General features: G+C 37.6%; 1 protein-coding gene across 1 annotated transcript; it reads right to left on the bottom strand.

Annotated features, from left to right (window-relative positions):
• Positions 1-5795: 5795 nt before the first annotated feature.
• TMCC3 (transmembrane and coiled-coil domain family 3) lies at positions 5796-39521 on the bottom strand. Its single transcript, XM_032221627.1, is given in 8 exon segments — positions 5796-8458; positions 8460-8564; positions 9205-9309; positions 9311-9341; positions 10098-10313; positions 10315-10867; positions 10870-11011; positions 39340-39521. Coding segments are annotated over 8 exon segments (1428 nt in total). The 5' UTR covers positions 39418-39521; the 3' UTR covers positions 5796-8260.
• Between the last annotated feature and the right edge of the window lie 26830 nt (positions 39522-66351).

Below are 66351 nucleotides of genomic sequence, written 5' to 3'. Positions count from 1 at the left end.
ACCCATTTTACATTTGCCAACACAGTATTTGTAAATACCAACATCCTCCCATCCTGGAAAAATCAATTGGATCTAGTGATTACATCTCCTCTAATCTGGGGGAGGGGGAGGGTAAGTAAATTTGTATTTCCTATAAGGGGATGTGCAGCAGTTTCACTGCTGTTTCTAATCTTCATCTGACTGAATAAGTATTCACCAATAATTAAAAGGTTTACATTAAATATATTTACATATACCAAACTATTTTGTATTCACATTGAATAGTTCAGTAGATATTTTAAATAAATAATACCAACTTACATTTAAAACTTTATTTAAAAATAAAAGTCAGTGTGTCCTTGAGGCAATTCTAATCCCCTATGAAATTTGTAGAACACAATAAAGAGTAGCACGTTTATATGTTTGCAGTGCCCCACAAAACAAACATGACATGGTGGTTATATGTTACATATACAATGACAAACTGTCAGTTCCGTGCAAGGGATTCAGTAGATTTTTCAACATTATAATGATGCCCAGTTGTCATTATCTTACAAAGGAAAGATGATGAGGAAAAAGGCTGCCTGAGGTTACAATTTAATCCATGAAATATAGGGTAATAAATTAAAATCTATAAAATAGTTCAACAGTTCAATCATTCACCATGCAAATAGTATGTGCACTGCCTTCAAAATTCCTATCATGAGATAGTTCTATAAATGTTTCAGTAGTCTGTAATGAATTAAAATGAATTGTCTTATTCAATGCAAAAATTGCAACACACTACCATATTGCACATTTTTCATTCTATAATCAATTTCATTAACATGATGCAATAGAATCTATAGTACAAATAATTCTTACCATGAAGACTTTCTTTTCTCAGAAGGAACTAAACAATAAAATATGCATATAGAAATAAATCCTTGATGCTTATTTTCAAAACTGTATGTTACTGTGTTCAATAGTAAGCAGCCTTCACTGATGATTTGAGAAGTAAAACATACAATTCCATAAATGAGATAAAATTTGAGAATAAAAATATAAATATACCGTAATGAAATTAAAATAATCCAATAGAGGCTGGCAAAGAGATTACATGTTTTCAAAAAATAATATACTTAAGAGTCCTCATCAAATGTAAAAAAAAGAGTTTTGAACCCCAATAAAATATATTCTTTTAAATTCTGCCAAATCATTTTGGATTAGCAGAAATAAAACCTACAACAGTTTTATCATTTTGGGTTTCAGCTGAAACAAAATATGTAGAGATCGTAGAGTGTTTTTACAGATGCAATAGTAAAAGGCTATTACCTATTGTCATACTCTTACTCTGGCACTCATTTTCCCACAATTTTTCTTCCCTCCTTCCCTCCCTCTCTCAGCCAACACCAATGTCCCAGCATGGCATAATCCATCTGCCTCTTTTCTATTTTGCATGTCCATATTTATAAGAATAACAGGAAACTACAAAATGAATGCAAAGGCAATCTAATAGCAAAGAAACAGTCCATCATACTCAGTAGATATATTGTACAAAGGGAAAAAAAAACAAATTTCAAGATTGTTCCTCAGTTGATTTCATCAAACAGCTAATCTTGGTTTTTTAATTAGTACATCTCCCAAAAATTGGAATTGGCTTGTTACTGCTGTATATACAAATGTGCAATTACTGCAAGAAATGACCTCCCTTGTTCACTGGCAATTTAAGGTAGAAGTGAAAAAGATTTGGGCAGTAATTCAATGAATTTTTTCCTGAAGATTTATGAGGCACCTTCTTAAGTTTTTTAAGAAGGCTTTGAAGATATGCTTCTGTTAGCTTAAATTGTACTGTTGAATTGATGTTATTACTTGTGCACATGGTTCTGTTGTATCACACCATGGCTATTATTGTTGCTGTTTAATTACTATGTTTTATCTTATTATTTTCACTCCTTGGAAAGATTTTATTAATAAAAATAGTCTACAAATACTTTGGTGTATGGTATGTGTCTGTGCGTGTAGTTTTGAAATTAAATGTTGACTTGACTTGACCTAAACAATATAATATGCAACACTGCCAAGCAGAGAGAACATGATTAACAAAGCAGGATGGGATGTCACCTAAGACGATGAGGGTTTCTTTTCAAGCAAAAACACTTAGGATTAGCTGTTATTCGAAGTGCTTTTTCTTACTAATTTATTCCTTTATTATACAATTTAACAAACTAATTTAAATGCTATCTGTTAGCTCGAGGATTATCAATTTCGTAGGTTGTCTGTATTAACATTGCACATTATACTTTTTTGAACATTTTAATATTAATTCTATTATTTGGATTTTCTGTTTATTATCACACATATATGCAGAGAAACAACATTATTTGGTATAATTTTTATTTACCAGGCCTAGTCTTTCCAAGATTACCACTTCATTTGTTTGATGCACGTTTGTAGGGAATGTTGAGAATCAGAACTTTACATGATCATACAAATTCTGAGGAGCACTTTTGATTTTAGACAATTTCATTTTCTGCTTCCAATCTCCCACTTCCAATCTTACTTGAGTTTCTGCTCTCCATTTTTTTCTGAAACACATGAATTGCAATTTGCAACCCAGGAAACAGATTTTCCTTGAACCCAATAATTGTTTTCAAGTTTTCTATTTGCTGCATTCCCTTCTGTCAGATTCAAATGTTAAAGGTTTTTAGATTTGATATATTATCAACATCTTCCCAGTTAGTAACCTCAGAATTGATACAGCCTCACTAAGTAAACTGAAGTGAGCTCTGACAGATCCAGCTAACTAAGGCAATTTCACTCTACACATAGAGGTTGCTCAGAAGAAGGGTATGTTTGTATTAGTTGTTTGCTATCTATTTCCAGAAGCTATGTGTGACTAATAATCTTAAAATAAAAGACCACTCCTCCATATAAAATATATACCGTATTTTTCAGAGTGTAAGATGCTCCTGAGTATGAAATGCACCTTAGTTTTTGGGGAGGAAAATAGAAGAAAAAAAATTCTGTCTCTGCCTACCAGCATCCATGGTATTCAGCTGACACATGGTAACAAGGTCAGCCAATGAATAGGCATAGCAACTCAGTCAGCCAATGAGGGCTATTTGAACTCTGAAATTTGCTGTGTGAGCAAGAAGGAGACAGGAAGGAGCCTGGCTTAGCCAAGAACTGAAAGTGAAACTGCTTGTGTTTTGCTTGTATTTACTGCTACCTTGGAAAATCTGCTTTTGGTGATGTATTGTATATTTTTATTATTATTTTTGAATCCTGCTGGATCAGTTACTGTGCTTTCTGAATGTGATTGCTACTGCAATCTCTGACCAGCCCCGTCAGCTTTAGCACTTATTGCAGCCTGATTCAACACAGCTGATTGGCAGGTGGATCGACTGCCAAAATACTCCCAATCAGCTGTTCCAGGCTGCAGGGATTGCACAGACATCGCTACCTCTATGCCTCACGTTTGTGGCTTCTGGTGAGGGTGGGTGGGGCTACATCAGTGTATAAGATACACCCAAATTTTCACTCTGTGTTTTTTTTGCGGGGGAAGGTGCGTCTTATACTCTGAAAAATACAGTATATAATAACACAATCAAAAACTTCTTAAAAAAAGAATGAGGTAATATGTCATCACTTGCAAATCTCACTTTTAGTAATACTATACTCTTATGCAAGACAGAATAACTTAAATGTTCACCATAGTCCTAAAGACCAGAGGAAAACAGCTGGCCAAACTTTACCAAGGGCATTCTAAAGGTTGAGAGCAGCTACTGGATACTTCTTTCTAAGGCCTTCTCAGGTGGATGAAGGAAATTGTTCCTAATTGATCTGGTCAGATGGGCAAATAAATACAAGAGAAGGGGATCTGCCTTCTAAATCTAGTATTTAAATTATCATAGTTTATTTTTCATTCAAGGTATCTAAAACAATAGTTATGATATAATGGTGAATTATTCCAGGATTCAAGATTTCCCATACATTCCTAATTGCTTGACTCTTCAAACAGCACAAAAGAAAAAAAATGTTAATTTGGTGGAAAAAATGTAGGAAGCATTCAAATATTCTGATTCTTGGCTTCAGTCTAAAAGATCCTTAAGATAGGAACTGTAAGGACATTGATATGTTAGGACTTAATGTTTGGAGACTTCATTTAGCCCAACTTCAGGAAAAGCTGTGCTGTTATATCTATAAGCAATCTGACAAAGTTTATGGATGGAGTTTATAGCAAGGTGACCTGGTTGCAAACCATCTTGAATGCTTTTAGCATGCTGCTTTTGTTCAGCAGTGCTACATTCAATTACATCATTATTTAGTTCTTAAGTTAGTCAATGATTTCTTTGAAGCAACAGTCATTTAATTAAGCAAGCTACATTTGACACAGGAATATTGGTAGTGTGGCATATGTCTAAATGGTGTTAAAATTTAAAGCAAGAGTTTTCTGGTTAGAAAATTGCAACTAACTATTTTTGAAATGAAGTGAGAACCAAAAATATACAAGAAGCTGTCTAAGATTCAAGAAAACAGAGATAGCTCTGATGTGGTGTCTGACAATCTCTAGGTTAACACTTTTTAATCATACACACAAACAAGTGAATAGAATTACATTTTTACAGTTGTGCACTTTCTGTGGCTTCAAGCACTGCTGCAAAAACTCAATTTCAAACGTAAGAACATGAATATCCCTAAGTGAAACAGAGGATGGCTTTTAGCAAAAGAACTTGGAGGACTGTACTATAAAGCATCAAGAAACAGACAAAAGCATAACATTATTTTCCCCATAAAAATGGAAAGCAGAGCTTCTAAGAAGTGAATCCATGTATTCTATATATTTAAATAGGCAAATGTAAACAAGAGATGGTCATTCACAGCAATGGGTCATGTATTAATATATATATCTATATATATATATATATATTATATATATATATATATATATATATATATATATATAGTCATGTATGATATATATATTGATATATATATGTCATGTATTGATATATATATATCAATCACTGTATCCTGAGAGATAGTAGCCTAAGATGTTTTCTTGCCTTCCTACATCTCATGTATAGAAACTAGCAGCAATGAATCATGTCTCAACATTGGTGCCCAAATAATATTTTCATTATGCTTAACTAGTTATAGCTCAAGACGGGCTGCATGATATATAAACAGTGTCTTCCCAGAGAGAGGAAGAGGCAAGATATTCAGCCCGAAGTAATCCATTATTCTGTCCAACAATTCAAAATATTGAACTAGAGTCAGAAAGAGACTTTATAAAAGAATAATCAGTAGTTTAGAAAAATAGTTTCAAAGTTTTAAAAGAGCAAATTGCTTTTTGCAGATAGAATAATACAAATATTTCTGAACATGGAGTTTAGTTGGCTTAGAATTTGGAACAATCTTATTATGAATTTTTATGAGAGATAATGCTGTCAATGAGAGGGAGGAATTCAGAAATAACTTCATTAATATGAGCTGAAAAAAATAAAGCCAACTTTCAGCTTTGGTATAGAGCAGTGTTTCCCAACCTTGGCAACTTGAAGATGTCCAAACTTCAACTCCAGAATTCTGGGAGTTGAAGTCCGGACATCTTCAATTTTCCAAGGTTGGAAACACTGGTATAGAGTTAGAATAGAAGATCTCCAAGACCTAACTAAAATTCTATGATTTGCACAAAACTATAGAATAAACTATAGAATCACACATGATCTGTTTCAATTACTAGATTAAAATTTGGTAAAACATAATTTTTAATAGGAATTATATGCTCCTTATATATGTAAGAGAGAAATAATCAAATGTGATAAAAAACTAGATTTTTTTTTTAATTTTACTAATTTGAAATCGGGAAAAATAGGATATGGACTTAACAGTGTGAATCTTTTTTATCTCCCCCCTTTTAAGGTAATCTGGATTCTTTAATTTTCTATGCAAAGTACGGTATTCATCTAGTAAGAATCACTGGAGAATCAACTTAACATTGGTCTGCCTGATACAGTGAAGGACTCTCATTTTTACTGTTAAGACCAGTTCTACTTTAAAAAATAAAATTGCACATATCATTTATAAACCATTTTTATAGTGCAAGCATTATCACTATTTACATATTGTACAATACCATTGCACATACTTAAAACATGATTTGGAGAGGTTGCTTCATTTTTGGAGCATTTCTTTAAAGTAGTCACATATTTTTGACTTCTTAAAACAGTTTTGACTATTTTTCAAGTTTATGTGACGCCTAAAAAAAGATATGGATATTTTAAAGAGAGCTGTGCTTATGCTCATGTGCATTTTGAAACAACACATCCAAATTTCAAAAGATGAAAAACCATATTGGACAATGCTGTTATCATAACATTATCCATATCATTATATTCATGAAACACAGTAGAAACACAACTCAAGAGAAAATGTGTGAAAGGATTTAAGTGCATGTCTTAAGGTCTCAACCAAGTCAATTTACAAGAAAGTGCTCAAAATAAAATACATGCTTTAAAACAAGGAACATAATCACACTATTCCATCTCCCATCTTTTCACTTCTCAACCAATTCTATTCAAGAAGATTATACAAGAGTATTCTTAGATGAAGTCTTGATTCAATACCAACTTCACAGTGATTACGGTGTTACGGTAGGCTGAAACACAGTAATTTGAGAATACTGCACCAATGTTATGCAGATTGGTACAAAAGCAGTATTGCTCAATATCATAGAGAATGACAGATAGCTGAATAAGGAAGCTAAAGGAAGGGTGGAAAAGAGAAGGGAAAGATAGTAACTATATGAGGCCTAAGAGGTTCCACAGTTTGAGGTAGAAGGGGGACTCACTGCTTTAGTCATTGATTCTTTCTTTTCCTGGAGAAAGCACCATAACAACGATTTCTAGTTAGAAGGCCAGCTGCTTACCTTATATGCAGTTTGCTGATTCTAACAGTAGTGGATGAAGTGGCATTTACCAATTGTACAGGCAGATGCCATTACCATTTCCGAATCAATGGTGATGCATATAGGGAGGCTATCCAAGCATCCAACTAGCTTAGAATGGCATGTTCTTTATTTGTGATGAAGTAGATACTCCAGATTATTTGGGTATGGAAGAGTGGGGAGGAGAGAAACAATGTAATGATACATGGGAAAGACCTTGGAAGACCAGGTGAAGAGATGGTGCCTTGGGAATGATCAGATAAGAGAAAGTATACCCCACAGTAGTACTGTGGGAAGAGCAAAGGGACTCTGTTTAAGTTCCTGGACTTTAGAAGTGACAGCAGGATAATTTGCTAGATTCTGTTAATGTGGCTTTACAATAAAATAGAATTACTGTATCTGGTTATGTTTCCTATCTAGTCAACCTGGAAAGGCTAACAGACAGTAGTTGAATTGTTTGGCCTCAATTTACTCTTCTTGGTCCTATGTTTTGAAAACTACAGAACATGTCTTGTTATACTAGTTTTGTTTGTTCCTTGATATTAATGTGTATATTTGTGCTCTATTGAGAATGATTTTATTTCCTCCAGTGACTGTTAGAAGATGAACAGTTTTTCTTATCTTTTTTCATTTATGATAAATGAGGTGTCTGGTAGGCTACATAAATTTTCCTGTAAGATAAAGAACCCCATTTATGGATTAACAAAGAACCACGTGCTGATTTCATTTGTAGTAGAGACATCATCTTTAAGATCATGAACTAAACTAATTTGAAAGGTAAAATAAATTTTAAATAGTTAATATACCGTATGTCGATTGGATAAAAAGGGATACAAATAACAGAAGATAATTCACATCAGCACAGTTCCCACCACAGGAATGTTGATCATCAGGGAACCTGGGAAATTTGTCTAGCATTTTCTAAGACACAGATATCTTAATTTACTATTTAGAAATATACTACAAGAAAAATGCTTTTAGCTAAGGATAGGACATTGTAAATTTACATTTAATAAATGTAATTAATTATTATTTCTTCTATTTTTTCACTTGAAACTTACTCTAATTAATATCTTTAATTCAGAATTTGGCTGAAATCTGGGATGTAGAAAGGTTGGTGGATTAAGGCAAAAAGATGTATACACGTCATCCACTTCATATCAGATTCATGTCATTCCTTATGCAATGATTGCTAAGATGAAAGCATTGGCAAGAGTTTTCGGTCTTACAAGCTTATGCCTAGGTGGGGGGAAAAGTCTTTCAACCTAATCTGTTTGCTTAGGTTACAAGATTTGGTAGCTTGTTTAGATGTCCAAAATATTATTTTTTAAAGGAAGTCTTCATTCTGTGTTTTCATCTTGGTATAATTATCTGTTCTATTGCACAAATAATGTGATCCCAATTTTTGCATAAAATTGCAAGAAGAGTTACTACAAAAAACGTGCAAATAATATGGAAACGGCTTTTCATCATAGGAGCTATAAACTTTGCTATGGTGGAGACACATACAAGGATAACAGTCATGAAGGCCAAGACTACATTTATGCTTTTTTCCTAGTAGGACTTTGGCATTAACCGTTTCTGATTGTAACGCTTGCTGTTCTTGCTGGTGGAGCTCCAATTTAGCAACCCGTGTCTGGCAAGATTCCAAAGCTTCCTATGGCAGAAAACAGGGAGGGAACACAGTGGAACAAAATGTTTAGGAACTTATATACAAAATAGATTTCCATTCCTATCTGATCAGTCAAGAAGAAATTCAGCCTACTGGAAAATGACCCTCAGAATTCCCAGCTCCATTATACCATTGGAGACATTGATATAAATCTTAAAGATTACCCTCATTTTGTGTAAATGATTTAAAATATACCTGACAATAATAAAAGTTCAAATATTTCTATTCCCTATGAAGATAAAAAGTGATGTCTTTTCCTTTTCAGTTTCTCTGAATATATTGGTCATGAACAGTTGAGTCAACTTTTTAATCTTACACTAAATTTCAAAAGAAATTATCATACTTCTTAAGAGAAAAAGTGCCATTCTTTAATTATAAGAACAAGGCATGTGACATTTTACATACTCTTTCCAGCTTAATTTGTTAAGGACTTGTATTTACAAGAATTTTTCAGAGTAATTAATTTTTAAAAGTTTTAACAACCAATTTATTTACTTTGCAACAAATTAACCTTTTTTAACTTTCAGAAAATTAATTTTCTGGATGGCAATATGCAGAAGGGCTCTTTGCACTAATATTCTTTACAAATAGGAAACAGTATTATTTAATTTTTAAAAGCTGATACCTGAACATCACGTGACCGTTCATAAGCCTGATATGCTACTTTTTCTTCAATACTGGCCAGTTCTTGTTTCAAATAGGCTGTTTCATGTTGATGGAGGTCTGTTATAATCATTTAGCTGGTCTTCTAAGTGCTCATATCTTCATACAAATTTCAACAACAAAAAGATTTATTAAAGTTACTTTTGGAATAGTTTATCTATGTATAACTTAAAATATCATTTGTGGGCTTTTTAAAAATCATAATAACCAGCCTTTTCATGAAGTGAGAATAAGTTGTCTTACGCAGAAGCTAGATATTTTAGACTTTTTAAAAATCAAATAGTTGATTATTTTAATTTATATAGTCACCCATCTCAGATGCATAACTCTGGGTGACTTAAAACAATTTAAAACACTACAAAAGAACAAAATATAATCTTAAAAGAAAATCATATAAAATCATATAACACAATTCACAGCCAAGATATATAAACAGTAAACATTCAAAATAACCACTGCATAGGCTGTATGGCACCTCTAGATCACCAGGCCTGGAGGCAATGTCACATCTTTAAACTTTACAAAAGGCCAATGGAGTCAAGGCAATATGATCTCCCAGGGGGATGATGAGCCAAAGGATGAGTGAGCTCCATGACAGTAAAGGGCTCTCTTCCTAGGCCCTGCCAGATAACATTCTCTAACAGATGGGACCTGAAGCATATCTCGCCTACCAGTTCTAATGGGGTGGGTAGATGTAAGCAGGGAAGGCAGTCCTTCAAATAACCTGGTCCCATGACATGAAGGACTTCATAGATCATCACCGATATCTTGAACTGAAACCAGAAGCATAATGGCAGCCAACCACCCATAGAGCAGCAGTGTACAATTGTAATATAATAACATATAATTGTATACCTGAATCTTTCCTCTTGCAAGGTCTGAGAAATAAAGCCAAAATCTCTTTTAAACTGTACTTTTAAATTCTGAATATCTTCTGATAATTGGGATTGTGCTTCCTTTATTTCCCTCAGTTCTTCCAAGAATATGGAAAGTTTTCCATGGTTGTCCAACGTATTTGCCCCACCTTGACCAAAGGATTGGTTTCCATTACTGTCTATGGAGCCTGATGTTCACTGAGCATTCATCATCACTGGTGTATTTTGGCTTGGCTACTATGGTGGCACTACCACCATATGCCCTAGAAGTAGTTTCTGGTCTGAAGTCATCTAAGCTACTCTTCAAGTGAGCAATGTTGTCAGCACTACCAAACTTATTCCGAATCAGATTTGCAAACTCCCTGGATTTGTTGAAAACAAACACTGGAGGTGTCAACGAGACTCCCGGAACCCCTGTTTTGCTGCTTTCATTGGCCTGGCTGGTAGCACGAGCTTTTCCATGTGCATCTTTTAAAGAGTGTTGGATTTCCTTTAGGCTGTCTTTGGAAGTATCTCTGGTGCTTTTGGAGAAACTGTTCTGTTCTATTTCTTTTAGTTTTCTGTGATACTGTTCCAACTTTTTTTGCAGCTGGGCTATGGAATGGGCAGACTTCTGATTCTTCTTTTCAAAAACTTGTTTAATTCGTCCAGCTTGTTGTTTGTCTGCACTGTTCACCAGTTTCAAGTACTCAGCCACATTCCCATCTCGAGCTGTTTGTTCTATTTTTATTTGTTCAGTAACTTTCAGAATTTTTGTTTCAGACAATCTGCACTGAGTTTTACTTTTTGAAATTCAAATATACCATCAGGTACATCAAAATTCAGATTAGTGTCTGAACCTCCCCGGCGAATATTAAGTGGCAAACTGAGTGTATTCACATCATGTCTTTCCACCTAAGAAAAGATTAAATACAAAAAACTGTAAGGATTTTGTGAAGTTTTATACATACAGTTTTAAGTCATTGTAATAAGAAACTATTCAGAAAGTTATCAGAATTATTATCATAATTATCATGAGAAATAGAAAAAATCTCATTTTCATGGTGTAAAAATGAGAAATAGAAAATTGCTGCAGAAATACACTGAGAAAACAGTGTTCTGTTCTTTCCGTTAAACTAAACACAATAAATAATAAAACACAAGTAATAAATAATACAAAGTTATATGATTTTACTTCACAATTATAAATAATTTTAAACCTAAACTATGCTACATTCCTAAATGTATTCACTTTCATTCAGAAGTTAAAATAACGTAACTGTTCTGCAGATAAAGTTCCATGGGTTGTTTTATTTGCTACACAAATTGTTTATTTTTATTTATTTATTCAATTTCTATAGCCACCCATCCCAAACAATGACTTGGGGCAATTATAGGCAGTAATTTTTTTAAACGGTATAAAACAGTTAAAACAGTTAACTTTTAAAAAACTATATATAATAACTACTCTGGTAAGTTTCTTGAGTCTCTAAACAAAACAAAATATTTGTATTGATCCAATCATCTAATCAGGAGTCAGTTGTTTATTTGGTTGTTTTTTTACTTAGTTCTAAATTAGTGGCTAAATTGTCAATTCAGCCATTTGATCTGTTTCTTTCTTGGTATCCCCAGTATCTACCAGCCCATTAAAATGATGATCATTTTCCACTTTCACAGTAAAAATGTAGCTGAAATACATGTAGCAAAGTCAGAACAAACTCTTCTATATATTATCATATCAAATTGCACTGAACCTGAGGAGCATGATCCTTTGATACAATAAAAGTAATGTGTCTAAGTCAGTGGGATTCAATTTTTTTTTACTACCAGCTTTGTGGGTGTGGCTTGATGGGCGTGGCTTGATGGGCATGGAAGGGGAAGGCTACTGTAAAATCCCTATTCCCTCCCCACTCCAGGAGAAAGATACTGCAAAATCCCCATTTGCTCCCGATCAGCTGGGACTCGGGAGGCAGCGAATAGATGGAGACAGGGCCAGTGAGAGGTGGTATTTATCAGTTCTCTGAACTACTCAAAATTTCCACTATTGGTTCTCCAGAACTGGTCAGAACCTGCTGAATAAAACCGCTGGTCTAAGTGCAGTGATGTCCTTAAATCCACAATTTCTTTTTTGATTGTATTATGTTTGTGGATATGCCTTAGCACAGCGATGGCGAACCTTTTTTAGCTCGCATGCCATAAATGGGGGGAGTGCAGGGGGGGGTCGTGCGCGGGCCTTGATTTAAATTTGATCATATGCACACTCTTCTAAGCTTTTATCATAAAATGTCTGATAGACAAACTGAGAAACATCTTATGTATGACTCATCTCCTAAGAAATGGAAACATCTTGAGTTACTGTAAACTTAGAGTAATATTATGTACTAATGATTATGTTTATACAAATATAATCAACAGTAGTACCAAGGGCAAGTTGCATAAGCTTCAGAACTGACTACAATCTCATTTTCATGGTGTAAAAATGTTTATAAATATTATGCATAATCATATGCAGAGCTTATCCTGATTCTCTTGTGATTTGAGTAAAAATGAAACCTCTCTTTTCTACAAAGGTGAATGACTTCTCTATGATGTACTCACATTAAAAATATACATATATGTATATACTCATATACAAAAGCCATCTGGGAAAACAAGCAAAGTACATTTGTGTTGGATGAAATACAATTATTTATTTTTGGAGCACAAAAGGACAGGTCTCCAACCGCCGGGCCGCAGCTCATTACCAGGCCATGGCATATCAGAATAAGGCCACGTGAGTGGTGCCCATGCCAACCTGTTGTTTCTGCAAGTTGAGCTGCATGCTTGCACACTGGCCTACTGCTTGCGCAAGGGCTGCATGTGCGTACACACTGGCTTGCCGCTCACACAGCCCAGTTTCCCTCTTCCTCACAGCTAAGCGGCCAAGCCACCAAGGTTGGGGACTGCTACCAGCCTGGCTGGGGGGGTTGGGTTAGAGGGGAACTGGGCCACATGCAAATGCCCACCAGCTCACCTCTCGCACAAGTTGAGCTGTGCTCACATGTTCCAGTCTGCCACTTGCACAACCCAATTCTGAATATGTCACGGCCTGGGGGTGATTCATGGCCTGGGGATGGGGACCCTGACATAGTATAAAACCATGATCTCATTATTTGCCTGAGTTTTAAAAAGGTATTTTTAAAAAAAAAAACAAGTATGTAAATAAATTAAACAGATAAAAAATATACAGCAAGTAAGAAGAAGCTGATAGTAAAAGCAAAATCATATTTAGAAGAAAAAATGAGAAAAAATATTGAAATTGTTTTCTAAACACCTGGAAGAATAAAAGATTAAATTGACATCAAATTTGAACGATCTGTTTAATATCATAATTTGCTTTAGAAATGTCCAATCAGAAGTAACTAAAAGATTGTGAAATAAACTAAAACAAAATGAAGCTGATTTGCAAAAAAACAAAACAAAACCACACTGTATTACAATCTATTGAAAAACATATTGTTCAAAAGAAATACTAAAGATATATTTACTTTTACGAGTCGTAAACGTACATTTATTCTAACTTGTTTGGCTGTTTGACTTGTTTTGGCACCAGTTTATTACATTCAGAGTAAAACATTATTTCACTGAAATTAAACTCAATTCACTTAATCAAGATTCAATTACAGGTGAAACTCGAAAAATTAGAATATCGTGCAAAAATTCATTTATTTCAGTAATGCAACTTAAAAGGTGAAACTAATATATGAGATAGACTCACTACATGCAAAGCAAGATAGTTCAAGCCATAATTTGTCAAAATTGTGATGATTATGGCTTACAGTTCATGAAAACCCCCAATCCACAATCTCAGAAAATTAGAATATTACATGCAATCAATAAAACAAGGATTGGACATAGAACAATATCGGACCTCTGAAAAGTATAAGCATGCATATGTACTCAGTGCTTGGTTTGAGCCCCTTTTGCAGCAATTACTGCCTCAATGTGGTGTGGCATGGAAGCTATCAGCCTGTGGCACTGCTGAGGTGTTATGGAAGACCAGGATGCTTCAATAGCGGCCTTCAGCTCTTCTGCATTGTTCGGTCTCATGTCTCTCATCTTTCTCTTGGCAATGCCCCATAGATTTTCTATGGGGTTCAGGTCAGGCGAGTTTGCTGGCCAATCAAGCACAGTAATCCCACGGTCATTGAACCAGGTTTTGGTGCTTTTGGCAGTGTGGGCAGATGCCAAGTCCTTCTGGAAAATGGAGTAAGCATCCCCGTAAAGCTCATCTGTGGAAGGACGCATGAAGTGCTCCAACATCTCCTGGTAGACAGCTGCGTTGACCCTGGACTTAATGAAGCACAGTGGACCAACACCAGCAGATGACATGGTTCCCCAAATCAACACAGATTATGGAAACTTCACACTGGACTTCAAGCATCTTGTAGTGTGGGCCTCTCCATTCTTCCTCCATACTCTGGGTCCTTGGTTTCCAAATGAAATGCAAAAGTTGCTCTCATCAGAAAAGATGACTTTGGATCACTGAGCAACAGACCAGGTCTGTTTTTCTTTAGCCAAGGTAAGATGCGTCTGACGTTGTTTGTTGTTCAGGAGCGGCTTGACAAGAGGAATACGACATTTGAAGCCTGTGTCCAGGATCCATCAGTATATGGTAATTCTTGATGCACTGACTCCAGCCTCAGTCCACTCCTTGTGAAAGTCCCCAACACTTTTGAATGGCCTTTTCCTGACAATCCTTTCCAGGTTGTGGTCATCCCTGCTGCTTGTGCACCTTTTTCTTCCACACTTTTCCCTTCCACATAACTTTCTATTAATGTGCTTTGATACAGCACTTTGGGAACATCCAATTTCTTTTGCAATTACCTTTTGAGGCTTTCCCTCCTTATGGAGGGTGTCAATGATGGTTTTCTGCACAACTGTTAGGTCAGCATTCTTTCCCATGATTGTGATTCCTACTGAGACCATTTAAAGGCTCAGGAACCCTTTGCAGGTGATTAGCTGATTAGAACCTAGAATATTGCACCTTTTCACAATATTCTAATTTTCTAATTTTCTGAGATTGTGGATTTGGGTTTTTCATGAGCTGTAAGGCATAATCATCACAATTATGACGAATCATGGCTTGAACTATCTTGCTTTGCATGTAATGAGTCTATCTCATATATTTGTTTCACCTTTTAAGTTGCATTACTGAAATAAATGAACTTTTTCATGATATTGTAATTTTTAGAGTTTCACCTGTATGTCCTCTTCTCCAATGTTTATCTATTAGCTGTTTAGTGATATCACATGACATAAAATAGTCTTTCTTAGATAGTAACTTGCATCCTTTTAATTTCCTTTTGTTCTTAAAAAATGGAATCAGCAAAAATAGTTTCTCTTTATAGGGTATTCCCAATTATAAAAATAATTACACAATGAAACAAAATACAAAAGAATGAAATGGTTCAAATACCATTATTTGATCCTAAATTCCTTAATGCATAAAGCCATGTACAGGCAATATACAAATTAGTCACTTCTTTATTATTAGCACCCTCCTTAGCATTTCTAGTACATAAATAAAAAGAATTCTCCAAAGGTAAATTTTGAGTATACAAGAGAATAAAGGAATGTGTCAAAAAAAATGGAAGTAATTAAAATGTGCCCAATATGTGCATTAATTAAAGGGGCATCAGCACAAAAACTACAATTCTCTACCATAAATCTTAAAATTTTATTCTACATTCTCTGCTGTTAAGATCTAATATCCAAATAATGTTCACTAAATTTTAAAACAAACGTGATAGTCGCAATGTAGTATTTTATATTTACTGATTGAAGCAAAACAATTTACCTAGAGTAAACGCTACAGTATGTGCACAGCAAACATGATGCTTTTATTGAATATCCTGGGCTGCAGTGTCTCATTTTAATATGCTGGAGCTCAACAAAAATAAGCACAATCTTTTTCAATGGTAATGCTTGCTGTGATGAAATGCATCTTTAGAGAACTGCAAAGGGAAGCAACACATACAATTTGTGTCCCCATTCAACTGTGAACTAATTAGATAGAATAAGAAACAGCTCCAGATGTGGTCTAATAGGCTGATCAGCATAGTCTCTGGCTAATATTTTTGCTACTTACAAAATAAATAAGGCATTTGAGAAATATCTTTAAACATTATGTTGGTTTTCTACCGTATAATAATAGCACCTAATACCATAGGTGCCATTATTGTTTTACACATTTTACATTTCTGAGCTCATATATGCCTTTGAGATTCTTCCTATTGCAGGATATTTGTGCTCTCACTGCTAGAGTGCTAGAGGAACGGTTGCATGGCAGTTGCCATTAGGATATCTACAGTGTTCTTATTAATGTACCAGTAACAAAATGTTAGTCCAACTCCTTGTTTTTTATGAAAGAGAATTTTACATCCATGGCAGATATGAATTAAGCATGGAAGCAACTTTCTTAGTATTTGCCTGACACCAGTATATGTTCATATAATTAAAAAAAACTGTTTTTGAAATGATTAAGACTTAAAATGTCAGGCTTAGTATTTCAGGACTTGATATATTAAAATACACATTAAATATGCAACTCCAACCCAATGACAATCATATTGTGATCTAACTCACCATCTGTAATATGGATAATTTAAATGGGAACCAGCTGGAGGGCTACAATTGCATCCAATATTAGCATAGTGAGAAAAACAAACAAAATATGTAGTTCTGTGCTGTTTTTATGAAAGATTCTGTAAATAATAAAAGTATCATATAGGCATCACTGGATACAACTCACAGATTATTTTGTTTTATTTATAAATAGAAATTTAGAGACAATGGATAGTTTCATGATCAAACCATTAAACAAAGAGCAATAATCTGAGCATAAGTTTGGGTCCAGGCCAATGGGTTTTCTATTTACCTGCGGCTTCACAGATTTCCTTTAGGAATGTCTCCCCCTTGTTTGCTTTTTCTGACTACTTCAAGTTTCTACCATACCCCATTCGCTTAGTGTACACATATACACACTGAATGCACATGTTAGGCAACATTGTCCAAAATAGGAGGACAACAGAAGAAATAGTAAATCCTGTATTTCGAGAAACCAGGTATAATTAACTATCTCTAAATGGAAATATCTAAGATACAAATTTCTCTGTCTCAGATTCAGAGTAGGATCCAGGTTTGTTTCTTTTTTTAAAAACAGATGGCTGGGACCTTAAGAATATAGAGGAACAGGGCACAGTGGGAATGACAAATCAGTGGAAAATGATTGGAAGAGATGTTGAGCAGCCAATGTTTCAGCTTCAGTGTACTTACCTATACAAACCAACTAAACAGTTGTTTAGAACTTCTAATAGGCCATGTGAATGAAGTTCCAGTTAAATGAAAAAAGCTCATTGGCTTTATATTAACTGAAATCTACTACATGGTAATTCAGCTGCCAGCAGATGGTGCTGCTTCTTTAATTATCTCTATATAGAGAACAACATCAAACCAAAAAAGGTATCCATAGGACTCAAATATAGCCTATAACTAAACTGACATGGTTCGGGATGTTTGTGTACCTTGCTTAACAGTTTTCCCACTTCCAATAACACAGCAGCTTGTGTCTTTCTTTCTCTTAAAATCAAACGAACTACTAGGGCATGATGCAATGTTGCAGTAGAGCAGTTTGGAGAAGGACATAAGCAGATGACTTTATCTACCAATCTAGTGTGCAGAAGTGAATTTTAACAACTGCTTTCTGTAATACATTTAACAAATCGTTTTTTAAAAATGGGTGTTCCAGGCAAAAAATGATGCCACGCTACCGATACTCAGCTATAATTGGATTGCAATACTTTTTCCACATGGAGAATTTCCACTACATTCTTGAAGGTATGAACATGATATTTCACCCACCCAACACTGCTTTATCATTAACTAAAGCTATATCATGCCATTTGTACATAGTGCTCAGTTTATAAAATTATTACCAATATTACCATGTGCACACAAATTGAGAATCAACTTCCATGTTTTAAAAAGTACTCCTAGTTCTGACTTTAGATTGCCCCATTATTCTGATTCTCAAGTGTTTCCTCTGACGCAAAATGCCTAATTAATGTCACAGGAAGTCAACAAATGTTAATCTTTTCAATTGACTGAGATTTCCACATTCAGTTTCATGAGGTATTTACTAGGGTACTGAGAGATCACTTGCAAAATATCCCACACATAACTTCACTTCCTCAAAAATAATATGACTATTGGCCTTTAATTGAATAAGATTATGAATGCAGAACTGTTATGAAAAATGTATGTGTTAAATTGATCACACTGTTTCCGATAGTATATGCCAATAGTATTGGTTTGATCTGGCAGGTTTGGCATATTTCAGGTTCCACCAATTAAAGAATGCCACCTATCAGGGTCTGTGGTAGTATCTACCTTCACAATAAAATTGCCTTCAAGCCCCTGCAAATTCTTTTTACTTTTAAATTGTAAATGCTGCATAGTCCTACCAGTATTCATGAGTAAGACATGTTAATGTATAGCTAGCTTCTTTTTACCTCTGGAAAACCTTAGAAGCCTGGTAAAAATGAAAACCTTTCCTGCAGGTTTCATTACATCTGTTCCCTTCAGAGGTTTGGGGACTGCAGCTCTCATAATCCTCAATTTTGATTATATGTTGAGATTTCTTAAAGGGACAACTCACTACCAACTATATTGAAGGTATCAGATAGAAACAGGCTGCTAAAGTGGAAAGAGCTATTTCAATTTCATGACTGTCTTTCTTTAAATAGCTATTCCTTTGCGTACTAGATAATGTACAGTCATGTAATAACAGGCTAGCAGGGCATACTACGACGTTAATATATTTTGAACATCTTTTTATCGATTGGAAATATGCTCATTTTATTACTGTTATGCAATCTATCATTCTAAGGTATGATTAAATAAAATAGAGTTTTACTGCTTTGGAGCAACCTTAACATATCTTTTGTTCATCTACATTGCCTTTTTTAAAGAATATCACACTCCAGAAATTATAAATGAAGGAAAATAATGATACGGGTGCATAATAAAATAATTACGCTAAATAAATTTAACAGAAAGATTTTCAAGTTCACTGTAACAATCTCATAAAATATGTATCTGAAACATTTTAATCAATGAACAAAGTGTGTGTGTGTGTGTGTGTGTGTGTATAAAATATTTTGAGATACTTCAATAATTTCAGAGTAATGTAGATAGATTAAATCTGTTCTGTTTTACATTGGCTTATAACTGTGATGCATGTCTCTCTCTATATACAACTTCCTACTGAAGAACAATATGTACTTCCTTATTTCTATGTAACAATTATGTTTTCAGATCCAACACCCGGTGATGCAATAAAAGAACTTAAGGACTTTTTAGTACCAATTTTATAGACACAATTTTAAAGACTCTTTAGAAAGCTTCCTGATTCGCTGAACACTGTCCTGGACACTTGTTCTTTAGTTAGTATGAAATGATTTCACAGGATTGTTGAAAGGAACAATACATCTGACTCCTTATATGCTACCAAACTCAAATCTATTAATTAGGACCTTCTCCACCATCCTTGAGTGAGCACCAAATAGTGCCAACCAAAAAAATTGCTATGCCCATGCTAATCCTTATCCTACTTCTGCTTTTTATTTTGAGTCACTGCCAAATGATGTTGCCCTAATTTGTGAATGTTCCATTTTTTGTCTTTTACTTTTTCTTCTGATTTTCTGCCATCCTTTTTTGGCATATCACCAACTGGCAAGAAAAGCCACCATCAATCAGGGTACTGCAGGGGAATGGTATGGATTTGACGTTAGGATTCTTCTCTAAGTTGGCAGGACATTGGAACACCCTATAGGAACACCCTGTTGGAGCATCTCCCAAGTTAAAATAATATAAAATGAATATATTGGAACATGCCAGGATAAATTGGCACTTGGAGGTTCCTACCCTGACATGACCGTGCAACTAATAGATTGGGAGGTGGAGGAGAGATAATGGGAACTAATTTGCTGCAGGTAACCATTTTCCCTACTTCAAAGAGGTGGGGAAAGGTAGTGATTAAAACTGGTGAACAAAAGTGTTCACCAGTTCTGTTTATTTTTGGTTATCTATTCATAGATTAGAGGTACGATAAAAGCAATATATGAGAACATGGCAGAAAATTATTATCAGAGCATTAACTGTGTCATGGTTAAATCAAACAGATAGTGTCATGATTGCAATACAAGAGAAAGACAAGTAGTTTGTTAAGCATACCTCAACTGCGATAATAGTGAGTCACTAGTACAATATCATAACAAGTATGGTTGCTTTCCCTTATAAAAAGAATCATATTTTCAAAGCTGTGTTGAAAAGAAATGACCAAATATCCATATTAATCATGAAAAAAAATCCACTAACTTCTGAATTCAAAGTTCTACCATAACCAAAATTTCAAAGAAATGATTGATGGTCACAAAGCCTCAGCTTTTCCATTAAATAAGACACCACTATGGACAAATCACACCCATATGTTTTGCTTCATCTTCTGTCAGACCTAATACTATGGATGATTTGTTCTTCACTCTCCAAATTAGCATATTCTTCACTGACACTTTTTAATTGTTTTGGAACTTCAGCATGATCAATGGCTAAGAACTGTGACAACTTAAATTCAAGATGTCTGATTGCATCAAATGCTCCATTTACAAAATGCTCCATACACAGATGACGCAGTTGAAAGCTATTAGCAACACAACAATATTTTTTCTTCTCTTTCCGTGTGAAGGCAACAATTCTTTGATTGTTTTAAAATATTCAATACTGTATTCCACCTGGAACAATCTGTTCAACCTTTTGCTAGAAATTAGTGTCTTCAAGCCATACCCCTTGCTTCAATAGCAATGATGCCAATCCATGTTACTTCTAGTTTGAATAATAAAACATTAATGAAAGAAAAATAACAAAAACAGTACAATATGTTAATAAATAGCACAGGGAAAACAGCACAGATTTATTATAAAAGGGCGCAGAAGCTGCTTAGCTTTCCTGAGAGATTTGGCTTATTTTTCTTCCCCTTCTTCCCAGTTTCTAATTCACGATAATGGAGATCTGCATTGTCACTTTCCAGGTTATTAAATGTATCATAGAACTAAAATTAGTCTCACATCATAAACTGCTGTTGCAAAATCTATTCTCATTCCAGTAAAGAAAAACTGTGTCTGAGGAATACACTGCAGCTTAACTGTAAACAAATTGTCACATAATTATTAAAGAGCCTGCAGGTTTTCAAATTCCAAGAAAACATCCTTTCAGCTTTTGGTTTACCCTTCTGGAAAAAACTTGATTGTTATAATATTTTTAAGTTTAAATGTTACTCTCTAGAATTTGAAGGTATTTTTATTTAATAAAAAGAATAATAGAATTTAGGCATAGTTTGCTGAAAAATCAAGATCATAGTAATTAAATATGACATGGGATCAAACTGATTTATTATAGCTTGCAATATTCAAATTATAATGGTATTTCTGAAGTTACAAACAGCATGATCATATTTATTTAAAATGAAAGATTCAGAATATGGTCTTAGTTCTACAAAATGTATTTAAAATTCCAGTTTGAGTGGTTTGAATATGGATAACATTGATGAATGATAAAATTGTTTCTATTTGAAAGCAATTGCCATAATTCCATCTTATGGTCCCTTTCACAATAGGATATATAAATATCATTTCTTTAGATAAAAAGAAAACTAATCATTTGCTAGTATTGATTCCTGTCTCCAAAATTCAAAAGTCACACCCTACAAGTAAAACATCTTCCATACTCTTATAGGCTCCTAATGCTGGAAGTTTATTTTATGTTTCTTTTTGAACTCTCTCTCGCAACCACTCTGAAATAGGTTCTTAGCATGGCCTTACGGCTAATCAATAAAATGCTACTGCTACTATAAAAAACTGGGTGGTTTGTTGTGCAATAAATATGAGCATTCAGCACAGTCAGTGTTAAGCAATAAATACTAGAGGTCTACAAAGTTTTTTTAAGGTGATTTACTATGTGTGGAAATGCATACAAGAACTGTACATCTCTACCAACCATTAAAGCAGCCACGTTATTTACAAGGCATAGCTGCCTGCGTCTATAGTTATGATTGTACAATGTACTCATCACATTTTTCTTCAGTGGACCACAGCCTTTCTGCCTGCATCTTCCCAGACTACAAGACAAGCTTTAGAAATAACACAATACTTTAACAACTTGAAAATAAATGCACTATACATTTATGTTTCCCCAGATTACGCCATATCCTTTTTAACGCTTTGTCCATCCCTAATAAGTAAGAAACTGTATCACCATCTTTGCTAAATGTACAAACCAGCTACTATAAATGAATATTGATTTATGAAAGCCAAACTAAGCTATTAATATTTAAATGATTTACCTAAAATTAGTTTTCCACATGGCAATCTAATATCGTTAAATACTAATTATATAACAGAACAGGTAGAACATTCCTCTCAGCTGAAACACCACCAAAATTATAATTATCTCATCTCTAATCAAGCAGCCTTCTTTTCCACATCTGTCACTTATCCCTTCTGCCAAAGTTTAAGGACCAATACCTACGGTAATTAATTGAAGAAATTGGTAACAAAAGTTTTGAACTGAGCACAATTTCTTGTACCAAAATTAAACTTTTAATAAATTATTGCAAAGATACGATAAGGCAGTTTTATATTATTGTAATGACAAAGTGAGCTGTTGGTATTGTCTTCCATCATAATTTTTCATAATTTAATTTATTCCTTATAGTTTTCAACCTTCATGGGTTTATTCTTCCTATTTCTTACATTTATTCCAAAGAAGAATAGGAAATGTGAGCTTTAAGGAACTCAAAGCTACCATTCCACCAAACCCACAGAACTGAACAAGGTTTTGCTAACTCTAAAGACCATAACAGAAAAACAAAAAATAAAAATGGGGGCACACTAAACTTTTGATTGAAGCAAGTAGCAGTGGGAACTGTAACTAGTACCACAATCAAACCCTTTAGGGAGTCTTAGGAAGTTTCAGGGTTGACCACTTATAAGACAAATGAACATTGTTTTAACACATATTATTGGCTTTCTACATACTGCAAGCATAACATCCATTGTACACCAAGTAACCATGTTAACATTAAGGCAAGGAGATAATTCTCTGCTCAGGGATTCTTATACTAAAATCCATATGTACCACACCTATAGACCGAATCTACTCCTAGTTACAATTTATTGTAATCTATTCCGTGGAAAAAAAACCCCACAAACTTGTATTCCGAGTAATGTTTCAGCAAAAGGATTCAGAATGCTCCTTTCATAGACAGATGTAGATCATATGTGGATTATTATTATTTTTCCATCTTCAGCTGTCAGAGTATGCTTCTCTTGATGTTCTATTTTAATTTAAATTGTTTACATATTCTATTTGTGAAAGCAATGAAAAATTTAAAGTGAAACCACTAGCTATAATACTTTATTCCAATGCAAAATCCAGTTTCTCAAAGCTGCCATCAAATTAGTCTGTTTTTATTAGAAAAGGGGTAACTGTATATACTAAAATTATTTTAAATCACCTGACTACTGACTGTCTAAATAGTCACAGAAAGAAGTTGAAAGTTATGCAAATTCTGATTTGGAGAATGAGACTACTGTGGAAGTTAGCATGGTGAATATATAAATGTATGCAGATCCAAATACAGAACATTAGATTTCTTAGATTAATATATGCAATTTTTGTTACATTAAGTGCCTTTTTATTTCAACAAAAGACATGGAGCATGGTGGTTAGGATGCTGGGCTGATGATCAGCAGGCTCGCGTTCAACAACCAATTGCATGTGTCAGGGTGAGCTCCCATCACTAGCTCCAGCTTCCGCTGACCCAGCAGTTCGAAAGCTAGTGACCATAGGAAGATAGATGGGTACCACTTTGTTGGGTAGTTCAACAAGACATGAAAAGAGCAACAGTGATATCACCAGCTAATTCTCCCAATCCAGAAGCACTTCCAATTTTCCTGACACAAATATAGTAGCAGAGTGGATTTAGTTTAAATCAAGTTGATTTAAATCACAATTTAAATCACTAGTAAAAAGGCTTGAGTTAAATCAACTTGATTTAAATCATAATTTTAAAACAGCAATTGTCATCTCAGTCCCACAGTGGCTCCTCTTCTGACCCATTGTTGACTCACCGACAGTCCCATTCATTTTAATGGGACGGCTGGTGACGCAGCAGTGACATAACATGGTGAGGGACATGACGGACATCAGATGAGTGGATGCCCTATAAGAGGCGCTGCCATGACCGATCTGAAGTGACAGGTGCTCTTTAATTGTAAGGACTCATTCTTGATGGAAGTTAGAATCTTTAATATTATTATTTGCAAACAAAATGACGATTTCCTATTTAGCTTGCAGAGCTTGGATTCATTGAATGAGTTTACCAAAAATGTAGCAGAATATACAACCTCATGCTATATAACTAACCTCCATTTCATGCTGAATAAATTAAATTATTAATGTATCTTACATAGAAAACTATATTTAGATAGATTTTTACTCCAAAAGCATTTTATTAAAATAAATTTGATAAAAATAAAAAAAATCTGATTTAAATTTAGAAAATCCGATTTTTAATTTTTTTTTTAAAAAAGCATTGATCTTTATCCACCCTTATAGTAGTAGTATAACAGAAAAACAAGGCATTACCAGAGGTGGGTTCCGACTTGTTTGCCAGTTAGGCCAAGTAGGTAGTAACTTGGCCTGTCATGCCGCCGAACCAGTTCTCTCAGTGGCGTTGTAGATGCCGCCATCTTGTTTTTTGTTTCTGCACATGTGCAGAAGCATTTTTTAGTACTGTGCGTGCGCGGGGTGCATCTCTAAGTGAACCAGCAGTAGCAGCAGCCACTCCCTGGGTAATAGCATTATAACTAACTTTCAAGTACAATATTTGGTATTCAGAGGGCAGTTTCAAAGACTTGGTCTAATGTTTTACTAACCCAAGGTTGTTTAACTATAGTCTACCAAAGACATTTAAACTAATTGGCTTTGAAACATATGCAAATCACAAATCATAGTTTGAAAAAAGCTATAGTTTCAAATAATATAACAGGCCAATTTAAACCTAGCAAATTATAATAGTTTTATACCAGCCATAATATTTTGAGTAATATTACCATTTTTATATACCTATTAAACACCGGGTCATCAGAAATTTGTAAAATTATATTATGGTTTCTTAAATACTGTCAGGCCTATGAATGTAGCATGGCTCAGCAGTTTAAAAATTAACCTCAGGCTTGAAAAGTATGTGCCATAGCTGATGTAATATTCAACTTGTTCAGATATTGGAAATTCAAAAGTCATACATTACCATTTTATTAGCTTAAAAGGTATGACAAATATACCTGGCTTATACAAATAAAACTGTATATTTATCTTGAAAGCCAGTCTACTAGTCATTACTTTCGTGAACACTGTAAAAAAATCACTAAGTAAAAGAATAGGAAATGTCTAAAATTTTATTTGGGCCTTTCAGAGTCAGAAGACATTGTATGTATTATATTTTACATTTTAAAAGATCCAAAAATTTGTTTAGCCGTATTGGAATAGATATTATGTTATTTAATACTTTAATGTGACCTATCCATCACACTAGAGTGACTCTAGCTGGCTAGCAATGCAATAAAAACCTTCCAAAATATTTCAAGCAATAACAAACCACAATACACCAAAAATAAATACAAAATACCACACGCTACATCCAGGTAACAACAAAAATAACAAAATCCCATGGACTCAGATTAACCTGCTAACCCACATGTCCAGGAAAAAAACCCAGCCCTTTAGGTTTTTCTGACAAGGATTGGGGCCAGTCTAATTTCAGGGTATAAGTTTTTTTAATGATAATGCTGTGATATGGAAAATACATCTTAATTTACAAATCTTAGAGGAAAACAAATATTTTGTCCAGGCGTGTTACAGTTTCTCTATTCCCTTCACAATTTGTTTGATATAAATGAGAATTATCCCATATCATTTCTATTCCACTGCACCATGTATGCCATCTTCCTCTACAATAACTGAACAGATTCACTTATGGCTCAGCTGTAAGGCAAGAGGAACCACCCACAAACTATTTTTCGGTTGGAAATATTAAAGATTTTCCAAGTCTTGGGCAGACAATTTCCAATTGGATGGACTTTTGAAGTTTAGTCACTATGGCAGTTATTCTAGCAGGAATGATGAATTTACATCATTCACATCAGTGGGCAAGGACTGAATTGACAGGTTTCTGTCAAGGAGCCATGGTAGCACAGTTAGAATGCAGTATTGCAGGCTGACTGCCCACTGCCATGAGTTTGATCTTGACCAGCTCAAGGCTGACTCAGCCTTCTATCCTTCTGAGGTTGGTAAAATGAGGACCCAGATTGTTGGAGACAATATACTGACTCTGTAAACTGCTCAGTGAGTGCTGTAAAGCACTGTGAAGCGGTATATAAATCTAAGTGCTATTGCTACTCTGTCAGTTTTTCTCTTCACCTCAGCAAGGAACAAGCTCTGTGTATAGTAGCAAGCTGTTCTTTTGTCCTTTCTCTCATTTTTATGTATGTCTGGGGAGACTTTTTATTTACTTTATTTATTCCCCATATTTTTATAACTGCTCATCACAAAAATATGATTCTGGATAGTGTACAATTAAAAAAAAACAACCATTATAACAGACAATTAAGTACTTCACGCTTAAGAAATCAATATTGTTAAGAAAAACTAAAAGAGATCATCTTCAATAGAACGAACATGTAGCCCTTGTACCAGTTCTCTAGTTCCCGTGAGATCCCCAAGCTGCAGAGGCTGCCAAGGATGAACTAGATTTATCTCAGGGGGAAGGATGTTCTACAGGGTGGGTACCAGTGGTGGGTTTCAAATTTTTTTACCTATTCTGTAAGTGTGGCCTATTTTGTGGGTGTGGCTTGGCAGTCATGTGACTGTGTGGGAGTGGCCAACTTGTAAAATGTGGTGAAACACATTTAACAACACTCTTGCTTAGCAACGAAAATTTGGGGCTCAATTGTGATAAATTCTCTTTCTTTCTTTTTTTCTTTCTTTCTTTCTTTCTTTCTTTCTTTCTTTCTTTCTTTCTTTCTTTCTTTCTTTCTTTCTTTCTTTCTTTCTTCCTTCCTTCCTTCCTTCCTTCCTTCCTTCCTTCTTGAGTCTCTCTCTCCCTCTTTCTTTCTTTCCTTCCTTCCTTTTTTCTTCCTTCCTTCCTTTCTTGTGTCACTCTCCCCCACTTTCTTTCTTCCTTCCTTCCTTCCTTTCTCTTCCTCTTCTTTACTTCCTTCCATTCTTTCTCTCTTGCTCTTTCTCTTCCTTTCTCTCTCTCTCCCTCCCCCCCCACTCTCTCTCACACACACATACCTTCCAATTGGCAAACATTTCTGTTTTGCCAGCTGGGAAGCTGGCAAAGAAGCCTCATTTTTCCTGCCACCCGGGGTGGAAGGCAGGGAAGCAAGCCCCAGGCCTCATCTCTGCTTCCTTCCTCAAGAGCTGGCTTCAGAGATGGCCAGCCTCTCCCGCCTCTGCGCTCTTCCTTACTTTCCACCCAGAGGCTCTGCTGGCGGTCGCCTCCCGAGAGAAACGCAAATGGCCACGAGCCTCCCAAAGAGGACGGTGGACACCCGGGTGCGGCGGTGAAGCCATTGTTGCTGCTGCTGCTCCCAGTAATGCAGGCTTCTTGCATGAAGTTGCAGGTGCACCTATTCCAGCAGCTGCGTTTTGCCTTGAAACTTGCTGTCCCGGCAACCCAAAGGGGACATTCTCCCAGTGGCAACTCTCTCAGGCAACTTTCTCTCTTGCCACACAAGAACCTCCCACTCTAGCCTCCCCTGCCTTACTACATTAAGATCCCTATGCTTCCCATTCCCCACTAGAAGTATGCAGGCCATGCAAGCAAGCAGGCATGTGAGCCCCTCCCCCCCAATGATCTGATGGGAGCCGGGAGGAGCCAAACTGCGCCCAGCTGCCCTTACTCCCTCCCGGCTAAGGGTGGGAGCACCCGAGATGCTGCTGGGAGAATGTTCGAGTTTCGAGTTTAATAACATTTATATGCCGCCCAATCCCGTAGGACTCCGGACGGCTTACAATACAAAAACAAAATCAAAAAATAAAATTAAAATAAAATACAGGAAAGAAAAGATAGATTTAAAAAACAACACATCAGGCACTCCATTCTAGATGGGGCTGGACTGTATTTTGGGTCAACAGCCCCAGGCCTGCCGGAACAGCCAGGTTTTAATGGCTTTCAGGAAGGCCGAGAGAGTGGGAAGGGTCCAGATCTCTATGGATAGATCGTTCTACAGGGCCAGGGCAGCTACAGAGAAAGCCCTCCCCCGAATGGTCGCCAACTGGCATTGCCCGGTCGATGGTACCCGAAGGAGGCCCAGTCTGTGAGATCTTATGGATCGTTGGGAGGTATGTGGCAGGAGGCGGTCCTGCAGATATCCAGGTCCCAAGCCATGTAGGGCTTTAAAGGTAATAACCAGCACCTTGAAATGTGTTCGGAGACCGATGGAAAGCAAGTGCAGCTCACGGAGGATAGGTGCAACACAGGTGTATCTAGGTACACCCGATATCACTCGCGCGGCTGCATTCTGGACCAATTCTAGTCTCCGAACACTTTTCAGGGGCAGCCCCATGTAAAGCGCATTGCAGTAATCAAGCCTAGAGGTGACGAGAGCATGAGTGACCATTTGAAGTGCCTCCCGGTCCAGGTAGGGCCGCAACTGGTGCACCAGGCAAACCTGGGCGAAAGCCCCCCTGGTCACAGCCGACAGGTGGTATTCTAATGTCAGCTGCGAATCCAGGAGGACACCCAAGTTGCGGACCCTCTCTGAGAGGTGAAGGGTTTCACCCCCCAGGCTGAGAGATGAAATATCTGGTCCGTCCCTGGGGGGGCAACATCAATAGCCACTCAGTATTGTCTGGATTGAGTGCCAGCTTGTTTCCTCCCATCCAGACCCTGACAGGTTGCCCCTTCAGGTTGCCGGGACAGCAGGTTTCAAGGCAAAACGCAGCTGCTGGAATCACCTCATTTTCAATTGGGGGGGGGGAAGAAATCCATCTTTTTCCTCTATCTCCATGGATTCACCCCAATTGGAAATGAGGCGGACGTGAAAGGCAAGGGAGCATGCCCCATGTGGCTTGTTCAAACAGCAGAAGAAGGAACAGGAGGGGAGTTTGGCTGTTTGAAAGGCCCTGCATGGAACGCCCTTCCTGTTCCTTCTTCTCCTGTTTGAACAAGCTGTGTGGGGCACGCTCCCTTGTCTTTCACAGCTGCCAGTTTCCAATTGGGGCAGGGATCCATGGAGAGGGAAGAAAAAGATGGATTTCTTTCCCCCACTCCCAAATGGAAACAAGGTGGCTATGAAAGACAAGGGACCACATCCAGCATGGCTTGTTCAAACAGGCAAAAAAGGAACAGGAGGGGAGGATTTGTTGGACAAGCCAAAGGGCATGTGCCCTGCTCTCTCCTCTGACAGCCGCCTCATTTCCAATGAAGGGGGTGGAGAATCCATGCAATTTTCTCCCTCTGCATGAATTCCCCATCACCATTGGAAACAAGGTGGCTATCAGTGAGAAGAGGGCAGCGCACACCACGTGGGTTTGTCGCAGGCCTCTGGAAGAACCGGTACACTAAGGCACGCTAAATTTCACCAACCGGTACAACTGTACTGGTCCATACTGGCTGAAACCCAACCCTGGTGGGCACCATAACAAAAAGGCCCATCTTCTGGGTCTCATGAGATAATTGTCATTTGCAAATACTTGAATACAAAATTAAGTTTAATTGGATAATCCATTTATGGCTGTACTAAAGCAAATGTTCTGTGTATCTGTACATTACAGTTGTAAAATACAATTTTCCATTTTAGTTTGAGACCATCAAAGACACTGAGTGAGAAGATACTAAAACAGAAACCCTTCTTGAGAAAGTGGGAAACTTCCTGTACTATGCAAAATATCTAATGCAGCCAATTTGTATATAAATAGTAGCTTTTACAGAGAACTAAGAAGAAAGGGACAAGCATACAGCAAAGCAATATAGCACTGTATGTATGTATGTATATGTATATATTAGTATATTATTTACAAGTACTCAGCAATGCCAGCTCTGGCTATTTTCATGTGTAACTAACTTATTTTCAACTATGCCTCAAGTTAATGTTTTTTCTTGATCACTGTGAGAAATTGAAATGGCAGGGTTTTTCCCTTCCCTTTCCACATAAGAACTTAATTAAATTAGAAAAATGTGGCCTAATCCTTCTTGCAAATAAGGATCTGACTAATCTAATAATCTAATAATAATACATTGAACTGAGAACTCTTAAAAGAGCTTTGGGCTCAGCACATACTTTAAGCCAGGAAATAATTGACACCTAAAGTAAGAGTAAAAAAAGGAAATGAAAGAAAAGTAAAAGAGTGGTGAAACAAAATTAAACCCAGCTTTTTCTATTGCAGAATAGAACAAATTCATGCTAGAATAAACTTCTCATTGAATAAGTCAAAGGGCCCCAACCTCTGGGAACCGGTTCTGTGGAGAAAGGTTTTTTCTACGGACCAGAGAGGACATGGTGTACTGCCTGCATCCCAAGGATGGGGCTTCGTTCATTTGTTCGGTCCAGTTGCTGGCATGCCATGAACTAGTGCTGGTCCAGGACCCCTGGAACAGTAATGAAATTCATTTTTTTTACTACTGGTTCTATGGGCCTGGCTTGGTGGGGGTGGCAGGGGAAGGAAACTACAAAATCTCCATTCCCACCCCATTCTGGGGCCAGCCAAAGGTGGTATTTGCTGGTTCACCAAACTACTCAAAATTTCTGCTACCAGTTCTCCAGAACCTGCTGAATTTCACCCCTGCCCTGGACTAAATGATTGTGTGCAACAGTTCTATAAACTAATGGTAATTACAGTTACAAGATCTAGTCTGCAAAAGTATGGATGAATGTTATACATCAGCAAAAAATTCAAAGATTTCTGTATCTCTCTATTTCTGACCAGTTTCACATCTGGATCTGGCGGTTCAAATATTAATGCATACCAAAGAATCAAAGAACCAAAAATCAGGAGTATCCCTACTCAGTTCTATGGGACCAAGTAGCGGCAGCTAGAACTTCTGCTGCTTTTTCTCTTTCCTCTTTTGGTCAGTTTATTATTATTTTTACTTTTTATTTTAAAAAATAACATATTAGTTATATTTTCCCCTCTTTTGTTTATATGTTAAAGACAATTTAAAATATTAAAGGGAGGAAATGTGTCCCCATTTGCCTAAATCAAGATTTCAATCTATATTTTAGGGGTGACTTTTTAGAAAGATAGATTCCATCTTTCCACTGTGGAGACTTAGCAACCACTTTTCTCCATTCAGTGCATATTTGAGTAATAAAATCTATTCTGCATTTGTAAAAACAGAATGATCTTGGATCTGTTACAGATTTCGTTTCAAAGGAATCCAAAAGAGTTTGAAAGCTTGGTTCTGCCATTTGTTCTGGGGCTCTTTTGGGAGTATGTCATTGATGAGATAATACTCCACCTCTACCTTCTGCTCATCTAGCTCCTTTCCTTGACATCTTTGTTAATTTTAATTACGTTTTAATTAAATTTTAATGTTATCATTTGTTATTTTAATGTTCTACCTTGCTGATTTTACTTGATTGTAAGATTCCCTAGGTTTGCGTCTTGACAAGATGGATAGCATATAAATTTAATAAATAAATAAAATATAAATAAAATGTTTGTTTTCCCTTTTAAACATTGTGACAAAAATCACAATAAGCAGATCAGCACAACCGTTTCCATAATTTCTTCCCAAAGCAGAATCATCAATCAAAACTAGATTCACATATTACATTAAGTCATGCCGTGCTTTATTTTTATTTAGCCTGTGTGAATGAAGTCTGGAATTTCATTAATAAACCAGGTTAAAGGAACCAGGTTACCCCAAAATCATGCTGTCACGGATTACAATATACAGGGATGGAGATGGATTCCCTTGGCTTTCTTCCTTTCCCTTCCCACCAGACACCACTAAATGGAATGAAAGCATCCACCAATCATGCTCATGTGATAAGGATAGAAACAGCTGAGGAGTCACAATTTCATAGATGGTTAGACTAGTGAATTTAGTCGCAGGAAAACTCCCTCTGATATTGCACAAGCCTTTTGCACGGATGAGTTTAAAGAGAAGATGGCAACTGATACAGTTTAGCACTATTCTGGAATAAAGCTAAACCCACCTTCCAAAACAGTTCAAGCACAAGCAGAAAGGTTTGCAAATATCTGTACTCTGAAGCAACAGAAGAATCAGCTCTACTTCTTAGTTCACTGTGCAGGTCACTCCAGCCACTATCACCAATAGTCAGTTGCTATGCAGGCTGATCCAAGTCTCTGAGGGCTCTGCTTTTAAGACTTGAATGGGATGGGATGGGGTGGGGTAGGGAATGGGGGAAGCCATGTTTGAAAGATCTGGATTCTCCTGCTGCTCAAAAAGAATGGTCCTGTAAAGAGAATGCCTACAAATCAAAATGACAAATGTGGGTGTACCCAACATTAGCCTAAAATGGGTGGTAGCGTCAAGATCTCTTTTTTCAGGGATTACTTGACTGCGACATTAACTGGATGGTAAGTGAACTGCATCGGTTTACACACACAACCCAACAAAACTGGGTTTTGGGGTTTTTTTGCCTTCTAAAGGGAAAAATCCACTTTAATGCTGAAACAACTAAGAATGACTTTATTGTCTCAGCTGTGGGTTCAAGATGAAATCAAGGCAATAGCATGAGGCCATGGCATAAAAGAAGCTTTCCAGGTCATACTTTGGGACGTATGGTGAGAAAATGCCAAAGTGCTTTGTGATAGACAATTCTGGGAAGAAAACTGTTTTACCCACCACATGAATTCCAGGATAGGATAGCAGCTGAGAAAAGAACAATTAACACATTATTAGAACCACAAACATTTTAACTAAAACAGAAGCTGGGTTGCTCCTATTTGGTCAACAGGCATAGTCGCCTAGGAATATTCTGATGATAATTATATGCCAGAGGCTAAACAAGCCTGGTGAGCTTTCTGATATGTCACTATTTTTACCACATCACCTTCTTTTTCTCTTCTCCATTTGCTTTACACAGCTGCTCTGAGACTCAGTGTGGCCACTGCTTGGGATAAGGGTTTCTGGGCATGTCCTCATCCATCAGGATAGCTAGCAATGCAAAAAAAATTGGGACTGGAAAGCTTCATGTAGAAATGAAGAAGCTACAATATTGATAAACAGCTTACTCAGTCAGTAACCACTTGCTTACTTTTATGCTATAATCCTGAAACTGGATATCTTAAATATACCAGGATGACTTTTGTGTAAACATAGTACTGAGAAATAAATCAAAGTCTACTCCAAGGGTTAAACCCAATAACCTCCAGAGTATACAGGCATCATGCCAGCTGGCATCACACCTGATCATTTTGCATAGAGACAGCAACTATGACAAGAGCGCAAAATACTGTTCCTTCGTTTCCTGCATATCACTTCAGAAATGTCTGCCAGCTATGAGTCTTTCTACGTTTTCCAATAGTACCTATCTACAAACTGTCAAAAGAATCATACAAAGAAGTTGAGGACAGAAAAACTATCTAAGAGCAGCCAAGAAATATATGGTTTCATAATATATGGAGGAGGGATGTGTGGGAAGGGGTCAGAGAGAATGCCATTAAAGCAACATCGGACAGCTCAGCGTCATTCCTTGGTGATTAGCAGCCCAAACTGTGTGGATAGGGAAGGAAGCAACAGGAGCTAAGCCTCCATTGATTAACATGTCTGAAGTAAAAACAACAGAACTAATTACAGGTGGAAGGAGGGTGGATGGCCTATCATGCGTGTAATAGCCAAATTGATCAATGATGTATAAAGGCAAACATCTCTTCAATGCTAGTTTTTACACTCTGATCATGAAATCTCCAGAACCGTAAAGTCTACAAACTTGAAATGTGGCACATATGTTCCTCTTGGCTTATAGGTGCTTGCTTAGAAAGGATTTTTGAAACAACCATCAGATCATTAGTATTTCTCATATTATTATTAAAACGCTCTGATGCTAAGGAGTTCTACTCCCCCTCCCCACCTGAAAAGTTCTCTGTTATAACTGCCACTTGGAAATGGCCAGTGTGTGACTCATCCGGTCTGCTGGCTGGGAGTTTGGAGAGGATCAATGGGACCACCCTGAGGGAGAGAAGGGGATAGGATAGGGGAGGTGTCTGTGGGGCAAGGCTGAGGGAGAAAAGGGGATAGGATAGGGGAGGCTTCTGTGGGGCAAGCCCAAGCGAGAGAAGGAGAGAGGAAAGGCTGATCGTAACTACTCATTAATTTTCAAGCAATAAGTGTTGAAGCCCGATCAGTCCTTATGTAATAATGAAAAGGAGAAGGGTTCTTATCTAATCTATGTCCCACAATTAATATTTTACTATATTAATTAGAAAAATTAATTTTAAAGCATTGGTGAAGTAGAATATTTTAAAATTCAGTTCATCAGAACCATGAATGATTCAACAAGTATGTAACAAAACAAGGCAACACAGAATCTTGTTTCAAAATGAAGAACTTCCTAACAATCCTGCAATGTTGTGTGACATAATAGATAATAAATAGATCTTATAAATTATATCAACAATACCTAATATGACTTTCTTAGCTGTCTCTTTTCAAGCAAAAGGAACAGCTGCAATATGTATTTTGACAACAGTTGTTATAGATAAGTTGAAACTATATATTCATCTGTCAATCTGGTGATAATGTTAATAACATTTGGATTATTCCATTACTCCATCTGGAAGATGTTTATTTTCTAATTCTTTGGATCACATATTTTTGTTAGCAGATTTCTTGTGTGTCTTGCCTATTCATTTCCATAACCCTTCTTTCTAAACAAAAATAGCTTTTACTCTGGAAAGTAAGATTAGGACTGTCATCTCTTCATTTCAAAAAAAGCATGAACACAATATTCTCTGTGCCAAGATCTTGTTACACAGAAATTCCATTTACATAAATTAAGAAATAGCATCATATGGCTTCTCATAAATACAAAGCTGGCATGAAAGATAACCCATTTTATCCAGTTTTTTTAAGTAATACCTTCCCTCTCCACTATGGATAATATCCTTGGACAGAATCTCAGGATCTATGAAAGTAGGAGTAATATTAAACACTTCCCACCAACATAATCTATGTATTTCCTAGGTAAAGTTAATAAAAATAAATGTTAATTTCATTACAGAATCATTTGTCTCCATTACTACATAGGGAGTAGAGATGCTACTAAGGTAATATGCCAATATCAAAGGCATGCAAATAAGTTTATTTTAAATATTTAATTATAAGGAAATGTTTGTGTATCCATTCAATGCATATGAACAAAATGGAAGGCCCCAAGAGAGACTAAGGTTTCAGAAGAGGAAGATTCTTAACTTTTCCCAACATAGATAAGTAATCAAAGCAATTTGCAAGCTTTGCAATTCATCTATTCTGAAGCAGTAGCCTCAGTTTAGAAAAAGGCAAAATATTTATGCAAAGAAACAAGTTATTATTTTCTTTTTATTAAACAGAGATAGTTTTACCTACTGAGTAGATTTCTTTTAGTTATCAAGCCTTTTCTCCATTTGCAGTTATAAGTGAAGCAAATGCTAGCCTAATATAATCTTAGTCCAAACTTTTCTCCGAAATCTCAATTTTTTTCAAATTTAGGGTTATTTCATATTAGTATTTAAACTATCACTTATTTAAACTATACAAGAAAAAATAGATAATACTATATTATTTTATTCCTTTTATTTTTGTGAAGTAACAAAGAAAGTCTTGGAAAATATATTCAGAAACAGTGACCTGTCTATATCTAGAAAGATCAGAATCATGAGGCAACAGTTTTCCCTGTGACATTCTACAGGAATGAAAAATGGAGTTTGGAGAACCAGACTACAAAGAGTATTTACACTGTGAAACTTTGCTGTTGGGGAAGACTGCTAAGAATATGGTGGACAGCCAAGAAAACAAAGAAATGGATAATTGAACAGGTCACTCCAGAGTTCTCGGGGCACAAATGACCAGATTGAAATTATCATATTTTGGGCACATGAGAAAATGTAGCTTTCTGGAGAAGGCTCATGTGCTGGAAAGGGAGGGGACGGGAGAAGAGGGGAGGCAAGGGAAGGGCAGAGGATAGGGAAAAAGATGACCAGCAGTGAGATAGTTGAACTCAGCTACACTGGCAATGAGTGGACTGTTGGAAGACATGTGTCAGATTTTTCCTTTAAAAAAATCTATTTGGCCATTAAAAGTTGATAGCATGTAATCCATTATTAATAAAGCAATGCTTACTATAGGACAGGTATTCTATGAATGTTGTCTTTAAATTTCTGTGTAATGTCCATCAACAAGCAAGCGTTCCCTTTTATTCGCACAAGAGGATTTTCACTTTGGGGATCTACATGCCCCAAACCACATCAGAGGAATTGGTACCATTAAAGCAAATCTGCAGGGATAGGGAACCTGAAATATAGGTACTTGGCAGCAGAACAAAAATAGGATTGTGTCAGCCTCTCAAAATAGTCCAGATAGGAAGTCATAACCATGAATACTAATACTACTTTTATTCTAAAGTTACAGTAACAGAATCTTGCAAGTCTGAAAGCGCTTCCCCTTCTTCCCTGTCTTCACTTTTTGAAATACTTTCTTGCCCCTCATCCTTCCTTTGGACTCAGATTTCTCTTATCAGACCATTGTGTGGGCTTTGGCTCTTCCTCTGGTCTCCCATGGTTGTTCTCTAAGCCCATTATAGGTTCTTACTACTGCCATTATGTAATGTTTACAATAGCTATTTGTTTTTAACTTATTTCCAGTACTTAAATCTCATCCCAATTCTAGCAGATTCTGGGCCGATAACAACAAATTAAAGCATACAATACAGAGAACCAAGAACAAGTAAAACATGTGATATAATAAGCCCCAGAAGCAACTCCAGGCCAAAGCACTCCAACAATCAAGCTCAAACAATATGGTTTTAATTAGCAGGCATATGATAAGCAGGATTCTGGCTGGTCCTGCATTCTTGGAGTACCAGTGAGATATTTTAGTGTTTGAAATGGCCGTATACTATCAGCTGAAGGCAGGGATGGGTGTCCTGAGCTGTTATTGTGTTGAAGTAACATCTTTCCTATTATTCCATCATTGTCCAAGGACAACTTCAGACCTGTTAGGACAACTTCAAATCTGTTACTCTATGTCAGCGATGGCTCACGTGCCATAAGCGGGGGGAGTGCAGGAGGCTCGTGCGTGGGCATGCCGCACCATAATGCAATGTGAGACACCCCCAGTGCTCCCCCCATTTTTTGCATGCTTTTTTTGCCCTCCCCAGGCTCCAGAGGCTTTATAAGAGCATGGGGAAGGCAAAAACAGCCCCCCCCAGACTTCAAGAGCTGCCTTGAATGCTCCGGAGGACGAAAAATGACCCTACGAGCAAACCGGAAGTCGCGTGCCCTGACAAATGGCTCTGCGTTCCACCTGTGGCACGTGTGCCATAGGTTTGCCATCCCGGCTCTATGTCATCCCACGCCCGGAAGGGAAGTCAGACGACTGCACTGACATGAAACAGAAGCAGGAGAGGGCTTGGTACTGTGGAAAGCAAATTTCATGCCCATTTGATTTTCTGCTAATTCAAGGATAGGTCAATAGCATTTCAATTGAGCAGTAGGGAAATGCTTACAGATTAACATATTTGGAGAGCACCAGCTTGCATTTTTACTACTGATTTTAGATTTTAGGAATGTTTATTTCACTGCTGCCTCACAATAATTATGGAAAAATCACTGCACATAATGCTTTCTGAGAAACAGCATGTGGCTGCAAAAATCACTGTCAGTGACTGAGTAGTGAGAATGGCATTGCTGGATTCCTCATCTTTACTTTCAATAAGCCCTGGTAACATTTTCCAGTATTTATTATGACAACATCATTAGGAAAGGCAGGTTTAATCTCTTCTTCATCCCATTTTCTTATTCTAAAATATTCCCAGAGAGGTTCATGTTTGCAAAAACAAATTAGCTCTCAAAAATGGCATTGGACAACTCCTACCCCACCCAACATGCCACTGGTCTGGTCAAATCTGAACTGAGCTGGCACATTTCAATCACGCAGATCACATCCATTCTGGCTGGCCCTGCATTCCATGAGTACCAGTCAGATATTTCAGTGTTTGAAAATGTCATACTCTGTCAGCTAAAGAGAGGGATGGACAACTGTTTTCAGTGGAAAGTCATACTGGACCTTATATTATACCAAAGAAAAGTCAGGCTACTGAAAAATGCTCTTGGCACCAGACAAAAAATAATAATAAAGATTAATAAAATTAAATAATTAAATTAAATAATTGAAATGAAGTCAATTAATACAATTGCTCTACATTCATTTTATAAATTCTCTCTCTTCCCATTACAATTCAAGTAGCTCACAATTTCTGAAGGCGTTAAGGACCACAAATCACTCTTCTCTGATTAAAGCCCATTACAAAATGCCTGCAGAATGCAGATTCCTAGCCAGACACAAGAGGCTAAATGGGCGAGGACAGAGTGAAACTCGGGGAGGTTAATTTTCAGGCCACTTCGACCACTTCAGCACGAGTAGAGCGCTGAAATCGAAACCTTAAAGGCGAGGAAATCAGCTCTCCAGAGGTTTTCCGATTTATTTTTAGCTCCTTTTACAGCAGGCCGGCAAAGTGAGCGCCTGTAACGTCCGAAATGCACACAGCTAGGAGGCAACCAAAAGCGGCGCAATGCAGACGGCCCAGGATCCCGCGCAGCCGCTCGCCCCTAAAGGCGAACTGAAACCCGACTCGCGAAGCACCCCAGAAGCAAACCCACATGCCGACCGGAGCCGCTTTTGGACGCTGACAGAAGGTAACCCCAGAAACCCGGAGGCTACGGAGCGGAACCGAAGGCAGGCAGTCGGTCCCAGAAGGGAGCGCGCTCGATCTCAGGATTAAGGCAGCCCCGGCGGGCGAGGTTGTCCCGAATTAAACGCAGCAGGAGGAACGCGGCGAGTTGTTCACTCGGCAGCCCCGAAGGGAAGAGGAGCTGAGACAGATTAGGCAGCGGAGGGGAAGCGCAATTACCCGGGACTTGAAGCGAGGGTGCCGCTCCGGGTCGGAGTAAGTCCTGTCTACAGCCACGGCGGTATCGCTGCCAGGCATGGTCGCCGCCGCTTCCTTTCCCCGCGCAGAGGGATCCTTCCGACCCAGAGCCTTCGCTCTCAGTGGCAAACTAGCCCGGCTCGGCTCCTTCTGCCCGCCTATCCCCGCCTCTTGGGCGGGCAGGAAAGACAGAGGCTGGAGAGGTGCGCAGCAACGGGAGACTCCCCCCAGCGGCTCTCCGGGCCGCCAGGAACGCCTCGCATCTTCGGCGCCTTCCTGAAAAGCCGCCGGACCAAGGGAAGCGGTCCGCGCGAGGGACGAGAGTCAGCTCCAGCTGCTCAAAGGCTGCTCGGCCGGAATAGCGAAGCCGCCGCCGCCGCCAGAGCCCGGCTCCCTGTTACGCCCCACTTTCGCTCCACAGAAACGTTGCCGCTCGCTTTCCTCCCCCCCCCAAACCCCCACCGCTCGCCTTTTCCGGAGCAATTACCGCCAGGAAAGGGGTTTGGCGTCGCAGTCTTGAACGCCAAGGTCCCGAGCACATAACAGGAAACGGCCCTCTTCTTATCGAAGATGCCAGGAGGAACGAGGAGCCAACAGAGCTCTTCTTCTGCCGAAACGGAAACTCGATTACTTCACCAACGTCGGGAGTAGAAGAAGAAGACACCCCCGCCGGCTTCTGCTCACTTTGTAATCAGGTTGAAAAGTTTTTAAAAAATTGAGGGGAGACGTTGTTGCAAAACTGGGGGAAATGGGAAGGCAAGACTGCATGTCACCGTTGAGTCAAGTCAATCCATCTCCCACCTCCACGTCCTGGATGAATGAGCACATTCAGTGAACGGATTTGCTCCCCGGCCTCTTTTCCCGAATGATATGTTTTCTCTCACTTCGTGGTAGTTTTGTTGCAGGTTCATCTTCTGCCAATAGTAACCCAACATGATAAGATTTCCTCATATTACGTCTGAAAAATCTCATTTCCTAAACCTTCAGTTACCCAACTTGGAGCATGAATTAAGAGAGATTAAATACTGTACATAGGCCAACACACATTGTTCATGTTTACTCATCCTTAAGTTAGCCCAAAACAACTGGGTACCACCAAATACTCATTGAGCTCACTAAGATCAAGACTGCTCACTAAGTTCATTTCAGACTTTTGATATTGGCTGAAAGATGCATGAAATTAAACTGAAGGCTTCATGTGGTTTTATGGCTGAAGACTCTTCACTCATAAACTATGGTACCTGCTCTTTATTGCAGAATAACAGGACAGAACTTTAAAGTAGGAACAACTCTTACAGAAGTGTGTGAAAAGCAATAATCTTCCATTTGGCAAGTATTCATCCTGTGGACCAAGAACTATTTGTAATACTGTTATACGTCAAGAATAAAGTAGCTTTCCTATGCTTTCAGTTCCTTCTAGCTAATCCATGACTTGGGAGTCTCCTAAGAGATACCTAAATATCTCATCAGCATTCACATTACTACCTTCAACAGTAAGGATGCAACCTAAATAATCAAGAAATTCACACCCATTCTAATAAAAAAGGCCCACACATTTCTAATGTAGGGAATGAAGTGCTAATGGAAACATGATATAGATGTATAAAAATATCTTCTTTTGAAAAAAATGTTGAGATACTGCCTTTTTCTTTCATGTTCAGCAGGAAATTCAGGGCAAGGACAATTCTAGAGAAATGAATTGGATTTAAGGCCATATTGTGGTTTGGTGTAGTGGTTAAGGCACCAGTGTAGAAACCAGGAGATTCTGAATTCTAGTCCCACTTTAGGCAGGAAGCCAACTAAGTGCCCCTTAACCCAGTCACTCTCTCTCAGCATCTACATGGAGGGAAGCATGCAGTGGGGTACCTCAAGGGTCTGTTTTGGACCAAGTCTTCTTCAACATCTTCCTAAATTATCTAGATGGAGAATAGAAGGGCACTGCATCAAAACTGCAGACAAATTGATAATACTTCGGAAGATAGACTCAAGGTTCAGAAGGATCTTGACAGACTTGCAGATAGGGCCTTATCCAACAAGTGAGAAAAGTAAAATACTGCATTTAGGTTGAAATAAATAAGTGTGTGGATATAGAATAAGTGATACCCAGCTCAACAGTAGCAACTAGTGGACCACCACTTAAATATAAGCTGGCAATGGCCTGTGCTGCAGTTGTCAAAAAAGCCAACACAGCCCTAAGCTGTATCAATAGAGGGATAGCATCAAGATCATGAAATTGATAGTATCACTTTATAGTGCACTAGTGAACCACACTTGGAATACTTCATCCAGTTCTGGTTGTCATGATACAAAAAAGAGGTTGAGACCCTGGAAACTGCAGTGAACAGCAACAAAGATGATAAAGGGTCTGAAGGTTAAACTTATGATGAATTGTTAAGAGAACCACATATGCCTAACGAAGCGAAAGATTGGGGTGATGGGATAGTTGCTTCTAATACTTAAGGAGATGTCACAAAGAAGAGGAAGTCAACTTATGCTCCAAAACATCTGAGGGCAAGACAAGAAGCAATGGGTAGAAGCTTGTTAAAGGCAGATCCAACCTGGAACTAAGGAAAAATTTCATGACAGTGAAATTAATCAATGGAAAGCTTTCCTCCTGGAGTTGTGGGTGCTCCATACCGAAGGTCTTCAAGAAAAGATTTGACAGCCATTTATCTGGGTTGATATAAAGTCTCCTGCATTGGGCAGTGGGTTGGATTAGGTCTCCAAGGTCTCTTCCAGCCCTAGGATTCTATGTAATGTCAAGAAAACTGCAGGGGCTAGTCTAGGCTAGGGGTCCTCAAACTACGCTCCACGGGCTGGATACGACTCCCATGCGGAACCACAAGGCTGCCCTGCCCACCCCACCCACCCGCTGGTCCCCACTCTTTGGCTGAGTGTAGGCCTTACCTTGGCAAGTCCTACGGGCTAAAACTGGAAGGTTGGCCAGCAGAGTGCTTCTGGGGGTCAGGGAAGCCAAAAACAGGATGCACAGAGGCGCCCTGAGGCCAAAAATGTGACATGTGGTGAAGAGTACTTCTAGGGGCAGGGGAGGCCAAAATGCAACATGCGGAGGCCTTCAGTAGGGAGGTGACTTAATTTGGTACCTTTTCTCAAATCTAGTGATTATTTCTAGTGTAATTCAAATAATAGATGCCTTTCATACATTAACAATAACAATGGTTATTCAGGAACTCAAGATACAATACAAGATACAATATCTGGAGTCCTTCGGGATTGGGCAGTATATAAATGTGGTTAATAAATAAATAAATACAATAGCAGAGTTGGAAGGGACCTTGGAGGTCTTCTAGTCCAACCCCCTGCCTAGGCAGAAAACCCTATACCGTTCCAGACAAATGGCTATCCAACATCTTCTTAAAGATTTCCAGTGTTGGGGCATTCACAACTTCTGGAGGCAAGCTGTTCCACTGATTAATTGTTCTAATTGTCAGGAAATTTCTCCTCAGTTCTTAGTTGCTTCTCTCCTTGATTGGTTTCTACCCATTACTTCTTGTCCTGACTTCAGGTGCCTTGGAGAATAGTTTGACTCCCTCTTTTTTGTGGCAACCCCTAAGATATTGGAACACTGCTATCATGTCTCCCCTGGTCCTTCTTTTCATTAAACTAGACATACCCAGTTCCTGCAACTGTTCTTCATATGTTTTAGTCTCCAGTCCTGTATTCATCTTTGTTGCTCTTCTCTGCACTCTTTCTAGAGTCTCCACATCTTTTCTACATCGTGGCGACCAAAACTGAATGCAGTATTCCTAGTGTGGCCTTACCAAGGCCCTGGTGATTTGAACTCATCTAGGGTAGACAGATGCTCACTTATCATTTTCTTCCCTATTTCAACTTGTGTTCCTAATCTGATTTTTGTGGTGCTGTTTTTGATAGGTTGGACTGTTTTATCCCTTTGTGTAAAGACAGATGCAAAACATGAGTTAAATAGTTCTGCTTTCTCCCTGTTGCTTGTCACCTTCTTGCCACCTTCTCCCAGCAATAGACCAATTGTTTCCTTAACCCTTTTCTTGTTTTTAACATGTTGGAAGAAGCTTTTTTTGTTATTTTTTACTTTTGTGGCAAGCCTTTCTTCATTGTGAGCCTTAGCTTTCCTTACTTCATCTTTACAGGCTCAGGCTATTTGCTGATATTCTGCCTTGGTTATGTCCCCCTCTTTCCACTTTTTATACTTATCTTTTTTTGTCTTTCAATTTGTCAGAGAGTTCTTTATGCAGCCATGCTGGTTTCTTTTGGGAGCTGTTATTTTCCTTCTTCATTGGAATTGTGCTAGACTGAGCTTTTGTAATCTCATTTTTCAAAATTTCCCAAGCTTCTTGAGTTGTTTTCCCCTTGAGGATTCTCATCCATGGAATTCTTCCCAAGCTCTCTCTGAGTTTATTGAAATTAGCTCTCTTAAAATACAAAACTCTAGTTTGACTTTGTTCTACTACTTGTGTTTGCATAATGTTAAATTCCAATATTGCATGGTCACTTGCCTCCAGGGTTCTTATGGCTTCAACACCTTCTATCATTTCCTCTCCATTAAGTCTAATATGGCCGATCCCCTTATTCCCTTCTCTACTTTTTGGGAAACAAAGTTGTACCATTCTCCTGGTTTCTACCCTGGTGCCTTAACTGTATTCTGAAAAAAAAGTATTAAAGTTCCAATGTCATCATGTTGTCGGGAGATTTTGAATGCCTTTTACCTATTCAGAGCATCCTATATAATAGAAAAAAGTCTTCAAAAATCTCAGGCTTGAACTTTTATTTCTTAATTCAGGTTTTAGGAATAGGCATGGTTTTAAATAGCATTGTAATGAAACCTGGAACATCTAAACAAGATAAATTTTTCAAAGGTATTTTCAAAGGTGCAAAGAAAAACCCCATGTTGCCTTTCAAATGTCTCCTGATGCTATAAAACAAAGTTTCCCCAACCTTTCCAGCTTTGTGGACCAGCTGGGGAGGGTAAAGAGGAGATGGTTCCGCAGAAGCAGTAGAGAAGCTCCCTCTACCTCCCTCCCACCCTCTCTCTCTCTCTCTCTCCCTCCCTCCCTCTCTCTCTCTATTTTAGCTTCCTTTACCTTCTTAACAGTCTATGATTATGCTCGTGCAAGTGGGGATGTGCACACACTCACCCACCACTTCCGTGGTCCAGTTCTGACTGGCTCAAGGCCTGGTAATGGGCTGTGGCCTGGGGGTTGGGGACCTCTGCTATAAAAGATAGGAAATTATTTCCACAATATCTTTTTTCCACATCTGTAGCCACCTAGAGACTGGTGAGTTGGTGGCTGATATGTTAAAAAGATACAGAGGTAGATAAATAGATAAATCATTGAAGAAGGAATGAATTACCAAGAAACATTTCTTCTTGGGTTGCTAATAGCAATAGCACTTAAATTTATATACCATCCCATAATGCCTTACAGCACTCTCTGGCTGGTTTACAATTCAGCATTATTTGCATATTACCCCTAACAATCTGGGCCCTCATTTTACCGACCTCGGAAGGATGGAAGGCTGATTCAGGATCGAACTCCTGGTCTTGAACAGAGTTTGCTTGCAATACTGCATTCTAGCCACTGCACTGCCAGGGCGGTGCTAAGAAATTCTCCCTAGCAGGTTTAAGGGGAATTACTATATTAGTGATTTATGTAGTCAAACAGTGTCACTTGCATTTTGATACCTTATTTTAAAACAAATTACTGAAACTTCATCTTTTTTTCATGCAAGAAATGTTTGACATTATAGGACTGACATTCAGATCGGAGCAGCCCAACATACAATTTTGAGTTTTAGACAGGGTTTACATGAATTATTATCTTCATGATGCATTCTTTCCTGTATTGAAATCATCAAAAGATGTTAGGCCTCTAATTATAAAGTACTGTATCCCAGATAAGTTCTTTCTCTCTGGTTCTGCATATTTATCTGCATTTTACTCTTTTTCAGACATTAACTGTTCAACTTTGAATGGCAAGTAATAGCCAAGATACAGGAAAACACAGACACTGATCATGCTTTTTCATTTTTTAGTACACTATGAATTGTCTTCATCACACTATTGCTTTCCAAGATAAGTAACTTCTGCTCCAATGCTATTTGGCTTAGCATGTAAGTAGCAACCCTCAGTGCCAATCAATGGGGGGGAGGGAAGCTATGTGACATAGGACATGCTGTCTTTCACGAGTATACTTTTGAAGAACACTCCATATTTCTATCAGTTTTTCATAATCATCCAAACTGAAGCATTCCATCTGTTCATGCACATGCTTCTTCTCCTTGATGCAGCTGATATGAATACACAACAGGCACTTGTTCAAGTCGTTGAAATTATGTGAAGTATTTTGTGAAAATCGGGGATCAGGTATTAGTTACAAATATGACATTATCTCTTCTAATGCCAAAATGTTACCAAAAGTTAATTACAATTTGAAATATACTTTCTTAAGCGTTCATAAAAAGTAATGATTAGCTTTCTTTACTTTCTTTACCAGTCTATGGTTCATAGATACTTTTCTTATGCATGTATGGACAAAAGATAAAGAATCAAATTATATTAACTAGTGATAGCTTTGAACCCTGGGTTCTACATTTTTATTAGGGTGGTAATGTCAAGCAAAGCCCAACTATGGGATAGAAGAATTCAGCTAGTGTTCACTTCTTTATTTATTTACACACAATAGATGCCAGATTGAACCCTTGCTACTCTCACTCTAAGCGGTGGGAGATTCTAGGGAGTGAAATGAGATAACTCACTGCAGCCACTTCGCCACCATCAACTAACCATGGCCAACTCATCATGGGACAATTTGTTGCATTGGACAATCCAACAATTCAATTTAATTGTTTAAAATTCCAGTAATTAAAAATTATTTTAATTTTTGTCATTCACATTTAATTTTGCATCCTTTCTTTAATGATTCTATTCCACTATTTCTTCAAAATTAATATAACTCTTGTCCCACAACAAGTTGTCCTGCAGCAAATTGGCCATGGCAACTTGGCTGCAGCAAGTTGGCTGTGGTGAGTTGGCTATGGAGAGTTGTCATAGACTCTCTTCCTCTGTCTCCTATCTAGCTCCAGGCTCTGCTTTCTCTTATCTCCCCCTCCCCTTTTTGGAATGTGCTCCCTCCTTCCTAAGAAATTGCTTCACTGTGATCCATCACACCAGGTCTTCTTCCTCACCAAGTACTATCTCTCACAACAAATGACCAAATGCATTAAGCTACCTCTCTACCTCAAGATGCAATACATCCTAAAATAAAATGGGAGGGAGCGAAGGGGGGTTAGGGATGTGGAAGAAGGGGTAAATGGACAAGCCATAGCGTATGTAATTATTTCCATTTGCACACACTAACATTTAATTTGTTTTTGTTAGTTGCAAAATCATGTTCAACCCATCGCAACCCCATGGACAATGTTCCTCTAGGCCTTCCTGTCCTTTACCATTATCTGGAGTCTATTTAAGCTCATTTTATTATGTGATGGCTAAAATTAATTTTCCAATACCAAAGGAATAGTAAGAGAAAACAAGACAGATGGTACAATTTAAGGGTTGAGATCCTAGATTATGAGTAGTGAGTTCAAGGTTTCTTTATGAATTCAACTCAAATTATGTGATTCAGGATAGTGTACAACAGACAACACCCCCCACCCCCCAGAAATAATTTGTACAAACTAACATAACACATTAAAATATTTAAAAGCAATACAATATGTCCTTGCATGTAAATACAAGGAACCCTACATTTGTCCATCTAGACCAGGGGTGTCAAACGCAAGGCCTGTGGGCCAGATCTGGTCCTTGGGGCATGGCGCCGGCCTGGAAACAGCAAAGGACCTGCCTGTGGTGCCTCTGCTAGCAAAAACAGAGGTCGAGGGGACCACATGCCTCCCCCCGGGCCCTGTTTTCTGCCACAACAGCCTCCTGCATCCCTCTGCCAGTCGAAATGGAGCTTGGAGGGGGAGGCTGAGTCCTGTATCATGGCCATGGACACCCCCAGCCACGCCCACCATAGTCATGCCCTCTGAGGTCAAACACAACCCTGAAGTGGCCCTCAATTAAATTGAGTTCGACACCCCTGATCTAGACAATGGCATACACATATGGAGGCTAGCACAGAGCAGGCAGCTGTTACTTGTTCTTTTGATCACATTATATTTTCTTAATTCAGTTTTCCAGCCATATTTTAGTCAACCATTAGTTTTAATACTCTGTAATTCAGATTCATCTATTTGACAAAAACTTGACCTTTGCAAATGTGAGCAGAACATCTGTCTGCTTCCCTTTCCCCCTAGCATTTTTCAAAATATCCTCTTTTAAAATTATGGAATCACACTTATGCCATCTAAGTGGGTTAATATAATGGTAATGATGCACTAAATATCCTAGTTTAGAAAGAAATAATCAGAGAAGATTCTTATGTATGCCCCACAGTACTTATAGTTCTCCAATAGCCAAAGGCCGGGTGTGCACTTTAGGCATCCCTCTAAATCTCATTTCATAGATATAATGATTGTCTTCCCTATACTTAATGAGTGTCAGCATCACAGCTGATTTCATGGGATAAATATTCACTAAAATAATAAGTAGGAAACATTAGATAAGCTACTTTGGGATATATGTATTTAAATGAACTGAGGCTACCTTCCATAATGAGCTACAATTTTCAGAGATGCAAAGTCCATGATCCACATTATAATTAAATTATAGATTTGGCACCCTTTCTACTTTGCCTGCATAAATCTAAATAGGTTCATAAATCAAAGGAAAAATGATCTAACACTATATTTCTCAACCATTTGACAATTTATTTTCTAATTTTAATCCAAACTATTCCTGTTTCTTAAGCATCAATGAAATGAAAATGATAAATCCATTTATGCCTTTTTTCTTTTTACCCTTTGCTAATTCAAACATATGAATGTCAAGGACTAAACATATTTAAAATGTAATAATTACTACCTTACATCTCTTAATATCTACAAGTCAACATTGTACCAAAGTTCTTTTTTAATGTGTTTAAAGTGCAGTTTGCAGAAGTGTTACTATATTTTAATAAAATAAGCTTTTGCACATTTCTATTTTTGCTAATATAGGACACCAGAAGACTTGGGATAGGGCTATTGAGTAAAGTAAGTAGCAGCTGGGTTGTCAGGAATAATTATGTTTTAACTCAACTATGCAAAGAATTGTCTCCACAGACTAAAATTTTAAAATCAATCATCACTTTCTTAGCTCTCTGCCATCTCCTATATGAGCTGTCAATTATTCTGAAATACATTTAGCATAATTATATTACATCCATACTCTGCAGAATTAAAGATGATAACTTAGCCGATCATGTCAGTCTCAGAGCATTGAGTTCAGAATTAATACCAGTTAAAGGAAAGCCATTATGTAATAGAGTAGGTGGTAAGATCAGCTTCCCTTAACATAAAATGCTGCTTCCTACATAGCTATGATTTCAGAAGAATATCTGAAAATTAATTCTAGTGCTTTACCATTTAAAACTGCAAAGATAAATTCCTTATCTACACACATTTGCTGATTATGAAATAATTCTGCATTATATTTTGTGGTAGAGGACAAAGTATAGTTTTAGAGTAAGAAAAAAGTATCTATTGCTGGATCTGAAGAATTACCAATATTCAGATATTTTATAACGACTGGTGATGCCATCTTCTATTCAATTACTATATTTATATTCCAAAGTGTTGAGTTCAGTGACATAAAATATCTGTAGTTATAAACAGGGCTAAGTACATTAATGTTCTACAAAACAGATTTGTGCGTAACAAACTAATAGCTTCTGGTGCATCTATATTTTATACTTCAGTAACAGAAATATAAGTAAGTCAAATGTTTTAATATCTGAATGTTTTCATGTAAGATCTAACTTTAGATAAATGAAGTAAACAATTATGTCTAATGATATGTATCTTCTCCTCTAATTAAAGAGATACAAGTACTAGTGCTTGATTACTGTCTGATTGGATATGCCATTACAATATGTCTTATTGCGTTCCCTAGCATGTTGTTTTTCAAAAAATCATGATGCTTAAGAATCAGGATTAAGAAGAAAATTATTTAAGATCTATGTGATAAGGCTCAGAATATAAAAATATAGATAAATTGATACTTTTCATTCCTGACCATAAAACTAATCAACTAGAATATAATCTCCAGAACTATTTCATTAGTTTGGGAATGAGAGATTTTTAAAATTGAAATAATAGAAAAAATACATGGTTATATGAGGCAGTAAGAAAAAGTGGTGCCATGTATGTGTATATTTATGGAGAAAATATAGTCGTTAAGAATCAACAACTAATGGCATATCATCAATCAGTGTGGTATATCCTTAAATTAGCATTGTTTTTGATGCATTTCAGAAGCTTAAGCAACCCCTCCTAGTTTCAATATGAACAAGGCAATTTTCAAATAAGAATTATTTTGTTGTGATGAAATAAGAAAAAAAAAAAATTCCGCCGGATTCCAGGTTTTAATAATTTTTCACTATCAGTGGAGGCTGAAAACTAGTCAGGTGGAAAATAAGATATGACATAAATGTGTTCTTTATCTATTTTGACCTCAAACCCTACCCACAATTTCTCACGGTATTCAATGCTAGGTTGGCATTGAAATTTTCCACATACTGTAAGCTATTCATGTGTATGTAAATATACTTATCATACTATTCCATTCTGGGAGAAGCAATATGGATTTTTTATATGTTACATATATTTTGTTAACCAATGAAAATCATACGATATTGTGATGCTACATAAATGGCATAAATAACACAAAGTTCAGAAAGGGCTTAAAAAATACAGTATACAAAATAAAATCAAGACAACAAGTGATAACAAGAGAAGTATTTGTTAAGTCTACTTTATGGCAGCACCATTCATCTATTTTAACATACTTTCTATTTTGATACCTCTCTGTTCTCTGACATGGTATTCCCCCTTATATATTGTCGCCTGATAGAATAATATTTTCCATGGAATACCTTAATTAACCTTAATTCTTAATGTTTCACAATTTCCCCCCAAACTCATTCCAGACTTTCCAATACCACCATTCAATGGGTAATAGCATGCAACGATCATGAATTTATTTTCGTAACACAATAATCTATATAATCTATATAATCTCCACTGTGGTAGAGACCCCTGTCAGCAGAAAGAAGTGGAAATGACTCACGAATAACAGGAAGGCAAGTAATGGGGACTCCAAAGATCCTGCTGGATTTGATTCCCTCTATTCCTTGATCATTCAGGGATAAGGACTAAAAACAAAAGGCCTTTTTGTAGCCTCAGCAGTTGAAATTAAATAAATTCAAAATAAAATATCTATAAAGAAATAAACAGAACTGGCAGAAGAGTTTGATGCTTGTTCATCTGCTATTACATCAACAGTCAAATAAGCCTTCCAGCCTCAACTGTGGCTATATAAGCAGTTTTTTATTTAAATACTTGTTTACTTCTTTCCTTCCCCCAAAGAAAGCAGCTCTCTTTTCTGGATGGACAATGAGTTGAGTCTACTATTGAGATTTTACCCTACATTTCACTTAAGTTCAACCTGTTGGTATGTATTCTCAATGCAAATAGCTCCTGGTCCCCAATACTGAGAAAATATACTTCCATCTAAATTAAAACAGTAACTTAAACATGTTTACTGGGCATAGGAAATTAGTAAAGTGTAACTATTTAAAAGTTTATACTTTTGAATGTTACATTTCAAATCAAACAAGATGAATATTTGATGATGACTATATCATATGTTGTGGATCAGATGTAAGTTCAATAAGTATTGAATCAGTTTCAGTATACAGTGTACTAAAATGAAAGATATCAGTTAAGGCAGGGGTGTCAAACTCAATTTCATTGAGGGCCGCATCAGGGTTGTGTTTACCTTTGGGGCTGGGGTGGGCATGACTGGGGTAAGCGGGGCCAGCTTGATGTCACTCGTGTCGGGGGCACCTGTGGTGGCCCAAGCACTCTGTTGCCTGTTAACCCTCTGCCAGCAAAAACGAAGCTTGCGAGGGCTGCACGGAGCCCTCTCAAGTGCCATTTTCACTGGCAGAGGCACTGCAGGCTGGTCCTTCTGTTTCCAGGGTGGTCCCATGGGCTAGATCTAAGCACTGCGTGGGCCAGAACTGGCCCCCGGGCCTTGACTTTGACACACTTGACTTTGAGTTAAGGAGTGAACCTCCTAAAGCTATACTTCAACTATATGCAACCTTGAGGTACACACAGTTGCATGTGGACATGTCATCCATGAATAATTACTTGAGTGTTTTCATGTTGGGAAAAAAAGACTGTGGGAATATGTTCTTACTTTCTAAACACTTAACAATCACCTGTATTTTAGCTAGTCTAATGACAGTGTCCTAGAAGATAAAAGACCTTTGCAGTCAAGCTAACTTATACCTTTTCTCATATAAGCTTCTATAGTAATACATTATTTGGATAATTTATATTTGTACACTATGTGTTTCATGAATGTTATAGCTAGTTGTTAAAGGAATGAGTGATTGCACACCAGAAAAAAACAGTAAAAGGTGGTAAGATGATATACTCTCCATCTGAGGTTGAAAATACACTCACTTGTCTACTAATTTTGCTGTTGCAAGTCTGGTCAGGTATCAGTGAATCATATATAAATACACATTTGCCAAAACTGTTCAAATGTGGCAATTTGAATCTAATAATCCCTGTCAGACAGTAATCATTTCTCTGCAATCATTACACAAGGTAGTTGGAAAACTAGAAATCATGTTTATGTACTGAGATGACAGATGCAACCTATTGAAATGAAAAAGTAGGACACCAAATCGCCGCACCTATATCCAGGGAGGCTGACTTACCTGTGACTCATGCATCACACATTTCCTCTCAATGCATCACCTGGAGAGACACACATTCTTTCACCTGTTGAATATAGTGAACAAATCCAGACAACTAGAGGGTTGAATGGGGACTTCACCCTGAGAAAATACAGGCATGAGACCGGAAGTGGGTTGCTCCTGGTTCGGCCGAACCAATAGTGATATTTTGGCCTGGGTCCCAGAACCGGCAGCGAAGCGCACGCAAAGCAAACTGGTAGTAAAACCGGGAGCAATCCACCTCTGCATGAGACATAATAGATACTTGGAAGACAGTTGGAGGAAGTGGGGAAAAACCCCCAATGTTATCTCATAATTTATTTTGAAACTAACAAATTCCCACAAAGATCGGTTTATAACTGTTTTATTCAGTACAGTTTGGCATGTGAAGATTTAAGCCTTTTGACTTAAAAGAGGACAGAGAACAGCAACAAGATGATTAGGGGCCTGGAGGCTAAAATATATGAAGAACGGTTACAGGAACTGGATATGTTTAGTCTAGTGAAAAGAACTACTAAGACTAACAATGTTTCAATATTTGAGGGGCTGCCACAAAGAAGAGGGGGGGTCAACCTATTTTCGATGTAAATATGTTTTATTTCATTTTCATTTTCATTTCATACGGTCACATATATACTGTGCATAACCGGGGCCATATAACCACTTCAACCCTCCATACACCCTTTCTTTCACCCCCCCCCAACTTTCCTTTCTCCCCTCCAACATTGCCCTCTAACCTACTTCCCTTCCCCCTCTATCACTCCTCTCTCCCAATACACTCCCTCCCTTCCATCTCACCCTCCCTCCGATCCTCTCTCCCACCCTCTCTACCCCTCTTTCTTCTTTCCTTCTACTCCTCCCTTCGGTGTATTTCTACTATCTATCAATATATTCAGCTTCCTATTTTTACACTAGAATTAACAACGCAACAGTATACAAGTGCAATCATATTAATCAGTTTAAAATCCAGCACATACTATATTTCCCCCCTCCCCCCTAGAAACCCACCTCCCTTCCCCCCCCCCGACTTCCCAGAGTCCGTACACGGTATAGCTTTTTATCAAACACAGTCGAAATATATTAAAACCAAAGAAATTTAAAAAAAAAAAGAAGGAAAAAGAGAAAAAAAAATCAGTAAAATCTCTACGTTGAACTCAGCTTCTTGCCGTTACTCAAACTTTAAACAATTTACATTATTCCTAATCTTAGTTGTTTGATTACCTGCAGGGTTTCCCCAGAGGTTATTTGTTGGTTCAACTTTTACCTGTACTCTTCTCTAACCAGGGGTATTATCTCTTTATCTAAGTATCTGTCTATATCTAAACCCTTAATTTTGTCTCCTTTGTACAATTCTGCAAAAAAAAAAAAAAAATTCTGGAATGCCTTTTAAATCTCCTCCTGTTAGAACACCTCCTTCCCTCTATAACACAATTTGGATACATTTCAAATTTTTCTTTTAATTTCCTCTTCCAATCCTTTTTGTTTTTGCCCTAGTTTATGTCTATGTATTTTGTTTATATTCATCAGTACTCCTCTCATATACGCTTTACTTGCATCCCCTACAAATCCCATGAAAGTACCCTTATTCTTCTTCAGAGCAAAGTATTCAGATAGCAATTTTTTACAATCATTAATATACTTTTCATATCTAGATAAACTCTCATTCAACTTCCAAGACCTTCTTGCCTGCACTACCCTTCCCAATTCCATCCAGACTGGGTTATGGTCCGAAAGGACCCTCGCCGCAATCTTTGTCTTCTTCACCCTAGAAAATAAATCATTAGTAATTTGTGTAGAATCAATCCTTGAAAGGGGTAGATGTCCATCAGAAAAAAAAAAAGGGTGAGGTCATATGCCTCTGCATTTCTTTTTCGCCAAACATTTCTCAATTAGAAGTCGTCCATCAAGTCTTTTTCCCTTCTAGAATTAAGTCTAATGCGATATATCTTCCAAAGGGATCTGCTTCAATTAGTTCAGCCTTAATGTCTTTTCTTAAGTATACAACTATATCATTTTTCTTTTCCATAGCAGAGGTCACAAAATATTGACCAAGTTCAGGGTTGAACAAATATTTTTGATCAGTTGATTTGATATGAATTTCTTACAAGTAGATTATATCGTTCTTAAACTGTTTGAGATAGTAAAATATTTTCTTTCTCTTCTGTAAAGAGTTCAGACCACAACTCCTTGGTCAATGGCCGGTGGTTATTGAGGTTGTTGCGATGTACCTTGTTTTCCCATTCGTCTGGTAGTCATACGGTTAGATCTTTGTTCCCTGACCCCTTGCACTCCGGAGGGAGGAAATGGTGCTTTTTGTCTGGTAGTTGTGTGATTTGCTGTTTATCTTGTCCTTCTCGTGGTCTTTCTCCAGATCCAGATAATTCAGGGTGTCCCACCTTCAGGATCTTGTGATAGAAATCTCGGGCTTCCCATACAGAGTTGAGACAATATTTTTGCTTATCAAATGTAATTATAATACCGAATGGCACATCCCATCTATACTGTATCTGACAGTTTCTAAGTTCTTCCACTAGAAAAGCATAATCTCTCCTGGCTCTTAGCATTTGAGGTGGTATTTTTTTGAAGACAATCAAGTCCTGCCCGCCAATTTGAAGCCTGGTATTATAAGACTCTTGTAGTATTATGTTTCTGAACTCTCTTGTAGCAAAGTATATAATTACATCTCGGGGAAATTGCTTCTGTTTTGCCAGCCAAGAGTTAGCGCGATAAATTTTTTCGATCTGCCAGTCAAAGTTGGACCCCGGTCTTTCCACCAGATGGTCAAAAGCCTCTGAAAAAATCTGCTTCAAGTTCTCCTGTTTATCCTCACGCAGCCCCCTGACTCTTAATGCAAGCTCCATCTGTGTGTACTGCATCATAACAATTTGTTTTTCAGAGTTTTCAACTCTTTGTTGCACCACTTCAATTTTGGAAGTCAAGTTAGTGTTGGCTTCTTCAAGAACCTCTAGCTTATCTTCCATTCCAGAAACATATTCTGTCAGTACAGTTACAAGTCCCAACATATCATCATTTGTTTTGGCAATCTTGTTATCAAGCTTATCATATAAGTCTTTCATCTCATTCTTTATCTCCTCTCTGAATTCTCTGAAAGCTTTTGAAATCTGCTCTCTAAATTCTCTAAAAGTTTCAAAAAAAAAGTTCTTTTGTTAGCAAATCTCCAGTAGGGGGCGTAGAGGGTGGAAGCTGCGACTTTGTGCCAAGTGTGTGAGATGTGCTTCTAAAAAAAGGTCTCCCCGAATTTAATTTTGTTGCCATTATATCTTTTCTTATTCAACAATTATTCAAACTCCACTGGCCCACTGTGTAGCTTACGAAGAAAGGAAGTATTAAGTCCCCCCTTTATTTGTTCTTAGAGGTTTTTCAAAGGGTTTCAGAAAAGAGCATTGTAACAAAGCAGGTTTCAAGAGATTAGCATTGTAATGAAACAGTTCAACATATTCATCTCTGTTTGGAATGTCTCTATATTAACAAGGAATCTTTTAAAACTTTTAAAAGTTGATAAGAAAAAATAAAGTCTTGTAAGCTCTTCAGGGAAATGAAACTAATTAAGAGAGAGACTGCAAGCTGGCTGTTCCTTTGATCTTTTTTATCAGTGCTCTTGCCGGATAGTTAGAAATGTGGGACCAACGCCATCTTAGGAGCTTATTTTTTAAGAAAAAAAAAAATCCCGTGCACGAAGGGAACTCTTGTAAAAGGAAGCTAGGATTTAAAAAAAAAAAGAAAAAATAAAACGGCAGATAAGGTTCTCAGGTACGGACTCTGCTTGTATTAATCTCAAATAAATATATCAAGAGTTGTCCTAAGTGGGGGGATCCTTGCTTTGTGCCGTAAAAAAAAACAGCAGAGGTTTCTGGCACGGAGATGTGATTCAGCCTACGGTGGGGGGTCAACCTATTTTCCAAAGCACCAGAAGGGAAGACAAGAAATAATGGATGGAAATTAAAAAAGGAGAGAAGCAACGTAGAACTAAGGAGAAATTTCATAACAGTGAGAAGAATTAACCAGTGGAATAGCTTGCCTTCAGAAGTTGTGGGCGCGCCATCACTCATCAGGCTTTTAAGGAGAGGCTGGAGTGGACAGCCATTTGTCTGAAATGATATAGTGTCTCCTGCTCGAGCAGGGGATTGGAGTAGAAGACCTCTTCAAACTCTGTTATTCTGACTTACCTCCCTTCAAAATTCTTGTTTGGTTTTTTAAAACTTGATTCGGCTCAGATTATGAAAGAATGGGGTATAGTAGAGCAAACAGAAGAACTTTAGATATGACAGACAAAGTGTTGCAGTACTAGAATAATTTTTCCCCACCAGCTGGTGATGCACTGGCCAATAAAATCAGAGAATTAAAGGAATGTTTATTACTTATTGCACATATAGAATAAAGACTAAACTATTCCACACTAAATCAGGTAAGGAAAGATATGAGCAATGGAGGCAGCAACTTTCATGCCAGTATTGTTTTCTGCCAACTCAAGAATTGAACATAGCACTACGACAAGGGCAGTAGAAAGATATGAAAAATGAAAGAGACAAATATAAAATTATATGCGCTATGGAAAATATTGATAATAAGCTTTTCTTCCTATAGTATGATATTGAAACCCTAGATTATCAACTGAGCTAAATGTACAGGGATATACTATTAATATATGAATTATACAGCTACACATATAAATATATAGATAGATAATGACATAGGTAAGGAAGTGCTTAAATGCTTTGTTAAACTAAGGAATTCATTTTCATTAGATGTGATAACCATCAATCGATGCACAATTCTCGTTTCTAAATTCTTCACAAGCAATCATCTTCACTGCTATTCAGCATTCCCTATAAGCTGCGCGCATGCGCGGCCCCGCAGGTAACAAAAAAACACCGCGCATAAGTTTCAAACTGCAGTGCAGTGTTTTTTAATGTCTTTAAATGTGACTAAAAATATCCCCCCTCCCTCCCTTCTCTCTCTGCACCGAAATCTCTCCTCCATCTGGTGATTGGTGAAATCAAGGAAGACTCTGCCCGGAGATAGATGACGCTGCAGAAGGGAGAATTCCCATTGGTCCTCTGGGGCTTCGTCAGTTCCTGAGAAAATGGGATTCGCTGGTTGTAGCCTGCGTTTCTCTGCACGTCTGGGGTTTCTCAGGCATTGCCTCATCTGAAGCCCCGTTCTGGGCTCAGCCTTTTTTCTGCGATCCCTTTGCTTTAGGGGGAGAGAGAAGCAGCGTGGGATTGGACTGCCTGAGCTAAAGGGGTCCACGGGATCTTGAGACTTGATTTTTGAGCAGTACCAATCTTTTCCACTCTTTCCTTTTCCTTTCTGTCCTTCTTCTAACTTCCTTTCTTTTTCCTTTCCTTTCTCTTTGCCTTTCCTTCTTTTCCATTTCTTTTTCTTTCTCCTTTCCTTTCCTTTTTCCTTTCCTTTCTCTTTTCCTTTCCTTCTTTTCCTTTTCCTTTCCTTCTTTTCCATTTCTTTTCTTTCTCCTTTCCTTTCCTTTTTCCTTTCCTTTCTCTTTTCCTTTCCTTTTCCTTTCCTTCTTTTCCATTTCCTTTCCTTTTTCCTTTTCTTTCTCTTTTCCTTTCCTTTCTTCTTTCCCATTTCCTTTCCTTTTTCCTTTCCTTCTTTTCTATTTCCTTTCTCTTTTCCTTTCCTTTCTCCTTTTCTTTCCTTTCTCCTTTCCTTTCCATTTCCTTTCCTTCTTTTCCATTTCCTTTTCTTTTTCCTTTCCTTTCTCTTTTCCTTTCCTTTCTTCTTTCCCATTTCCTTTCCTTTTTCCTTTCCTTCTTTTCTATTTCCTTTCTCTTTTCCTTTCCTTTCTCCTTTCCTTTCCTTTTTCCTTTCCTTCTTTTCCATTTCCTTTTCTTTTTCCTTTCCTTTCTCTTTTCCTTTCCTTTCTTCTTTCCCATTTCCTTTCCTTTTTCTTTTCCTTCTTTTCTATTTTCTTTCCTTTTTCCTTTCCTTTTCTTGTTTCCCATTTTCTTTCCTTCCCCCCCTCCCTCCCTTCCTGGGGGTCTGAGGGAGAGGGAGGGGACCCTTTTCCTCCTTGTCCCCCTCCCAACATCTGCTCTGATGGCAATTATGGCTAAAAAAAATTCAGGTGCTCAGGCATGAAAATGTGCCGCTCGAACACTATACTTTTCCGCACACACTGAAAAAAAATTAGAGGGAACAGTGCTATTGATCTTGAGCCATTGGAAAAAAATCATAAGCTAATTGTGAGCCAATTGGTACTTCTTCTAGCTATCAATTTAAAAAATGCAGAAGATGTAATCATTCAGAGTCCCCCCTTCCCATCTCTGCAGCTTTTAAAAGAAAAACTTCATTCATTTCTCTTAAGGGGGGGGGGCACAGACAACAACTTATCCTGATCCATTTTAAACTCTTCTGATATAATTGTCTTAGGCACACACTCTTAACAACCAAACCACTAAGGAGATAAGGATGAACTGGCTTGGAGTAGGAGGCATAGTGCCACAGTTCCCACCAATAGGAAACCAGTCCATTCACAAGCTCTTCAGAGCTTTCCCTCCAAGTGCAATTTGAGATGCACTGCAATTGAGCTGCAAATAAATAAATAAAATCTCAGCTGATAAAAGAGTACAGCAGGAGATCAATCCAGCAATGGCAACAATTCTAGAGCAACATTACATATGCTTTAAGCGGGGGGGGGGGGGGGACCGAGATAAATTCATGGAAGACATATACACAACAATTGCTCTATTAAGAATTGTACAAAATAAATAAAAATAAAAATAAATATTAGTGAAAAATAGGGAAGAGATATTACCATGTGTCTTTTTTATAAGCTTCCCAGATGTACCTGATAAGACATTATAGTACACAAAATGGTGGAGAGATTTATGGCCTGATACAGAGAACCTTAATGTTCTTATGAATCATTTTTCCACTCAATGAATTCATAACCTAAAAAGTTTTGTAGTACAGGTAGTCTTTGACTTATAACCACATTTGAGCCCCAACTTTCTGTTTTCTAAGCAATGAAGTTGTTAAGTGAGTTGCTTCATTTTACAATATTTTTGCCAAAGTTGTTAAGTAAATCACTACAGTTCTTAAGTGATTCATGCAGTTGTTAAGTGAATCTTGCTTCCCCCATTGATCTGGCTTGTCAGAAGCTGGCTGGGAAGGTTACAAATGGTGATTGTAAGTCCCCGAGACAGTGTCATAAATACATGCTGGTTGCCAAATGCCCACATTTTTATCACATGACCATGGGGATGCTGCAACAATTGTAAATAGGAAAAGTCACTTTTCTGAGTGCTGTTGTAACTTTGAACGGTCACTAAATGAATGGTTGTAAGTCAAGGACTACCTGTATCAGCTAAGTCTGGATATATTTTTTGTGTGACATCAATAATCAAGTAAACAATACCCCAATCAAGAAACTTCTAAAGAGCCATAAGCAAACAGCTGAAACAAAGAATCTCTAAGACCACCCACACAAATATAGACAGGCCAGAATATAAACTGACAGCAAGCAGCACTCCTTACTAGCACTGATGATGTTATCTAGCTAGGGTAATAAAACGTTTGCAAGAAAACAAGCAAGCTCAGAGAGCACCAAGGACCCCTCATTTCTGAGATCTTTTCTATATGGTAGGGCACAAGGCAGATCTCTAATTTACCACCTAGTGTTTTCATTTCCTTTATGTATTTTCCCAGCATTATAATGAGAACAATAAACGAGGCACTCTAACAAACAAACATCTCCTCACAGGAACCTTTCTTAGATAATTATCACCAGGGCAGGAGAGGGGTGCATCTCACTGGAAAGTCAGCCCCTGGCCACATAGTCAAATCTGGTCAAGGTAAGTAATGTGGCTGAGAACGCATAGGAAAGACCAACAGCATGAAGAAACATACCATTTAATTTAATATAAAAATAGGCAAACTTTGAACTCCAGCCATTGCTGCTCCTAATGTAGAGGAAAATCAGATCAAAAGCCCATTAAGTGAAAGATATACTTGTTTATTTGTTTTTTAACTTAGCAGACTAAATTAGATTCATTTTCTAAAGCCTGACCATTTGCCATGCAGGAAGCGTGACATAGAGCTAAGACAATGTTCTTTCCTCCACTCTTAATCTGTGTTTTCTGCATTAGTTAGTTCCAGATGATCAATTTTTTCAATTCCTCTCCACAGATTCTACCCTATCAAAATTAAGGCTATTTCTAAACCTGCACTAAGCTAAATTGGACAGATAATATAAGGAATTTTGGTCCCTGCAGATACTCAAGAAACCAGTTGCACATATCACTAATTTGGTACATCAGGATGTTCTAAGATTAACAAACAGAACACAAAGATGTTGATAAAAATATAGAATTGATGAATAAAATAGGTTTTAAGGTCAAGAACATAAAATACTGTGTATTAATATGGGTATTAATATGATATATAGAAATTGTAGATTATTTCAAAATAATTAAGACTTGAATTAAATTTTTAAAAGATATGTTAAGATGGAAAAAAAGTAAAAAAGTTATTTACATTTATACTTGCTGTGAAAGAAAATCGGAGGTCATTTCTTTATACTTTTTCTGCTCTTTTGACACTGTTCTTTTCTTAGTTCCATCTTTTTTGTTCCCTCTTCATTCTAAATATTAGTTTTGACATAAGTTTTTCTTTTGTTTTAAACTTTTAATAAAATTATATTTTAAAAATCAGGAAAGAACTGTAGGTGAAAGTAATATTTTCATCATTTCTGCCCCCTTGTGGATCAAAGGATCAAAGGACAAGAGGAGAAAGCAAGATCGTGGAAGAGAACAAATGGCTAAGGAATAGATTCCCTCAAATACTTACAACCATTCATTTCCCAACCACTTGAATTCATTACAGTGCTAAACAAAAATCCTCGCACTTCTAATCCTTGAAGCACCCTTGCAGTTACATGATCAAAATTGAGAACTGGCATGGATTTCTGATGGTTGCAACATGCCAGAGTCAAGTGTTCGCTATTGGCAACCTTCCAGACAGTTTCCAACAACAAAGTCAATAGAGAAAGCCAGATTCACTTAATGATCGTGTGCCGTGATGAACAACCACAATGATTCACTTAAAAATCATTGCAAAAAGTCATACAATTGGTCATGATTTACTTAACAATTATCTCACTTAGCAACAGAGGTTCCCATCCCCATTATGGTCATAAGCTGAGGACTAGCTATATGTAGATTCCTGATTCATGTAGGAAGGAAGATTCTAAGAACTCCTACTCTCACCAACACAAGGGACCCTTTGCACCTCACAAGAACTGAGGCATATTTGTTTGGCAAAAACCTTGTTGAGCTCATCAGAATGAGATTACCTGAAACGAGAAGGTACAATATGCCCATGAAGAAATTCAAATTCAAGATAACTAGGGAAGGAACAGTTGTGAAATGTCAGTCCCAGAATTTGGACTTCAGGAGGACAGATTTAAATGATTCATAGAAAAGGTAGGCACATAAAAGCACTTTAAATTTTGCAGGATAAATCACCCCATGATAACATTTATAAACAGAATATTCAAAACATATACAAATAATCTCCCTATTAAAAATTTTTTAAATGCTCTGTAGATTTACAAACTGAGAAGCAAAAAGAAGACACAGTAGAAATAGAAGGGCCAATAATTAAGAATAAACCCAGAAGGTTAAAGCTCAGAAAGAGATGAGGCTGTTGAGCAAGGCAAAATGTAATAAGCGGTGGATTAGGACTATGTCAAAAATAAGAGGCAGCAAAGTGGTAGGTTTGTTGCACAGGTAAGGAAGGTGGAGAAATAAATGCTAATGGAGAATAGAGAAAAGGCAGAGCTACTTCATGTCTTTACATTGGCTTCAGTGTCTTAGGATAAAGAACAAAAAAGGATTTCCTAATATAACTAAGGAAAAATGTGGAGTTATCAGTTCAGGACTGATAAAATTACTGTAAGACCTCAAATTGCTTCCTTAAATGAATACAAGTCTTTGGACCCAGATAAATTACATTTTAGGGATGCTGAAAGAAATTGCAGACATGATCTCAGAACCTCTGACTATAATCTTTGAAAACCCTAAGGGTAAGGTTTATTTAAGGTATTCACCAATGCATCAGGTAAGTTTCTGTGTATTTAGTATTGTTTGGGGAAAATGTCACAAAAATCATTTTAGGAGCTGAAAGTATGAGGAGTTTCAGAGATCCTAGCATTTTTACAGAACTGTATATTTTAATGCTACCATCTAGTGATGTAGATTTTTTCAGGAGAAATTCAATATTTCTGCATATATTTTGTTAGATCGGCGGAAGGAGAAGCAGAGGTGTCTGAGGTAACCGTAAGAAACTCTTTATTACAAGCAAGAACAGTAACTGTAGGTAGACCGGCACCTCTCCTCCATCTGACAGCTTTTTATATGGAGCTGTCAGACGGACGAGCCAATAGCCTTGCGTATGACAGCCCGGCAACCCGCAGGTGCGCCTGATTGGCTAAGGCGCGCCTAGCTGCTGCCGAGCTGTCATTCGTAAGTCCGAGGACTTACGAGGCTATTACACTCCTTCCCCCCCAGCGATGCGCATGCATCAGAAATGGCGCAGGCGTAGTCACGTAAGTAGGCGGGGGGACGGCAGACATGCCCTGAACGCCTTCGTTGGACTGCAGGCGTCGACTGGTGAGGATGTCCCTGTAAGAGCTCCTCCCTGCGGGGAGTGGAGCTCCAGGTGACATCACAGGAGCGGCCTAGCTGGGAAGGCGGAACACAAGGACGAGGTAGGCTGGGCGAAGGGGGCGCAGCCGGGGATGGCGGTGAATTTGGAACTGGCTGGTAGGCGGCCTGGGGGTGGGGAAGGCTGGGCCGACGGAGGCCTAACTGGTTGGGAACGGGCATTGCGGGCTCAGTTGGAGAGGCGGAAGAAGGGCCAACGAAGGGAGGAATTGAACCCGAGGCCCTGGTAGGCTGGCCTGAATGGGAGAAGGCCATCGGATTGTCAGATTGCGTCCACTGTTGCGGAACTGGGGTCGGTTGCGAGGCGTCGGTGGCCGGCCTCTGCGGGTCGGGTTGAGCTGGATCGTCCGGGTTGTGGCGGCTTCTTAATTGATCCAGGTGCTGCCGCCACACGGTGCCATCGGATATTCTGGCCCTGTAGGAGACGGGTCCTGTTACCTCGGTGATGGTGGCAGGCACCCACCGAGGGTCCCCAGAGTAGTTGCGAGCCCCATACAGTGTCCCCGGGAAGGAAGGAACGGGAGGGAGACCCCAGGTTGCCAGGCTGAATTCCTGAATAGAGGGGGTGTAGTTACCTAATGGCACAGCACTCCACTCCTTGCCCCATAAGAAACTCTTTATTACAGGCAAGAACAGTAACAGTAGGTAGACCGGCACCTCTCCTCCGTCTGACAGCTTTTTATATGGAGCTGTCAGACGGATGAGCCAATAGCCTTGCGTATGACAGCCCGGCAACCCGCAGGCACGCCTGATTGGCTAAGGTGCACCTGGCTGCTGCCAAGCTGTCATTCGTAAGTCCGAGGACTTACGGGGCTATTACACATTTCATATTGTTAAGACAACTCAACCAGAAATAAAACAGAATGAAGTAATTCTACTGTTATTTATCAGAGAAAATGATGCCAAGGCTATTGTCTTCAGCATCAGAGGTCATAGCAGCCATACTCACTGATATCCCAAGAATGTAGATACCTAAGGAGACCTAAAGACTTTAATTCCAGTGAAATAAATTCAGTGAGATAAAACATTTGCAAATTTCAGCAATATTTCTTTATGTTTGCTTGTTGCTGTTTAAATAGACTTGCACAACCTGAGTTGTCAGGGCCACATGCCTTTATAACAAATAGATGGGTAATTTTTTAAAACAAAAATATCTATCTACCAGAACTAGAGCGTTATTTAGCAGAACTCCTTTTACTCAAACAATAGATCTAAATGCCCAAGAAACATATCTAAATGTATGAATTAAAGATTGCAAGAGAAATGTGTGCTGTTACTGGAATTCCTCCTTCGGTTTAGAAGAAATTTAATGTCTTCTCAACATATAATCAATCTACGTTGTTACAATACTTATTATTCCAGAGGCCTAATCAGACAGAACTGAATTTTGTTAAGCAAAATTCATTGGCATGTATGAGAAAATTAACAGAAAGAATTTCACATATCCAGGATTCAGGCAATGAGCATATTTGTATTTATGCTGGAAAAATTAGCTATTACATTCATTTACGCCATCATATCTTGCTGCAACAATTTGATTACTAGATGGGTGCACAAAAATACAAAAAAATCTTTTTTCTGACCTAATTCACTATTAGCATAAAATGCAGTAGTTAAATTATTCTTCCCAGATGTTACTATGCAGATTCTCTTGATTTGAAAAACATAATGATATTAAGTGAGCTGAAGAAACAGACCAGATGGACTCAGCCTGAAGAACTGGCAGGCGATCAAACACCTCTATAGCTCTGGGAAAGACTCAGTTGGAGGAGCTGATTCAGATAATGAGGGCCAGATTCTGGAGAGACTAAACAATCAATTATGTGACAAGCACTTGGAGCTACCCAAGGCATTTATTAAAAAAGAATCCTTGTCTGCAGTTTTAATTTTTTTTATCTTATTCAGAATCAAAGCTACTAAAATCTGTAAAATATAACAGAAAGGGGAGTTATTTAAAATCTAGCATATTCGATAACTTTCAATATATCTATTTGGGATACAAAGCAGAGCACAATTTTAAAGTTTTCCAAACTTTACGTTATTGCAAATAACTTACAGCACTGTTATAGACAATATTTGTAACACTTTTGTCTTTCTCAGATTAGCAGACTGCTGACAATTCAAATTTCAAGCAAAGTTCTAGTTTTCTAGCTAATTATCTCTGTTACACTTAGGAAATTTACAATGGAGCAATAAAATCTTTAAACCTTGTGTTGCATAACTGGCACAGAACAGATATTTGCAAAAAAAAAATACCTCCCATGAGATTCTAGTTGAAATTTACTTATTACAGTAAACGTCATTTTATGTTGAGAAATTATATTTCTGGGTATTTAGGGCATGTCTTTTTCCTGAATAAGCAATTCCTTTTTTAGCAAAACAGAACAGATTAAACATTAATTAGATTAGTAAGATATAAACTTAGCTGACTCATAAAAATGTTCAATTTTTGTTCACTTTTTGTATTTAACATTTTATTTCATTCCTCTGCTGTGTTTAATTATGCATTTAACAGCATGAATATTTTATCAACCTAGGAAACTGTTATGAAGGTACAAATTTATTATCAACATTGAATAAAGTCAACAGATTCATTTAATTTATTCAAAATACAGTAACTTAATAGGATCCCTGCAATATCACTTTAAACCTGTAATATTCTAAATTTAGCTATATCAACAGACAATTAGGACTGGCAACTTGGTTATTAAGCAGAGTAGCCTACACATGTTAGATGGATTATCATGCTTTGCAAATGTACTCATAGGAAGCATGGTTTGGTCATGGACTCTTGGTATGATCAAACTGTAAAATCTTAGTCAGCTACAACTTGACTGTGGTCTTAGAATCTCTCAAACTGGATGGAAATCTTTTTTTTTTTCAGCACAGTGCATTTTAAACGCTTTCCTCATTTTAAGTGCTGAGCTCAAAGTGAGAGAAAAATTTAGGGCATATTTTATTCAAAGTATGGTTTTTTATCTATTGCCTGAATATGGCAAGAGGATTTCCTTTCCCTGGTTTGTTACAACTACCAAATTTATTATTTTATTATATACCATGCATTATGTATATATCATGTGTTGTAAAAATCCTGAAAATTAAGCACTGAAGGATCTTGGAATTAACATTTATATCAGTATTTCCTTATTTTCCCACCGCATATGCTTTCCTCCTCATCTACAGGCTGCCAAATGTGCAAATTATATTCACTTATTTCTTTGGTTGGGAAATAAGAAAAATGTGCATATTTAAATTAAACATTCAAACAAATGTAGATGTGAACACATATGCTTTTTATTTATCTTTCTTGGAGTCCAGTCACCCTTTGCTCAATAAAAAAGGAAAATGACTTGGATTTCAAAGTTAATTAGGAAAGTTTCTGGACTGATGGA

This window comes from Thamnophis elegans, chromosome 7, assembly GCF_009769535.1.
Source record: "Thamnophis elegans isolate rThaEle1 chromosome 7, rThaEle1.pri, whole genome shotgun sequence".
NCBI classification, from domain to species: Eukaryota; Metazoa; Chordata; class Lepidosauria; order Squamata; family Colubridae; genus Thamnophis; species Thamnophis elegans.
This window is presented reverse-complemented; position numbering and strand designations above follow the sequence as displayed.